The sequence below is a fragment of the Capricornis sumatraensis genome, chromosome 13, assembly GCF_032405125.1.
Source record: "Capricornis sumatraensis isolate serow.1 chromosome 13, serow.2, whole genome shotgun sequence".
In the NCBI taxonomy this organism is placed as follows: domain Eukaryota; kingdom Metazoa; phylum Chordata; class Mammalia; order Artiodactyla; family Bovidae; genus Capricornis; species Capricornis sumatraensis.
Genome location: NC_091081.1, coordinates 49,497,919 through 49,570,007, shown reverse-complemented (window position 1 = coordinate 49,570,007; position 72,089 = coordinate 49,497,919). Strand labels below are relative to the sequence as shown.

The 72,089-nt window shown below is 39.5% G+C and overlaps 1 protein-coding gene across 1 annotated transcript; it reads left to right on the top strand.

Annotated features, from left to right (window-relative positions):
• Positions 1 to 37,307: 37,307 nt before the first annotated feature.
• Positions 37,308 to 70,991, top strand: SPACA1 (sperm acrosome associated 1). Its single transcript, XM_068985573.1, has 6 exons — positions 37,308 to 37,527; positions 58,719 to 58,820; positions 59,543 to 59,649; positions 63,263 to 63,398; positions 69,000 to 69,120; positions 70,835 to 70,991. The coding sequence occupies exons 1-6, from the start codon at positions 37,308 to 37,310 to the stop codon at positions 70,989 to 70,991; spliced, it is 843 nt and encodes a 280-aa protein (XP_068841674.1).
• Positions 70,992 to 72,089: the final 1,098 nt, after the last annotated feature.

Below are 72,089 nucleotides of genomic sequence, written 5' to 3'. Positions count from 1 at the left end.
ACTACATCACAGACTTCACCAGGGACAGGACAGCACCTCGATTTTTATTTGCTTCCTTGTTGCTTTTCCTGAATACATGCAGCCCATAACGTTTGTATGCTTAGTTGCTCAGGTGTGTCCAACTCTCTGTGATATCATGGGCTACAGCCCTTCAGGTTCCTCTGTCCATGGAATTCTCTAGATAAGAATACTGGAGTGAAAAAAAATAAATAAAAAAGAATACTGGAGTGGGTAGCCATTTCCTTCTCCAGGAGATCTTTCAAATCCAGGAGTCGAACCCAGGTATCCTGCACTGCCGGTGGATTCTTTATTCTCTGAGCCACCAGGGAAGCCCCCATAATGTATAAAGCTGTATAATAATCCCTGTAGGACCACTAACTTATGAGCCATCTAAAGATAGGTGCTGTCCTTTGCCACTGATAACTGTATCTGACCTCTTGGAACAAGAGCGCCTTGTGAATAAGACAAGTTAGAGAAACCTAAGGAGGTTCGTTCAGAGGTCATTTGCTGGTCAGCTGATAAACTCAGTGACTACTGAGCCTAGTCGCAAGCAATCATTATTGAATTACCTGCTAATAACAACTGGCGGGGAGAACAAAAGGAGCAGTCGAAGCACAATGCAAATGCAAATTACTAGCTTCCTGGAGAGCCCATCAAAGAAAACTTAGGTTTTAATTAAACTGTGACTAAGTTAATTGAAAGTTACTGTATTGTGTGACAGATAATTATCAAGCAGAACAGTATTTATTTTGCTGCATTATCTTGACTATATCTCCTTCTCCTTTTCTGAAAATTTACCAGTCCTTTTAGCCTTTTAGTTAACAGTCCTAGGCCAAAAAATTACGTTAGCAGGATATTAAACATTCATTTAATTCAAGCACAATTAGGGAAGCTTGAATTTTTCTTTTTTCTCTATTTTAAATTCTCGAGAGAAGTTTTACTGTGGCACATCTATTTTATTCCCATGAGTTTTCCTTTTTTTTTTTTTTTAATAAAATGTGGTAATAATGGTAGCTAATGATAGTAACAATAATAATGAGAGCTGTCATTTCTCTCCCTCATCTCAGGATCATTTTGTGCTGAGTGTTCACAACTGAGTCATAACTGTCTAGGTTAAAGGATTGTTCCTGGGTTTTATCTTGTTCAGCAAATAAAGAAGCCTTTTAATTCAATTGGGTTCTTGGCTGATTTGTCTCTCAGTGTGATTAATCAATGGGAACTAGGGGTCCAATTCACATTTTCACTTAAGTCGATAGTAATACTGAGTGTGGGTGTGGTTGTTGAGAAGGGGGTGTTAAAATGGGGTCACTGACTTAAAGATCATTTCTTCCTGATTTTGTCCCTTAACTTTATTTTCCCCAGCAAGCTTTCTGGTAACTGATTCTCCTGGTTGTGAAAACCTACAGGGAACAGACAGGTAGGTGGCAATTTCTCTTTAGTAGACAGTTCCCATTAATTTCGTTATATCTCATCAACTGTGGATGTACACCCGGAGGTGATCTGAGTAAAGGTAAGTGATCAGCAATTTGTTTCACTTCATATCCAATACTTTTTCAAAAGCACTTGTGATCAGTATTAACAGAAGCTTAATAGACATCTGAAGTGGGAACAAAATGTGGGGGCTATGCTGTTTACCCCCCAGTCCCTCCTCCCATCCCTATCTACATTAGACAGGATGGTCCCTTCTCTCCTTCAAGGTGTCCGAGCTGGAAGAACCTGCGATAGCCTCTAGGAAATCCATTTCGACACTAATATCCCTCATGGCCAAGAGAGTCATTTGGTTCATAATATAATCTGGTTCCTCCTCCTCATGTTGAAAGCCCTTAATGACCCCATGTATTCCCTTAGCAGGACTGAGGGTATTCTGTCAAGATGCCATGATGGATGATACACTGGGTGACCTTCTGGGACTTTTCTCAAGGCAGAGAAAGTAGAATGAACGGATGGGAGGAGGCAGAGGAATACTCTTATTTGCCGTGGCTGCAAAGGGAGGAAGGTTCAGGGAGGAGATGCTGAGTGAGACTCCGCCCTCCGGCTGCCCTCCTCCTTTCCCCTTCCAGTCCCCACGGCCCCTCCCTCTGGGGAAGCAGTGGCAGACCCTGGGACTGGGGGCAGTGCCCTTAGCAAGGGACTGTATACTCCTATCTTCCACTCTGAAATCTTAACAAAAGGAGAATCCTTTAGGGGAAAAGGGAAATCTCTCTCCTCTGTGCTTAGGAGTCGCTGTTTTCAGGACTCCGACTTCATTGTTATACATCTCCTGGGGTGCCTCCTCTGATGCAGACATAATACAAATTAGAGTACGCTTCGTATTAAATAACTTGTGGGCATTTCCCCCTCATTTTAGTGTTTTCCAACAAAAGTTAAAGAAAAAAAAAAAAGAAAGAAAGAAAAGGCACTCACTAGATTTAAAGGAACTCGTAAGAAGCTGTGACAACTGAGTCCTAAGTCCCGGCTCACTTGAAAAGTACGGGGCAGATTTCTCGTCCCTGGAAAGGAGTCTTGCCAAAGCCACCCCACTACACAGGCTACTTTCCGTTTGCCTAAAAGCGACCTCAGAATAGCCAGAGCCCAGTTTGGATTTGCAGCATATGTATTTGCAAGAAACAGCTGCTGCTGCTAAGTCGCTTCAGTCATGTCTGACTCTGTGCGACCCCATAGACAGCAGCCCACCAGGCTCCCCCATCCCTGGAATTCTCCAGGCAAGAACACTGGAGTGGGTTGCCATTTCCTTCTCCAATGCATGAAAGTGAAAAGTGAAAGTGAAGTCGCTCTGTCGTGTCCGACTCTTCGCGATCCCGTGGACTGTAGCCTACCAGGCTTTTCCGTCCATGGGATTTTCCAGGCAATAGTACTGGAGTGGGGTGCCATTGTCTTCTCCGTTAGTTCCCCTATCAGGGATCAAACCCAAGTCCACTGCAGCGGAAATGCAGAACTTAAACCACTGAACCACCAGGGAAATCCCTAGTTGAGCCTTCTTTTAAGAGTTTTACCCTTGTAGTTTCTTGGAGGAAAAAAAAAAAAGGATAAGGTATAGGTTTCATTGAAGACTATTTCTAATGATGGCCAGAGCAATTTCTGGACTGAGAAAGGCAAGAAGGCAGGATGAGAAATATCCCATAAGGAAAAGAACATAATGATCCCTTCTGGGGTTTCAGGAGCTTTTTTACAGATTGGTTTCTGTTGGGCACTTATGAGCCAGTGTTTGGGTGGGTTGCTGAGTGGGTCTAGAAAAAAAGCTCATTTCACTGCTTAGTGTGCAGGAAGCTAGGGATGTGAGGTACAAAGTCAAACTGAGGGGAAAATGCAAATGATAATCACGTTTCCTTGAATAGATTCTATAAGCTCTTCATTTCTCTGGCCAGCTTAGACGCATGGCAGTTTTCTCTCTGGACCAGTATGTCATTTATTTTAGTTCTACTAAGTCAAACACCACTGGAAAACGATTGGTATTCTTACCAACTGAGAACCATCTGCTCTTTACTAGACAACAGCGATTCTGTTCTCTCTCTCTCCACCTCCTGCTTCTCTCCGTTTTCTCATATATTTTCAATCGCATGCATTCTCTTCTCTGTGAATAGAAAACAGTCAATACGAGAGGAATTATCCTTTTGGATACATTTTTTTTCTCAGGCATTGGAATTTTAAATTGTTGTTTGTTCCCTTTTAGAGTTTTGATCATCTATATGTAAAATAACATGCTTATCTGTAACATTGGCAGAGGCAAATGCAGTCTTCTGGAAAGCCTCTCTATATTCTTTAGATAAACCATGAGTCACTTTTTAGCTGCTGACCATTTTATGTCATAATATTTTCCTTATTCCTCAAAAAGTCAGGTTAAAAAATGGTAAATAGTTTCCAGAGAAGGTGACTGGTAACAGATGAGGGAAACAAAAGAGTTTTAATGTAAACTTACTCTCCCGTCTGCTCTGAGACCCCAAAGAAAGACTTCACAGCCAAGTTCAAGGCATTTTCAGTTACAACTTTGGAGGCCCAAATTCATTCCTGGGCTGCTGGTGTTTACTTGGCACTTGTGGCTTTGACACCTGTGTTCAAGTTTCATTTCTCATTTATTTGCCCATAAATGAGACATAAATGGGGTTTATAGGAAACTGTGCAAGACTTAAAGTAATGGGGTGTGGGTTTGAGTGCAACTCTATGGCCAGTTGCAAACATCTGTGAACTTGAGTTTCCATAACCATAAAATGCAACTGATACCTGTACAACAAAGGTGTTAGGAAGATTAGCTAGGACAGTGTATGGGATGCCTTGAAATCAGCTGCTGATCAATAAATGTCAGTTGAAATTTAATCTGCAGTTACTAAAGTGAAGATGATAAATGAGATCATAATCTGGATAATTCATCCTTGTGCATCAATTATTTGGATTCCTCGCATAAAAAGTAAATCTCAGGATTCAATTATCTGTATAATGATTCAATTCTGCTCTGTACCTTCTAAACAACCTTAAAATTTAACAGGCAATCACATTCTTTCTGTAGTTAATTACTTGCAGAGAAAAAAGGGTTAATGAATTGTCTTTCCCAGTACATCCAAAGATTCTTTTCTTTAATGACACCATTAGAGTCAGAATCTAAAGTAACATGTCAGCCCCACATCAAAATAAACCTGCTATTATTATCCAAAATTCTCTGGGCTTATTAAGATGTTATGAATTTAATTAGCAGAATTTCCATCACCTCTCACTCTATTTGTAGTGACCAGAGCATAAAATCATTGTTAAAACCATCTATTAATCAATTTGCTCTTCTACTTTTTGGTAATTGAGTTTCCCAGGTAAAACAATATATCAACTTTAACCCTTTTCTATTCTATTAAAGCTTTCCTTTTCCTAGCCACGACCATTTATGCCATTTTGAATTAAGACTGTTCATGCTTAGACTGTTAATCATTAAAATAATTTTTAAAAATTTTGAATAGCAGCCTTTAGTTTCCACACTCTTTAAAGTCCTTATGCCCTAATAATTCTTGGAATCATCTAAGACCCTCTGTAATCATGTAATTGAGCATTTTAATTTTGATATATAGATTTCCTATAAAATGACATAAACATAAATTATAAAAATACCCTCCTCCTCTCCCAATACCTTTAATATATCACCAATATTCTTGGCCTTCAAACAAGTTCCCCTTTGGCCTAATTTCATTACTTCATCAATTTTAGCTATTGTGATCCATAGAATCAATAAAATGTCATATAGTTTCTGTCAAATTTCCTTTTAAAATGGCATCTTTTATATAAAAAATTTTAAGCAGTATATTTTATATCTTTGCTTTTTCCCACACTTATTATAAGTATCTCTTGAGGTTCAACATTGTAGTCTTTTGGAGACCAGGTAGAAAAAAATAAAAATACTCAAATGAGGTAATTGGAAAAGTTTCAGTAAATGAACTCATAAAAAAGTATGGGCAGGCTTGAGGGAGATAAAAAGGTATGGGAATGCATTGCAGAGCTAGCCATGATGGGGAGCCATTACCAGGGCAGGCAGGAAGGGGCAAGGGGAGGAAGTAATCACTGGAATCTGAAGACAGTAACTGTACCTAGGAGACAGGACTGACTGATAAGACCTAGGTCTTCATTGGAGACACAGTCAGTTCAAGGTGACTCTGCAGTGAGGTGTTGAGGGAGTATATACCCTAAGGCCAATCAATCAGATTGATTATATTCTTTGCAGCCAAAGATGGAGAAGCTCTATACAATCAACAAAAACAAGGTCAGGAGCTGACTGTGGCTCAGATCATGAACTTCTTGTTACCAAATTTCAGACTTAAATTGAAGAAAGTAGGGAAAACCTCCAGACCATTCAGGTATGACCTAAATCAAATCCCTTATTATACAGTGGAAGTGAGAAATAGATTTAAGGGACTAGATCTGATAGATAGAGTGCCTGATGAACTACGGACAGAGGTTTGTGACATTGTACAGGAGACAGGGATCAAGACCATCCCCATGGAAAAGAAATGCAAAAAAGCAAAATGGCTGTCTGGGGAGGCCTTACAAATAGCTGTGAAAAGAAGAGAGGCGAAAAACAAAGGAGAAAAGGAAAGATATAAGCATCTGAATGCAGAGTTCCAGAGAATAGCAAGAAGAGATAAGAAAGCCTTCTTCAGTGATCAATGCAAAGAAATAGAGGAAAACAACAGAATGGGAAAGACTAGAGATCTCTTCAAGAAAATTAGAGATGCCAAGGGAACAGTTCATGCAAAGATGGGCTCGATAAAGGACAGAAATGGTATGGACCTAACAGAAGCAGAAGATATTAAGAAGAGGTGGCAAGAATACACAGAAGAACTATACAAAAAAAGATCTTCATGAGCCAGATAATCACGATGGTGTGATCACTCACCTAGAGCCAGACATCCTGGAATGTGAAGTCAAGTGGGCCTTAGACAGCATCACTATGAACAAAGCTAGTGGAGGTGATGGAATTCCAGTTGAGCTATTTCAAATCCTGAAAGCTGATGCTGTGAAAGTGCTGCACTCAATATGCCAGCAAATTTGGAAAACTCAGCAGTGGCCACAGGACTGGAAAAGGTCAGTTCTCATTCCAATCCCAAAGAAAGGCAATGCCAAAGAATGCTCAAACTACCGCACAATTGCACTCATCTCACATGCTAGTAAAGGAATGCTCAAAATTCTCCAAGCCAGGCTTTAGCAATACGTGAACTGTGAACTTCCAGATGTTCAAGCTGTTTTAGAAAAGGCAGAGGAACCAGAGATCAGATTGCCAACATCTGGTGGATCATGGAAAAAGCAAGAGAGTTCCAGAAAAACATGTATTTCTGCTTTATTGACTATGCCAAAGCCTTTGACTGTGTGGATCACAATAAACTGTGGAAAATTCTGAGAGAGATGGGAATATCAGACCACCTGACCTGCCTCTTAAGAAATCTGTATGCAGGTCCGGAAGCAACAGTTAGAACTGGATATGGAACAACAGACTGGTTCCAAATAGGAAAAGGAGTACGTCAAGGCTGTATATTGTCACCCTGCTTATTTAACTTATATGCAGAGTACATCATTAGAAACGCTGGACTGGAAGAAACAGAAGCTGGCATCAAGATTGCCGGGAGAAACATCCATAACCTCAGATATATAGATAACACCACGCTTATGGCAGAAAGTGAAGAGGAACTAAAAAGCCTCTTGATGAAAGTGAAAGAGGAGAGTGAAAAAGTTGGCTTAACGCTCAACATTCAGAAAACGAAGATCATGGCATCTGGTCCCATCACTTCATGGGAAATAGATGGGGAAACAGTGGACACAGTGTCAGACTTTATTTTTCTGGGCTCCAAAACCACTGCGGATGGTGATTGCAGCCATGAAATTAAAAGATGCTTACTCCTTGGAAGAAAATTTATGACCACCTAGACAGCATATTCAAAAGCAGAGACATTACTTTGCTGACTAAGGTCCATCTAGTCAAGGCTATGGTTTTTCCAGTGGTCATGTATGGATGTGAGAGTTGGACTGTGAAGAAGGCTGAGCACCGAAGAATTGATGCTTTTGAACTGTGGTGTTGGAGAAGACTCTTGAGAGTTCCTTGGACTGCAAGGAGATCCAACTAGTCCATTCTGAAGGAGATCAGCACTGGGATTTCTTTGGAAGGAAAGATGCTAAAGCTGAAACTCCAGTACTTTGGCCACCTCATGCAAAGAGTTGACTCATTGGAAAAGACTCTGATGCTGGGAGGGATTGGGGGCAGGAGGAGAAGGGGATGACAGAGGATGAGATGGCTGGATGGCATCACTGACTCGATGGACGTGAGTCTGAGTGAACTGTGGGAGTTGGTGATGGACAGGGAGGCCTGGCGTGCTGCGATTCATGGGGTCTCAAACAGTCGGACATGACTGAGTGACTGAATTGAACTGAACTGATACCCTAAGGCCATTCCCTCCTGCCCCCCGCCCTTCCAGGTCCTACTGGGTGTCCCCCCAGTGACCAGTTGCAACCAGAAGCTAGAGGCCAAGAGTGCCTTTCAGTGAAGCTTGTACAAATCAGCCTTCTGTGGCACAAAGTGAAACAGAGTGGTAGAGAATGACCCTGCAGGAGCTGCGGGTCAATACCAGGTACAGGTACGAAACACTTAGGTCTCAAACTCTTTGCTTGTGATCCTTTAAAATCTATTCATTTTAATGGAAAAAACATTGATGGTCTACTAGATGAATGCCACTCTGGTGGGTTCTGAGGGTATAAAGATAATCAGAAGGACTTCCCTCTTGGTCCCATGGTTAAGAATCTGCCTTCCAATGTAAGGGACGTGGGTTTAATCCCTCATCAGGGAACTAAGATTCCACATGCCTTGGGGCAACTAAGCCTGTGCACTGCAAGGAAGACCTAGTGTAGCCATTAAAAAATAGAAAAAAGATAATTAGAACTGGACAAGGGTGAGACAAGGAAGGCACCTGGGGTCATGTGCATGAACTTGAATGAATGTCTCCTTAGATTTTGCACTGGAGGTGTTTCAATCTAGTCTAAGTCCTGCAGATAAGACTCCATCCCTGCCTTCAGAAATTTTTCAGTCTAGTCAAACAAACACAAATAAAAAGAATTATAACACCATAGGCTAAGCTCCAAGAGCCGTGCTTACAAGATAAGAAGTAATATTATGAAAGCCAAGATGCCTAGACACTAGAAATCTCAATTCCAGGAATCTGGAATGGCTCTCCTGAAGGCAGGTCATCTAAGCTGGGTCTTGAAAGACAAGTAAGATTGTGAGAGATTTATTTGGTCAACTTGTATTGACTGAATTTCTATTATGTGCTAAGTGCTGTTTTAAATGGTAGGGGAAGAGCAGAAACCAAGGAGAAAAGGCTCCTGTTCTCATGGAACTTTGTTCTGGTGGGAACAAAAAACAAGAAAGTAAACAAACAAGAGTGTATCAAGAAGAGAAAGGCACTGGATATTCAGAGGCAATTCTCCACAGGTGTTTTGCATGTTCTGCATTTCTTGTGAGCAGAGGTGTTTCTGCCCTCCTGTTCTGAACTGTCTTTTCAGGTTTGTACAGCAAACCGCCTCAGAGGACAGAGTACCCTCCTGTGGAGCAAGGAGATTTGTTTCCTGTCCAGTACAGAAGCTCAGGGTTCTTCAGTGCTAACAGCGCCGAGTGTGTGCACACAGCATTCCCTGGGCCCCTCCACAATGCTCCCACTAGATGAGAGAGGCAAGGTGAAGTGACACAGGCATGGATCTCATGCCATTTGCTGTGCTAAGAGGACAGTATTCCCGTCTTATCTAAGGTCTCACTTTCCATGATTTCAGGTGCGTGCATGTGTGTGTGCTAAATCACTTCAGTCCTGTCTGATTTTTTTGCCATTCTATGGACTGGAGCCCTCCAGGAACCTCTGTTCATGGGATTCTCTAGACAAGAATACTGGGATGTGTTGCCATGCCCTCCCCCAGGAGATCTTCCTGGCCCAGGGATTGAACCCCGGTCTCTTATGTCTTTTGCATTGGCAGGTGGGTTCTTTACCACTAGTGGTCCTGGGAAGCCCAAGCTTTCAGTTTCCAGCAGCTAACTGCAGTCTGAAAATATTAAATGGAAAATTTCAGAAATAAACATTTATAAGTTTTAAATTGCATGTCATTCTGAGTAATGTGATGAAATATTGCTGCATCAGCCTGGGACATGAGTCATCCCTTTGTCCAGGGTATCTTGCTCTTTAGTCACTGAGTAGCTGTCTGGGTTATCAGGCCCACTGTCAGGGTATCACAGTGCTTGTGTTCAACTGATCCTTGTTTTATTTAATAAGAGCCCAAAGTCCAAGAGTAGTGATGCTGACAACTAAGATATGCCAAAGAGAAGCCATCAAGTATTTCCTTGAAGTGAAAAGGTGAAAGCTGTGAAGCAGGAAAAAGAAAAGTCTTGCTAGTTTTGTTGTCGTATATCAAACTGCAAATGTTATGACCACAGTACATGATATATGTTAAGATGGAAAAGGCACGGAATTTGGACTTGATATTTTGAGAGAAAGGGAGGCCATATACAGATAACTTTTATTTCAGTATATAGTTTTTCTGTCTTATAAGTTATTATTGCTAACCTCTTACTGTGCCTAATTTATAAATTTAACCTTACTGTAGGTATGTATGTGTAAGAAGAAACATAGTTTTTGTAAATAGGGTTGAGTACTCTCTGCAGTTTCAAGTATCCGCTGGTAGTCTAGGACTGTATCCCAGTGGGTAAAACGGAACTACTGTATTAAGGAATTCTGTCTCTGAGCCATGTCTCTCAGTCCCAGGCTGCTATGAAAAAATACCATGGACTGAGTGGCTTATAAACAGCAGGAATTTATTTCCTATAGTTCTGGGGGCTGGGGAGTCCAAGACCAAAGCTCCAGAATATGTGTGTCTAGAGAGCTCTTTTTCTTGTTTATAGATGGCCCTGCAGATGGTTGCTGTGTCCTACCAGGTCAGAAGGGGAGAGAACTCTGTGGGGCATGTTTTATAAGGGTACTAGTCCTATTTCTGAGGAGTCTGCTCTCATGACCTTATCACCTCCTAAGGACCCTTTGTTCGGGATTAGGCATCAACATAGGAACGTGGTGGGGGGAACACAAACATTCAGCCTGTGACACCTGGAGTCTTGTGTCTTCTGCCGGCATCCATGGGTGCACGTGCATGCACGGTTGTGTCCAACTCTTTGCAACCCTGTGGACTGTAGCCCACCAGGTTCCTCTGTCCCTGGAATTTTCCAGGCAAGAATACTGGAGTGGGTTCCTGTTGCCTACTCCGGGGATCTTCCTGACCCAGGGATCTAACCCACACCTCTTGAGTCTTCTGCGTTGGCAGGCAGATTCTTTACCACTGTGCCACCTGGGAAGCCTGACACTGTGGTAGGCTACCTTATTAGTTTGCAAGTAGAATAAAATCTCAGACCTTTCATAGTTCTTGACAGTTTTTGGAGAGAGTATAATATAAGATGCTGGAGCTTCCCTGGTAGCTCAGTGGTAAAGAACTCACCAGCCACTGCAGGAAAGGTGGGTTCAATCCCTGGGTGGGGAAGATCCCCCGGGGAAGGAAATAGCAACCCACTCCAAAAGTCTCATGGACAGAGGAACCTGGAGAACTACAGTCCAGGACACAGCTTAGCAACTGAACAGCTATAGCAACATAAGATGCTGACAAAGACATGGCCTCCCGGAAAGGAAAGGAAGAGAACCACGTGGGCCAGGTTCAGGAATGTGAAAGGATTCCCTGGATTCCAGGGGCAAATACTCTTATCCAATTGGGCAGCAAGATGTGTAAGAGTCCCTCACTGTTCTCCGCTGTCTACTGTTAATATAGAGAGTTATAGTGTAGAGTTATTTTAGAGCCTGAGAGAAGAGAGGTAGAAATAAGACAGACCCCTTGAATGGTGCTTTGTGTACTAACTTGACTCTGGGTGGGAAGAAGAAGAAATATAGTAACCATGGGGCAGCAAGTCCTGTGGCCAGAAACCAGACAATATGGCTATAGCTATTGAGTTAATGAATCCCTGAAGCTGCAGTAAATGGTGTCCACAATGAGAACAGAGTTTTAGGCAGACTAAAGCCATTACAAGTTAATTTGGTCAGGCTGCACTGGTGGCTGCTTGAAACCGAAAGTAAATGCAAAGCCTGATTACTGGTGCAGAATCACTGCCTCTGTCTGCACTCCCTGAGCCCACTCTGTCCTTGACCCTGAACTCAGCCGCTTTAAAGTGAAAGATGTTTGGGGCTGAGCCAAGGAACACCTGCCCCAAGGGGGACTGGAGGCCATATATACCCATATAAGTGTGTCTGGAAGTTTTGGGGAGGGGAGGAGCTCAAAAATTGAAGTTTTATTGGCTCTAGGCAACCAAGTCATTGTCCTTTGAAGTTCTAATTGATGGAGTTTGGGCAGAGTATTCAGTGGGGAATGGAAGCTAACATGACCTTGTGGATAGGGCCCCATTCCAATCTTTTGCACATTTAAAAACTGAACATTTTGCTTTTATTTTTTTTTTAAATTATTGAGTTCTGAGAATTCTTTGGGCTTCCCTGATGGCTCAAATGATAAAGAATCTGCCTGCAATGCAAGAGACCCAGGTGGGTCAGGAAGATCCCCTGGAGAAGGGAAAGGCTACCCACTCCAGTATTCTTTCCTGGAGAATTCCATGGACAGAGGAGCCTAGCAGGCTACAGTCCAAGGAGTTGATTTCTTTAGATAATCTAGATACAGTTTCTTTGTCAGGGATGTGCATTGTTAATATGTTCTCCCAGTCCAACAGCACTTTTAAAATTGTTTTCATTTCAAAAGAGCTCCTCTAATAAATTATGTTTTGTTAAGTTCCAGACTACTGCTGTTCTTTCAAGGTTATTGTCACATTCCTTTGAGTGGCTTAAAAGAGCAGTGCATTTTATGTACCTTCATTTCTGTTTAATGCTCTAGTGTTTACTAATGTCCATCTGCCAAAATACTTTGTCCAGTCACATACCTGTGGTTCTGAATACTTCTTATATTTCCTGTGGTTTCAGATCCCTGGCTTTGGAGAAAAATATTTGCTCACCACAATGAGGTGATGGTCACATTAGCTGTATGTGGCAAGCGCCATCTTAGCCTATCCCAACCTCAATGTCCCTTTGCTCCTGATTAATCAGAGGAGACAATGTGCTTAGCTATTTCCTGATCTCTTTGCAGCCTAGTGTGGCCTTGTGACCAGTCCTGAAGAATAAGCTGCCACCTCCTCTGGGCTTCCCTGATGGCTCTAATGGCAAAGAATCTGCCTGCAATGCAGGAAACCTGGGTTCAATCCCTGGGTCAGGAAGATCCCCTGGAGAAGGAATTGGCGGCCCACTCCAGTTTTCTTGCCAGGAGAATTTCATGGACAGAGAGCCTGGCAGGCTACAGTTCATGGGATCGCAAAGTGTTGGACATGACTGAGAGACCAACCTTCACTTTCACTTTCCTTGTGGGAAATAAGTGAAGAGAAAGAAAAACAGGCAATATCCTCTTGTTGTTGTTGCTGTCAGCATCTTCAGGGTTGAGACAAATGCCAGTGGTCATCTTCGACGCATTTAAAGGTTTACTAGATGGTATGTTTTTGTTCTTCCCCCATCTCTTCACCCTTCTTTCCTCTCCTTTCATTTCCCCCCTTATTCTTTCTCATCTCTCTTCCCTCTTTGTCCAGAAAAAGAGCTTTATATTTTAGATATGAATTTATAAGGGATAATTAGACTAGAGGTGGTCAGGTGGTCTTGAGACTGAAGGGTGACCGAGAAGATTGGTTTCGTTTTCATGTAGACGCTTTCTTCGGCTTCCATTCCAGTTCTTTTGTACATCCTTTCTGTCACTTAGCTTCATTTGCTTTTAATAATCTACTCTTCTGTGGTTTTGACTTTCCATTGCCTCCTACACATCTGTTAGGACTGATATTCTGCTGTTCGTCATGCAAGCATGATTTCACTTTGAAATTGATTTCCTTCTGATGGATGTTCTGGTTATCCAGGCGAGCATGGTCTTGGGTTTTTAGCATTCTCTGTCAGCTGGTCACAGCACTCCAATAGTCATCCCTCAGGGTCTCAGGCATTCACTCATGCTAGCTCTGGACTTCACTGTAATTAAATGCCAAAACTGTTGTATTCCTTGGATTAATCTTTATCGGGCCTTGGCAAACTATAGCTGGTGGGGCCCATTTTAGGCCTATGAGCTAAGACTGATTTTTTACCTCATTTTTAAGTATTGTAAAAGCAAAAAACAAACAAAAAAAAACCCACCAACAACAATGAAGATGTGAGAAACGAAGATATTTCCTATTTGACTCTTCATTAAAAAAAGCTTGTCTATGTGTGACCTATTCCAATCAAATAAAATTTCTTTCCATGTGACACCCGCTCTATCATGTGAGAGAAGTACTATGTCCTTTCAATGCTCTTTTTTAAATGATTTGTTTTTAAGTATAAGCTATGACTCATTGGCAAAGACCCCGATGCTGGGAAAAACTGAGGGCAGAAGGAGAAGGGGGTGACAGAGGATGACATGGTTGGATGGCGTCATCAACTCAATAGACATGAGTTTGAGCAAGCTCCAGGAAATAGCAAAGGACAAGGAAGCCTAGCATGCTGCAGTCCATGAGGTTGCAAAGAGTTGACTTAGCAACTGAACAATAGCAATAAGCTATGGAGACTATATAAAAAACACCCTAGGGAAGATCCCAGGAAAGATATCAGGAGATAGGTTGTGATCTCCCAAGGCAGTGGAAGCTGAGATTCAGTGACAGGTTGTGTACGCTTGAAAGAGACACAGCAGACAAATGATGGTTGAAAATGTGAGCCCCAAACTGAAAATACCAAGAACCAATGCCCCAAATTATGTGAAGACTTAGCTGCCCCTCATTTGGTCTTCTCTACATCAAGCTGCATGGGGAGTTGTAGCACCAAGGGCTTGTTTACCCAATGATAGGCAATAATTCGCCTCGAAAAAACTCAGAGAGAGATCAGCCGGTGTTAAATAACCTTTTCCCTCATTCATATCAGTCATTAGTCACAATGCTCACTATACAGCAGAAAGGAACAAGACTTGGTTACTTGCCTTAAACAAGATGACAGCTGCAATCAACTTGAACTCAATATACTGTTACTTTTTTTAAAAAAAAAAAACAACCTTTTTATCTTGTACTGGAGAATAGCCAATTAACAATGTTGTGATAGTTTCAAGTGAATAGCAAAGGGACTCAGCCATACATATACTTTTACACTGAAAACCTTGGACCCTAGAGTGTCCTAATCTACACATCCAGCAGCTTTTCTCCCTCTACCCACTTTGCCAACTCCTCACCTTACACCAGAGGCTCCCTCCTATGCCTCTGCCCAGAGAGATCTCCATGGGGACTGACCTGCCTGCCCCAATTCTGCCTATTAGAATTCTGTTTATCCTTCAAGCACTGGCTCAAACATCTTTACTAGGAAAACTTCCCAGACACCCTCGGTTGGGAACTCCTTCCTCTGGGCCCTAAAATTCCAATAGCCCTGGGCCAATGGTAAGCTTGTTTCTCAGCCTGAGGCTTCGCCACCATGCAGGTAGTCTAAATCCAAATTGCACACTCAAACTTGAGTTTTGATTTCTAGTGACTGTTTTCCAACCCAAAGCCCCAGGAGGACAGCAACCTTCCTCAAGGCTTATTCAGACTAGTGGGGAGTTTTCCTGGCCCTTTCCCCTAAAGCAGGCAATGCTCAGGGCTCTGATATCCATTTCCAAGGTTCAGTTAGGTTTCCAGCCTCAGGGCATCCAGGTTGAGCTTCCTGTCTTGGAGTAGGTGTCCCCAAGGTCTCTATCACATTCGATCCTTTTGGGCTACGGCTGCATCACACTGACACTGCACACTGCTCTGGCTTTGGCTTCTTTCTTTGGATCTGTTTCCTACATTTTTACCTTTCTTTTTGTGCTTGGCTTGTATTGAGGTGTTGTCCTATGTTATCCAGCATTTGTTTGGGGAGCTGTGTATAATGACAGGAATGCAGGGATGCAGCCTGCTCACATCAGCTCATTCTACCATGCTGCCTGACAGTCCTGGAGTAGTATACAGTTGTTTGATTATGGAAGTTGTCATGACTATTTATGCCATTTAATCTGAGCAAATAGAAACATCTTGAATGTGCTTTTTATATAACATCTAACATAACTCTCTAACATCTAGCTCTCTAGGAGTCCCACACAATCCTGTTTCTGAAGTTTTCCAACTAAAGAAATAGATCCTGGTGAGGAAAGTTTCAGTGGCCAGAGATGATTGGAAGAAAAGGAGCAGGCCAAGAGAAATTTCAAACTAATGAAAATACAGTCACTTTTCAATTACCTGGGCAGACGGCAATTTGCCACAATGCAGATAACCAAGGAAATGGCAACCCACTCCAGTATTCTTGCTTGGAGAATCCCAGGGATGGGGGAGCCTGGCGGGCTGCCATGTATGGGGTCGCACAGCGTTGGATACGACTGAAGCAACTTAGCAGCAGCAGATAACCAAGAATTCACTTAGTGGCACAGTCAAATCTATGCCAAGTGATGTTTATAATTTAGCATTCCAAGCCCACACTTTGAGCACTTTTCATGTAACTAAAGTGACTGTCACAACTAGTCAAACAAAGAGTGATTTGTATTGAAAATACCTTGCATTTTAAAGGCTGAATCTTATTTTGCAGATCAGTAAACTACATGCAATTTCAATCAAGTCCACAATGGGGCAATAATATAGGACTGATGGCTAGAAGCCATATGTAGTGGGACTTGATTTTTATTTCTACATTTACAACTATAGAAAATTAAAGCAATTTGATCAATTACTTCATAATGCTCACTTGATAATATTTTATATAACATATATGTATATATACGTATATGTATAAATACATTTAACATTTGAAATAATGAGTGTCGTCTCTGAAGTTGGTAGCTTCCAAAGTGAATCCCTGAATTTATTCCTGTAATATGCATGACTGGGGAAACACTGAATTAAATCTTTTTGACAGACAGGTGGTGTTTACTGCCAAGTCTCTGTAAGAACAGATATTAGCACTGCACTATATCAGCAGGGACTATAAGAGTGGAGCAGCAAGCCAAAAGGCGATGAGGGCATCCCATATTTTACTCTGCTTCATGGAGCCACAGAGTTTTACCATTAGAGGAGGACTCAAATATTGTGAAATGCAGCTTCCATCTTTTCGACCCAGGGGAAGCCTGCCAGGCTCAGGAAAGGTGAAATGACTTGCTCAGAGTCACACAGCTGGAAGCAGGGCTGTAACTGGAACCTGGACCTCTTCTTTTCCAGCTGCTCAGAAGCACATTCATTATTGGGATAACATGAGGAGCTTTGTGCAACAGCACTTGAAGATAATGGGCCCTTTTGGAATAAATGTCTACATCTTGGCATAATAAGCACTGCCTGCGTAAGTATAGCTTTATAACAAAAGGAAGCAGACAAGTAATTGGTGTATTTTTTTATCTTCTAGCTTTTGGTTCTAAACCATCTGAATGTTTTGAAACATTCTGTAATATAAAGAATTGAAACTCATTTCTCATAATTTGTGCAGGGGGCGTATATACTTATGTGACATTTATGTGGACAGATTGGCAACGGTGACGGGAACCTGAAGGTGAAGAGGACAATGAAACAGAAAGACATTTAATTGTTTTAGGTGAACTCTAAAATAGAATATGGCAGATATCAGAGTGTGCATTTTCGGGGACAGTTGGGATCCCCTGGTACATTTGGCACTGCATTTTTCTAGATCAGAGAGCCACAGCTCCTGCACTTGATTTTGTTGTTGTTGTTGTTGTTTTTTTAAGCACCTGGCATAGTCCTCTGCTTAGAAAATATTCACATGACACCCTGTTGGTCGACTGACATTCTTCACATTACAGAACTGACCAGTCATGAGGAATGGCTTAAATCTTTATTCCGCAGTTGAGCAGATAAATAAGAGTGAGAGTACAGCTTTAGACTCACAAATTGCATAGCATATCTGAGACACTTTCTGCAGTTCTAATATTGATCTAGGAGGAGTGTTTTTAAAACATTACTATGGCAACAATTCCTATTCAGTAGGGGAATGCAATGCATTATCTATGCAAAGGAAGAAGTGAGAAGGGTATTTCAGATGTCGCCTCTTTCTACCCTACCGAGGGCCCCTGACCTCTCAGCATTATTTTTGCTGAGAACAGAGTCTGGAAAATATAATTTGTTGAGAGTTACTCATGGACTCTGGAAGATATTATCAATTCAAGCACTATGTCATAGAAAACAGCATCTCACTGATTTAACATTTTCCACAAGCTGAATATGTTCATCCTAGTTGAAACCGATCATGTGAGAACATAATAAAAAAAGAGAGATAAAGTTTTTGGCCTGTATCTGAAAACTGCTGCATGGGATGCCTCACAAAGATACAGCTGTAGGTGTTCATGTATTTGTTCATGTGGCTTCACTGGACAACTATTTATTGAGCATAGTTTATGAGAAAGAAGAGCGTTAGATGTCAGTTTCATTAGGAAGAGTTACAAGAGTCTGCTGAGGCTTTTTGAATATTTACAACCAGATTTTGCTTTTATCACCAAACGAGTCAAGCCTCTGCCAAGAATGATCTAACTCTATAACATTTCTTTTATTTTTCCACAGAATCTAGAAACAGTAGGTATCCCACTGTTTATTATCTTTGTTTCAAAAGTGAGAAAACTAAGGCTACTAGGCTGTCTATAGAGCATAAATTACAGTATAAATTGGGTGTTTCTAAAATTTGCTTGATGGTGATGGCCAAACCTGACTGAACACTTTGAATATGTGTAGGTAGGTGTGCATATGTACACATTTATATGCATATGCATCCATATGCACATTTATATGCATATGCGTATATGTGTACATTTATTTGCATATCCATCCATAGGTATGCATATGCATCCATAGGTATGCATATGTGCACATTTATATGCATATGCATCCTGGGCTTCCAGGTGGCACAGCGTAAAGAATCTGCCTGTCAATGCAGTAGATGCAAGAGATTCTAGTTTGATCCCTGGGTTGGGAAGATCCCCTGGAGTAAGAAATGACAACCCACTCTATCCAATATTCTAGCCTGGAAAGTTCCGTGGACAGAGGAGCTGGTGGGCCCTAGTCCATGGGGTCACAAAGAGACTTGACAGTGCAACTGGGCACACACATACACACACACATATACAAGTACATAAATTACTGGGATTCACTAAATAAGCAAATTACTCAAGTGCTATATGACTTGTTACTGAAGTATGGTCTTTGGACCAGCAGTACAGGCATCACCTGGGAGCTAGAAATGAAAACCCTCAGGCCCCGCCCTATATCTGCCAAATCAAAGTCTGCCTTGTAACAACATCCCCAGGTGATTTATACACAATTAAATTTTGAGAAGCACTGCTGTAACAGACTGTAACCAGCAAAGTGAGTTATGAGTCGGCACAGTTTTATCAAAGGAAAAAACTGTTTCAATTTTTTGTGATTTTTAAAAAAGTGATTATCTGGGGGGTAAGATGGGGTGAGCTAGAGAGGGGGGAGTTCAGAATGTTAAATTATCTGGATAAGTACTTAAATTCTCAAATTTTTCTGCCAGTGTAGACACTGCCATGATGACTCTTCGAGAGTGATCATTCAGGTCTCTTATTTAAATTCCTACTGAATTAAAAGAAGCGTAGCACTGCTCATCATTGAAGGATAAATTATTTATTATACAAACAATGGTAGGAATTGAAAAATTTAAAAAGGAAATGCTAAATCTCACCATATGGCTTTTTAATTTCAGTGCCTTGCCAGAATCTGTATATTCGCATATGATGTTTACATAATTGTATTTGTACACTGATTCATTTATTCCAAGTTTGTCCAAGAAGCAAGCATGGACAAACTTGTGGAGGTTAAAAGGAAAGAAAGTAATATTTGAGGCTTTTGCATTCATTTATTTTTAGTGTTATGTTGAGCTAATTGTAATCATGATTATTAACAGCAATTTAAACGATAATGAAACTTCCTAATCGTGATTTGTAATGGCTGCATCATATCCCATTGAGCTGATGAACAAAGACTATTCAATCATTCTCCTATTATATGGGTATTCAGATAGTTTTTGGTTTTCATGTTTTGTTATTATAAATAACATAATAATAAAGATCTTTGTACAATAATTTAATTCATTAAATTCATTTCCATAGCATAAATTACCAATAACAAATTACTGGATTCAAGTATATGTAATATTATAGGGTTTTGAAAACGTACAGCTATGCTGTTTTGGGGAAGGTCTATATCAATTTATTTTGAAACCTGCATTGTTAGAGCATTCCAATTTCACCATATCATGGCAACAATAGAAATAATTATTTCCAACTTGCTAATTAATCAGTATACAGCTCATGATTGTTCACAAAGAATATAATTAAAACTACCATTAAAATTCACTTTTCTCTCTTGATTTCTTACAGCAAAATTTCCCAACAGGTGTTCTGTAGCCTAAGCCATAAATGGGCTGCAGATGTGTTGATTCATTGTGCTCTGTGATGTGAGTAGGGCTGGAGGTAGCTAAAGCCTGGATGGTTACTCCCCACCATGAACAGGTTGAAAAAAGCTTGGGCAATATAGCCTTATGTGCACTGTTTCCCCCGCTTCAGCTCTCTTTCTTGCTCCTTTTTAAAATTAAAACAATTAATACGTTTTATTTTTAGAGCTGTTTTAGGTTTACAGAAAAACTGAGCAGAAAGGAAAGGGTTCCTGTATGGCGAATGGAAACCTCTGCTCTTTCCCCTGTCCCTAGTTTCCCCATTACTAACAACTTGCATTAGTGTGGTACATTTGTTAAAATAATTGATGAGCCAACGTTGATACATTATTATAAACCAAAGTCCATAGTTTACATTAGGATTCACTCTTTGTATTGTATATTCTGTGGGTTTTGACAAATAATGACAACATCTACTATTACAATACCATATAGAACACCTTCCTTGCCCTAAAAATCACCTGTACTCCATCTATTCATTTCTCCCTACCTTAACCTCCAGCACCATTCACTTTTTTACTATCTACATAGTTTTGCCTTTTCCAGAATGCTATGTAGTTGGAATCATACAGTATGTAGCCTTTTCAGATTGGCTTCTTTCACTGAGCTGTATGCATTTAAGGATGCCAATGTCTTTTCATGATTTGATAGCTCTTTAAATTTTTATTTATTTATTTATTGAAATTCTTTTTATTTTTTATTTTTTTATTTTTTTATTTTAAAATCTTTAATTCTTACATGTGTTCCCAAACATGAAACCCCCTCCCACCTCCCTCCCCATAACATCTCTGTGGGTCATCCCCATGCACCATCCCCAAGCATGCTGTATCCTGCGTCAGACATAGACTGGTGATTCAATTCTTACATGATAGTATACATGATAGAATGCCATTCTCCAAAATCATCCCACCCTCTCCCTCTCCCTCTGAGTCCAAAAGTCCATTATACACAGCCGTGTCTTTTTTCCTGTCCTGCATACAGGGTCGTCATTGCCATCTTTCTAAATTCCATATATATGTGTTAGTATACTGTATTGGTGTTTTTCTTTCTGGCTTACTTCACTCTGTATAATCGGCTCCAGTTTCATCCATCTCATCAGAACTGATTCAAATGAATTCTTTTTAATGGCTGAGTAATACTCCATTGTGTATATGTACCACAGCTTTCTTATCCATTCATCTGCTGATGGACGTCTAGGTTGTTTCCATGTCCTGGCTATTATAAACAGTGCTGCGATGAACACTGGGGTACATGTGTCTCTTTCAATTCTGGTTTCCTCGGTGTGTATGCCCAGCAGTGCCCTATCAAGCTACCAGCCATATTTTTCACAGAACTAGAACAAATAATTTCAAGATTTGTATGGAAATACAAAAAACCTCGAATTGCCAAAGCAATCTTGAGAAAGAAGAATGGAACTGGAGGAATCAACTTGCCTGACTTCAGGCTCTACTACAAAGCCACAGTCATCAAAACAGTATGGTACTGGCACAAAGACAGACATATAGATCAATGGAACAAAATAGAAAGCCCAGAGATAAATCCACACACATATGGACACCTTATCTTTGACAAAGGAGGCAAGAATATACAATGGAGTAAAGACAATCTCTTTAACCAGTGGTGCTGGGAAAACTGGTCAACCACTTGTAAAAGAATGAAACTAGATCACTTTCTAACACCACACACAAAAATAAACTCTAAATGGATTAAAGATCTAAATGTAAGACCAGAAACTATAAAACTCCTAGAGGAGAACATAGGCAAAACACTCTCAGACATAAATCACAGCAGGATCCTCTATGATCCACCTCCCAGAAATCTGGAAATAAAAGCAAAAATAAACAAATGGGATCTAATTAAAATTAAAAGCTTCTGAACAACAAAGGAAAATATAAACAAGGTGAAAAGACAGCCTTCTGAATGGGAGAAAATAATAGCAAATGAAGCAACTGACAAACAACTAATCTCAAAAATATACAAGCAACTTATGCAGCTCAATTCCAGAAAAATAAACGACCCAATCAAAAAATGGGCCAAAGAACTGAATAGACATTTCTCCAAAGAAGACATATGGATGGCTAACAAACACATGAAAAGATGCTCAACATCACTCATTATCAGAGAAATGCAAATCAAAACCACAATGAGGTACCACTTCACACCAGTCAGAATGGCTGCGATCCAAAAATCTGCAAGCAATAAATGCTGGAGAGGGTGTGGAGAAAAGGGAACCCTCCTACACTGTTGGTGGGAATGCAAACTAGTGCAGCCACTATGGAGAACAGTGTGGAGATTCCTTAAAAAATTGCAAATAGAACTACCTTATGACCCAGCAATCCCACTGCTGGGCATACACACCGAGGAAACCAGAATTGAAAGAGACACATGTACCCCAATGTTCATTGCAGCACTGTTTATAATAGTCAGGACATGGAAACAACCTAAATTTTTAAATTTAAATTTTAAATTTCTTTAAAATTGCTGAGTAATGTTTTGTTGTATAGGTGTATCACAATGTATCCATTCATCTCTTTGTTGCTTCTACATATTAGCAGTTATGAATAAAGCTGCTATAGATACGTGTGCATGTTCTTGTGTAGTCTTAGGTTTTCAACTCATTCTGAATAAACATCAAGGAGCTCAAGTGTTCCTTGTTTGATAAGATGGTAAAACTATTTTTAGTTTTAGAAATACTTCCAAACCATCTTCTTTGCAATTCCCCTAGCAGTGAGTGAGAGCTCATGTCATGAGAGTTATCAAATCCTCACCAGCATTTGATGTTTTGAATTTTAGGTATGTGTCATGTATGGATGTGAGAGATGGACTGTGAAGAAAGCTGAGCACAGAAGAATTGATGCGTTTGAACTGTGGTGTTGGAGAGACTCTTGAGAGTCCCTTGGACTGCAAGGAGGTCCAACCAGTCCATTCTGAAGGAGATCAGTCCTGGGTGTTCATTAGAAGGAATGATGCTAAAGCTGAAACTCCAGTACTTTGGGCCACCTCATGTGAAGAGTTGACTCATTGGAAAAGACTCTGATGCTGGGAGGGACTGGGTGCAGGAGGAGAAGGGGACAACAGAGGATGAGATGGCTGGATGGCATCACTGACTCGATGGACGTGAATCTGAGTGAACTCCGGGAGTTGGTGATGGACAGGGAGGCCTGGAGTGCTGTGGTTCATGGGGTCGCAAAGAGTTGGGCATGACTGAGCAACTGAACTGAACTGAACTGAACTGAACTGAGTGATGTATTATTGTTGTTTTAATTCACAATTCTCTAATGATATTTGGTGTTAAGCAGCTTTTCATATGTTTATTTGCTACATATTCAAATCTTTTGCCCATTTAAAAAAAGGTTTTCTTATTATTGAGCTATAAGAATTCTTTGTATGTTTTAGATACCAGTCCTTTAACAGATATGTGTTTTGCAAGTATTTTCTCCCAGATTGTGACTGGGCTTTGCATCCTCTTAATATGTCTTTCACAAAGCATATGTTTTTTAATGAAGTCAACTTATCTATTTTTTCTTTCATGGATGAAGCTTTCGGAACAGTATTGTATCTAAGAAATGACTGCCAACCCCAAGGTCCCCTAGATTTTCGATGTTATCTTCTAGTTTTATAGTTTGATTTTACATTTAAATATAAGTCCAATTTGAATTGATTTTTTGCATGTGATCATCTATTATTGTGAAAGTCGTGTCTGACTCTTTGCGACCGCATGAACTATACAATCCATGGAATTCTCCAGGCCAGAATACTGGAGTTGGTAGCCTCACCCTTCTCCAGGGGATCTTCCCAATCCAGGGATCTGTTATTATAGCACCATTTGTTGAAAATGTTATCCTTTCTCTACTGGATTGCCTCTGCTCGCTCATCTCAAAGATTCATTGACTGTATTTGTTTGGGTCTATTTCTCGGCTCTCTGCTGTTTTATTGAACTGCTTATCTTTTTTTTTTTTAATTTTGGCATGAGGAGGACAATATCACATTGTTACTTGATTACTGTAGCTTTATATTAAATCTCAAAGTCAGATAGTGTCCTCGACTTTGTTCTTCTCCTTTAAATATAGTGCTGGCTACTTTGATTCTTTCATCTTTCCATGGAAACTTTAGACTTAAGTTATTAACATGCATAAACTAGAACTGTGACTGTGATTATGTTAAATTTACAGATCAAGTTAGAAAGAACTGACAAGTTGAAAATATTGAGTCTTCCTATTTGTGTTCATGGAGTCTCTCAGTCATATCTCTATATATGTAGATATTCCTTATTTTCTCCATCAGAGTTTTGTAATTTATCACATACTGTCTTAGATATATACTTAAGTGGGTTTCTTTGGTGCTTATATATATGATATTTGTGTTTTTATTTCATATTCCAATTTTCATTGCTGGCATATAAGAAAGCAATGACTTCTATATATTAACTTTGTCTCCTGCCACCTTGCTATAATTGCTTATTAGTTCCAAAAGTATTTTTTGTTGTTTATTCTTTCACACTTCTATATAATCATGTCTTCTATATATATATATATTTATAAAAGTCTTATATATCTATAAAAATCATGAGTTTTTTCCCTTCTTTCCCAATCTTTATACTTTTATATTCTATTCTTTATTTTACTTCATGAACTAGGACTTCCAATACAGTGTTGATAAGGAGTGGTGAAAGCGGAAATTTTTGCCTTCTCCATTATCTTAATGAGAAAGTATCTCGTTTTTCACCATTTAATTATGTGTTAGCTGTAGAATGTTTGCAGATATTCTATATCAAGTTGAGGGTTCTCTATTCCTAGTTTGTTCAGGGGTTTGTTTGTTTTTAAAATCACGACTGGATGTTTAGTTCAGTTCAGTTCAGGTGCTCAGTCATGTCTGATTCTTTGCAACCCCAAAGACTGCAGCATGCCAGGCCTCCTTGTCCACCACCAAGTCCTGGAGTTTACTCAAACTCATGCTCATTGAGTCAGTGATGCCATCCAACCATCTCATCCTCTGTCAGCCCCTTCTCCTCCTGCCTTCAATCTTTCCCGCAAACAGGGTCTTTGCAAATGAGTCAATTCTTCACATCAGGTGGCCAAAGTATTGGAGTTTCAGCTTCAGCATCAGTCCTTCCAGTTAATATTCAGGACTGATTTCCTTTAGAATGGACAGGTTGGATCTCCTTGCACTCCAAAGGACTCTCAAGAGTCTTCTCCAAAAGCATCAATTCTTTGGCACTCAGCTTTCTTTACAGTCCAACTCTCACATCCATACTTGACTACTGGAAAAAAAAGAGCTTTGACTAGACGGACCTTTGTTGGCAAAGTAATGTTTCTGCTTTTTAATAAGCTGTCTAAGTTGGTCATAGCTTTTTTTCCAAGAAGCAAGCATCTTTTAATTTCATGGCTGCAGTCACCATCTGAAGTGATTTTGGAGCCCCCAAATATAAAGTATGTCACTGTTTCCACCATTTCCCCATCTATTTGCCATGAGTGATGGGACCAGATGCCATGACCTTAGTTTTCTGAATGTTGAGTTTTAAACCAGCTTTTTTACTCTGCTCTTTCATTTTCATCAAGAGGCTCTTTAGTTCTTCTTCACTTTCTGCCATAAGGGTGGCATCATCTGCATATCTGAGGTTATGGATATTTCTCCCAGCAATCTTGATTCCAGCTTGCGCTTCCTCCAGCCCAGAATTTCTCATGATGTACTCTGCATATAAGTTAAATAAGCAAGGTGACAATATACAGCCTTGACACACTCCTTTTCCTATTTGGAACCAGTCTGTTGTTCCATGTCCAGTTCTAACTGTTGCTTCCTGACCTGCATACAGGTTTCTCAGGAGGCAGGTCAGGTGGTCTGGTATTCCCATTTCTTTCAGAATTTTCCACAGTTTATTGTAATCCACACAGTCACAGGCTTTGGCATAGTCAATAAAGCAGAAGTAGATGTTTTTTTGGAACTCTCTTGCTTTTTCCATGATCCAGCAGATGTTGGCAATTTGATCTCTGGTTCCTCTGCCTTTTCTAAATTTAGCTTGAGTATCTGGAAGTTCATGGTTCACGTACTTTTGAAGCCTAGCTTATAGAATTTTGAGCATTACTTTGTTAGTGTGTGAGATGAGCGCAACTGTGTTGTAGTTTGAGCATTCTTTGACATTGCCTTTCTTTGGGATTGGAATGAAAACTGACCTTTTCCAGTCCTGTGGCCACTGTTGAGTTTTCCAAATTTGCTGGCATATTGAATGCAGCACTTTTACAGCATCAGCTTTTAGGATTTGAGGTAGCTCAACTGGAATTCCCTCACCTCCACTAGATTTGTTCATGTGATGCTTCCTAAGGCCCACTTGACTTCACATTCCAGGATGTCTGCCTCTAGGAGAGTGTGAGTGATCACACCATTGTGATTATCTGGGTCGTGAAGATCTTTTTTGTACAGTTCTTCTGTGTATTCTTGCCACCTCTTCTTAATATCTTCTGCTTCTGTTAGGTCCATACCATTTCTGTCCTTTAATACAGATTATCACCAAGTGTCAATAGTACATACCAGAATAAACCATATCCTGAGCCACAGAACAAACCTCAACAAATTTAAGAGAAGTGAAATCATACAGTGTGTTCTCTGACCACAATGGAATCAAATTAGGACTCAATAACAGAGAGATTACAGGAAAAGTTTCAAACACATGGAAACTGAACATTATGCTATTAAATAACTCATGAGTCAAAGAGAAATATCTTAAGGGAAGTAAAAAATAATTTAAATTAAATAAAAATACAATATATCAAAATTTCTGGGACATAGCTAAAGCTGAGATGAATATTTATAGCACGAAATGCTTACAATAGATAAGAGGAAAATTCTCAAATAAATAACCTAAGCTTCCACCTCAAGAACCTAGAAGAAGAAGTCTTATCAAGACCTGGTTTGATTTCCCTAGAGTAGTGGGCTGGGGAGGGAGGAGGGGACGTTCAAGTGTGAGGGGACATAGGTAAACCTATGACAGACTGGTTCCAAATAGGAAAAGGAGTATGTCAAGGCTGTATATTGTCACCCTGCTTATTTAACTTACATGCAGAGTACATCATGAGAAATTCTGGGCTGGAGGAAGCACAAGCTGGTCAAGATTGCCAGAAGAAATATCAATAACCTCAGATGCAGATGGCACCACCCTTATAGTAGAAAGTGAAGAGGAACTAAAGAGCCTCTTGATGAAAGTGAAAGAGGAGAGTAAAAAAGTTGGCTTAAAGCTCAGTATCCAGAAAACTAAGGTCATGGCATCTGGTCCCATCACTTCATGGGAAATAGATGGGGAAACAGTGGAAACAGTGGCTGACTTTATTTTTCTGGGCTCCGAAATCACTGCAGATGGTAACTGCAGCCATGAAATTAAAAGACGCTTACTCCTTGGAAGGAAAGTTATGACCAACCTAGACAGCATATTAAAAAGCAGAGACATGACTTTGTCCACAAAGGTCCATCTAGTCAAGGCTATGGTTTTTCCAGTAGTCAAGAATGGATGTGAGAGTTGGACTATAAAGAAAGCTGAGCACCGAAGAGTGCTTTTGAACTGTGATGTTGGAGAAGACTCTTGAGAGTCCCTTGGATGGCAAGGCGATCCAACCAGTCCATCCTAAAGGAGATCAGTCCTGGGTGTTCATTGGAAGCACTGATGTTGAAGTGGATACTCCAATACTTTGGCCAACTGATGCAAAGAGCTGACTCATTTGAAAAGACCCTGATGCTGGGAAAGATTGAAGGCAGGAGGAGAGGGGGTCGACAGAGGATTAGATGGTTGGATGGCATCACTGACTCAGTCAGTGGATATGGGTTTGGGTAGACTCCGGGAGTTGGTGATGGACAGGGAGGCCTGGTGTGCTGTGGTTCATGGGGTTGCAAAGAGTCGGACACAACTGAGTGACTGAACTGAACTGAACTGATGACTGACTCATGTTGATGTTTGGTAGGAACCAATGCAATACTGTAGAGCAAATATCCTTCAATTAAAAGAAAAAGAAGCGAAAAATAAACCAAAAGCAAGCAGAAGAAAAGAAATAACATATGAATAAAGCTCAATGAAATTAAAGATAGAAATTAGGGGAAATTAATGAAACGAAAAGGTCTCTCTTTGAAAAGATCAATAAAATTGACAACCCTCTAGCAAGTCTGACAAAGAAAAAAAGAGAAGACACAAATTATCAATATCAGGAATAAAACAAAGGGTGTCATTACAGACACTTCAGGCACCAAAAAGATAAGGGAGTTCTACAAAGAACTCTACACCTATAAATCTGACAACTTAGACAAAATGGACCAATTCCTCAAAAAGCACAAACTGCTAAAACTCACCCAACATGGAACAGATCATATGAACAGCCTTACAATTATTAAGAAAATTGATTTTGTAATTTAAAAATTCTCTCAAAAGAAATTAGAGGCCTAAATGGGTTCACTGGAGAATTCTTCCACGTGTTTAAAGAATTAATAGAAATTCTACAGAATCTCTTCCAGAAAATAGAAAGGGAATACTTTGCAATTCACTTGGTGAAACCAGTTTTACCCTGATATCCTCCCCAAAACAAAAACTAGTACAGAAAAAGAAAACTAGAGACCAACATTCCAAAAGAATTCAACTTTAAAATATTTAACAAAATACTAGCAGATAGGATCTAGCATTATATAAAAAAGAATTATACATTATGATCCAGTAGATTTATTCCAGGGATGCAAAACTGGGTCAAAATTCAAAGATCAATCAACGTAATCTATCATATAATGAAAGTGAAAGTGAAAGTGAAGTCACTCAGTCGTGTCCAACTCTTTGCGACCCCATGGACTGTAGCCTATCAGGCTCCTCCGTCCATGGGATTTTCCAGGCAAGAATGCTGGAGTGGATTGCCATTTCCTTCTCCAGGGAATCTTCCCGACTGAGGAATCGAACCCTGGTCTCCCCCATTGCAGGCAGACGCTTTACTGTCTGAGCCACCAGGGAAGCCCAATCCATCATATAAACAAGCTAAAAAGAAGAAAAATCACGTGATCATATCAACTGATGCAGAAAAAGCATTTAACAAAATTCAACATCTGTTCATTATATAACTCACAAAAAAATAGGAATAAAGATGACTTCCTCAGCTTGTTAAAGAACATCTGCAAAAACCAATAGTTAATTTTGCACTTTCCTTCCAAAGTGGGAAAAAAGGCAAAGAGGTCTGTTCTCACCACTTTTATTCAACCTTTTGATGGAAGTTCTGGGCAGTGTAGGAAAACAATGAAAGGAAATAAAAGCATTCATATTGGAAAGGAAGAAATAAAACTGTCCTCTTATTTACATATGACATGATTGTGTGGAAAATTTTAAAAAAAGCTGCATAAAATCTAGAACTAATAAGTGAATTTAGAAAGTACACTGGATACAAGATAAACATACAAAAGTCAATTGTATTTCTGCATACTTAATTTAAAATAAAATACCATTTAAAATCACCCCAAAATAGAAAAATGCTAAGGTATAAATCTAACAAAATGTGTAAAACACACATGGTAAAAACTACCATCTAAATAAATAATAATTGGAAAAAAATCATGAGCATGATTGGCAGATTCACATAGTGAAAATGTCAGTTCTCAAACTGATAAACAGGTTTAGTATAATTCCTATGAAAATCATCAACATTTTTTGTAGATATAGATAAATTATTTTAGAATTTATATGAAAAGGTAAAGGAATTAGAAAAGCTAAAAAACATTTTTTTTGTGGGGGGGGAAGAAAAGGAGTTGTGGAGAACAATCTACCCCACTTCAAGATGTATTACATAGCTACAGTATCAGGACTCTGTGTTGTTGACAGAGGGAGACACATAGATCAGTGGAGCAGAACAAATAACTCAAGAAACAGACCTGCAAATATGGCCAATCAATCTTTGACAGAGGAGCCAATGCTATTCAGAGGAAGAAGAACAGCCTTTTTTTAACAGACTAACCTGGAATAAATAACTGGATATCCAAGGGCAAACCCTGCCCCTTCCAAAACCAAACCAAAACAAACAAACAAGAAATCTAAGACTCAGTACTTATACAAAAATTGACTCAAAATAAGTCATAGACTTAGATACAAACTGTAAAAAAAAAAAATAGGAGAAAATCTTCAGGACAGGACTAGGCAAAGAGTTGTTAGACTTGACAGCAACAGACAAATCAATCAATAGAAAATTGTTTAACGGGTCTTCCTTAAAGTTAAAGCTTTCACCCTGTGTAAGACTCCATGAAGAGGTTGAAAAGACAAGCTACGTATTCAGAGAAAACATTTTCATACCACATATCCAACAGGGGACTAGTAGTGAGAACACATAATACACTTATCAAAATAGGTAAAAATATTTTTTTTAATATTTTTTAATTGAGAATACCCAATACGTCTGAGGTCAAGGGCAGAAGCTGGGAGGACCCCATGCCTGAGGGGCAGCGGCCAAGGGGAGTTACCCCATGTCTGAGGTCAGGGGCAGCGGCCGAGAGTGCCAGGCTGCGACGGCACAGGAATGGCCAAGAGGAGCTAACCCGCGTCCGAGGAGCGGTAGCCGCGCGGGCGCAGGAGGGCCTAGAGGAGCTGTTCCGCAGGAGGGGTGGCGGTGAGGAGATACCCCTCGTCTAAGGTAAGGAGCAGTGGCTACGCTTTGCTGGAGCAGCCATGAAGAGATACCCCACACCCAAGGTAAGAGAAACCCAAGTAAGACGGTAGGTGTTGCAAGAGGGCATTAGAGGGCAGACACACTGAACCCATAATCACAGAAAACTAGCCAATCTAATCACACTAGGACCACAGCCTTGTCTAACTCAATGAAACTAAGCCATGCCCATGGGACAACCCAAGACTGGCAGGTCATGGTGGAGAGGTCTGACAGAATGTGGTCCACTGGAGAAGGGAATGGCAAACCACTTCACTAGTCTTGCCTTGAGAACCCCATGAACAGTATTAAAAGGCAAAATGATAGAATACTGAAAAAGGAACTACTTAGGTCAGTAGGTGCCCAATATGCTACTGGAGATCAGTGGAGAAATAACTCCAGAAAGAATGAAGGGATGGAGCCAAAGCAAAAACAATACCCAGCTGTGGATGTGACTGGTGATGGAAGCAAGGTGCGATGCTGTAAAGAGCAATATTGCATAGGAACCTGGAATGTCAGTTCATGAATCAAGGCAAATTGGAAGTGGTCAAACAAGAGATGGCAAGAGTGAACGTCAACATTCTAGGAATCAGTGAACTAAAATGGACTGGAATGGGTGAATTTAACTCAGGTGACCATTATATCTACTACTGTGGGCAGGAATCCCTCAGAAGAAATGGAGTAGCCATCATGGTCAACATAAGTCTGAAATGCAGTACTTGGATGCAATCTCAAAAACGACAGAATGATCTCTGTTCGTTTCCAAGGCAAACCATTCAATATCACAGTAACCCAAGTCTATGCCCCAACCAGTAACGCTGAAGAAGCTGAAGTTGAACGGTACTATGAAGACCTACAAGACCTTCTAGAACTAACATTAAAAAAGAGATGTCTTTTTCATTATAGGGGACTCGAATGCAAAAGTAGGAAGTCAAGAAACACCTGGAGTAACAGGCAAATTTGGCCTTGGAATATGGAATGAAGTAGGGCAAAGACTAATAGAATTTTGCCAAGAGAACGCAGTGGGCTTAGCAAACACCCTCTTCCAACAACACAAGAGAAGACTCTACACATGGATATTACCAGATGGTCAACAGTGAAATCAGATTGATTATATTCTTTGCAGCCAAAGATGGAGAAGCTCTATACAATCAACAAAAACAAGGTCAGGAGCTGACTGTGGCTCAGATCATGAGCTCCTTCTTGCCAAATTCAGACTTAAATTGAAGAAAGTAGGGAAAACCACTAGACTATTCAGGTATGACCTAAATCAAATCCCTTAGGATTATACAGTGGAAGTGAGAAATAGATTTAAGGGACTCGATCTGATAGATAGAGTGCCTGATAAACTATGGACAGAGGTTCGAGACATTGTACAGGAGACAGGGATCAGGACCATTCCCATGGAAAAGAAATGCAAAAAAGCAAAATGGCTGTCTGAAAAGGCCTTAAAAATAGCTGAGAAAAGAGAAGCAAAAAGCAAAGGAGAAAGGGAAAGATACAAGCATCTGAATGCAGAGTTCCAGAGAATAGCAAGAAGAGATAAGAAAGTCTTCTTCAGCGATCAATGCAAATAAATAGAGGAAAAGAACAGAATGGGAAAGACTAGAGATCTCTTCAAGAAAATTAGAGATACCAAGGGAACATTTCATGCAAAGATGGGCTCAATAAAGGACAGAAATGGTATGGACCTAACAGAAGCAGAAGATATTAAGAAAAGGTGGCAAGAATACACAGAACTGTACAAAAAAGATCTTCATGACCAAGATAATCATGATGGTGTGATCACTCACCTAGAGCCAGACATCCTGGAATGTGAAGTCAAGTGGGCCTTGGAAAACATCACTACGAACAAAGCTAGTGGAGGTGATGGAATTCCAGTTGAGCTATTTCAAATCCTGAAAGATGATGTTGTGCAAGTGCTGCACTCAATATGCCAGCAAATTTGGAAAACTCAGCAGTGGCCACAGAACTGGAAAAGGTCAGTTCTCACTCCAATCCCAAAGAAAGGCAATGCCAAAGAATGCTCAAACTACCGCACAATTGCACTCATCTCACATGCTAGTAAAGTAATGCTCAAAATTCTCCAAGCCAGGCTTCAGCAATACATGAATCGTGAAGTTCCAGATGTTCAAGCTGGTTTTAGAAAAGGAAGTGGAGCCAGAGATCAAGTTACCAACATCTGCTTTATTATGCAAAAAGCAAGAGAGTTCCAGAAAAGCATTTATTTCTGCTTTATTGACTATGCCAAAGCTTTTGACTGTGTGGATCACAACAAACTGTGGAAAATTCTGAAAGAGATGGGAATACCAGACCACCTGACCTGCCTCTTGAGAAACCTATATGCAGTTCACGAAGCAACAGTTAGAACTGGATATGGAACAACAGACTGGTTCCAAATAGGAAAAGGAGTATGTCAAGGCTGTATATTGCCACCCTGCTTATTTAACTTCTGTCAGTGTACATCATGAGAAACGCTGGACTGGAAGAAACAGAAGCTGGAATCAAGATTGCCGGGAGAAATATCAATAACCTCAGATATGCAGATGACACCACCCTTATGGCAGAAAGTGAAGAGGAACTAAAAAGCCTCTTGATGAAAGTGAAAGAGGAGAGTGAAAAAGTTGGCTTAAAGCTCCACATTCAGAAAACGAAGATCATGGCATCTGGTCCCATCACTTCATGGGAAATAGATGGGGAAACAGTGGACACAGTGTCAGACTTTATTTTTTTTTGGCTCCAAAATCACTGCAGATGGTGACTGCAGCCATGGAATTAAAAGATGCTTACTCCTTGGAAGAAAATTTATGACCAACCTAGATAGCATATTGAAAAGCAGAGACATTACTTTGCCAACAGAGGTCCATCTAGTCAAGGCTATGGTTTTTCCAGTGGTCATGTATGGATGTGAGAGTTGGACTGTGAAGAAAGTTGAGCACTGAAGAATTGATAGTTTTGAACTGTGGTGTTGGAGAAGAGTCTTGAGAGTCCCTTGGACTGCAAGGAGATCCAACCAGTCCATTCTAAAAGAGATCAGCCCTGGGTGTTCTTTGGAAGGGATGATGCTAAAGCTGAAACTCTAGTAGTTTGACACCTCATGCGAAGAGTTGACTCATTGGAAAAGACTCTGATGCTGGTAGGGATTGAGGGCAGAAGGAGAGGGGACGACAGAGGATGAGATGGCTGTATGGCATCATGGACTCAATGGACGTGAGTTTGAGTGAACTCTGGGTGTGGGTGATGGACAGGGAAGCCTGGCTTGCTCCAGTTCATGGGGTGGCAAATAATCGGACAAGACTGAGCAACTGAACTGAACTGAATGCTGGTGGGCTTCCCTGGTGGCTCAGATGGTAAAGCGTCTGCCTACAGCGCAGGAGACCTCGGTTCGATCCCTGGGTCAGGAAGATCCTCTGGAGAAGGAAATGGCAACCCACTCCAGTACTCTTGCCTGGAAAATCCCATAGATGGAGGAGCATAGTAGGCTACAGTCCATGGGGTCGCAAAGAGTCGGACTCAACTGAGCAACTTCACTTCACTTCACTAATGCTGGTGAGCATGCAGAAAGACTGGATCACTCACACATTGCTGGTAGGAATGTAAAATAGTATAGTTACTCATTTGCCCATGAAACAAACATCTTTGTGTCTCAAGATCATGTCTTCTCATTTCTAACTTTCCTCATAATCTTGTGAGGTGCTATAATATATTACAGTATTTTAAATTATACAAAACATTATCATGGACTCCTTACTAATATCAATTTGAACTTTAATACTAACCATTGTTAGCAGTTCTTGTCTATTTTCAAAACTAGAAGCATTTTTCAAAGAAAAATTCAAATAAAAATTTCATTTATGTTTAAAGTAATTTACTTTTTGCACAAATAAGTGGGGCTGAAGATCCTCCTAGTACGTATCTCAGATACTTGCTTAGCTGTTAGTTTGCTGAGGCTGGATGTAGTGTCATTGTCAGTTGCTCAGTTGTGTCTGACTCTTTGAGACCCCAAGGGCTGTAGTACACCAGGCTTTCCTGTCCTTCACTATCTCCTGGAGTTTGTTCAAACTCATGTCTATTGTGTCAATGATGCCTTTCAACCATCTCATCCTCTGTCATCCCCTTCTCTTCCTGTCCCCAGTCCTTCTCAGCATCAGGGTCTTTTCCAGTGAGTTGGCTCCGCACATCAAGTGACCAAAGTATTGAAGCTTCAGCATCAGTCCTTCCAATGAATATTCAGGACTGATTTCCTTTAGCATTTATTAATTCAATCTTCTTGCTGTCCAAGGGAATCTGAAGAGTTTTCTCCAGCACCACAGTTCAAAAGCATCAGTTCTTCAGCACTCAGCCTTCTTTATGGTCCAACTCTCACATCAGTACATCTGGATGTATATATGTTCTAAAAGTCAGTTTATGTCTTAAGTTCACTCTGTAGTGATTACTCTTCAGCCCATGTGTCACAGCAATTTAGAGATTAAATCTCAAGGTAGGAGATAACATCACATAGAAACATAACCAAAAGAGCTTCGTTTTAAATCCCAGATAGAAATCCATCAAACTATCTCTTCATCAATACTTCTTAATACCACATTGTAGCCACTAGATCAAACCAAATGTGAAATAATGAATTTAACAAGATTAAAAAAATTTTAACCCTAATTTGTTTTCAGTGCTTGAACTCTTGGACTACTCCACTGCCTGTTTCTTTATTGTTAATTTTAAATTATACGAAATCACTAACATTGAATGAGCATTCAGGAAATGTAGTATGAAGCTCTGCATTGCAAATAATTTTCTGGATGATCTTGGATAAGTCATTTAATCTCTTCAGTTTCTAATCTCTTCACCTAAAAATGTGGAACTTGGACCTTTAGATTCTTTCTAAGCTTCTTTTGGACTCAGAAAAGTCATTGAATCTCTTAAAGAGGTCTTAATTAGAGCTGATTTCTTGAAATTAAATCATCAACTGAAGGAACCTAATGGATTTCATTTCTTTCTATGACAAAACTGGACACACTGATACTAAATACCATCAGGAGAGCAGTGGGGAAGTTACACCTCTAATGTTTTCCACTGATTCAAGCGGGAATGTCAAGGTATTCTTGCTTCCAGTCCGATTCAATCTTAGTAAAAGACACGACTCCTTGGGTTAAATCAACATGCGGATTAGTGGATCACTGTCAGAGACTGACTTGAGTTCAATTCAGTTTAGTCACTCAGTTGTGTCCGAGTCTTTGCGACCCCATGAACCACAGCACACCCAGCCTCCCTGTCCATCTCCAACTGCCAGATTCCACCCAAACCCATGTCCATTGAGTCGGTGATGCCGTCCAACCATCTTATCCTCTGCCGGCCCCTTCTCCTCCTGCTCTCAATATTTCCCAGCATCAGGGTCTTTTCAAATGAGTCAGCTCTTTGCATCAGGTGGCCAAAGTACTGGAGTTTCAGCTTTAGCATCAGTCCCTTGAATGAATAGTCAGGACTGATTTCCTTTAAGATGGACTGGTTGGATCTCCTTGCAGTTCAAGGGACTCTCAAGTCTTCTCCAACATCACAGTTCAAAAGTATCAATTCTTCAGCACTCAGCTTTCTTTATAGTCCAACTCTCACATCCATACATGACCACTGGAAAAACCATAGCCTTGACTAGACAGACCTTTGTTGACAAAGTAATGTCTCTGCTTTTCAATATAGTGCTCTATTATTAGCCCTTTAAAACATTTTCGTTACTGATCTGAAGGAAACATTTTCCAAATCAAACTTGGGATAAATATATTAAGGTAACAAAATCAGCCTCTAAAAGAATCTCAACGAGATTTTAAAAATAGGCCCAAAGCACAAAGACAGACATTCACAAGGAACAAAGATTAAGTCCGATATTTGGCTCCAAAAACATCAGCTCTCCGAATACAGAATGGAGAAAACTAGTTTGACAATACTTACATCCTCCCCTCCCCTCCTTTCCCACGCCACCTGGCATTCTAGCTCAGTGAAGTCCCATGTGGAGCTGACAGCACTGCACAAAATCTTGAGACGTGAGTACATGCTTGAGGTGCATTAACAAGAGTGTTCGGATCAGAGTGTGAAAGTGTAGCCCCTATATCCTCTACAAATCAAGCCTCGCCGGCTCTTACGGATTAAGTTTGGGCCAACCTACTTGACAAGGCTTAACAAGATGAATCATTCTTGATACACACTGAATTGCATACTGTGCATAAGTAATCTGAAACCAAGTCACAGGAAGCATACTCGAGGGTTCTAGTGAGTCTGGTTTAGAAAGGAGACATCCCCTTTCAAAAATACACACGGTGAGTAAGAAAAATCACCCAGGGCGCTTGGCGAAGCTTGCTGAGGAAGAATGAGGGCGTGGCCCCGCCCAGTGAAGCAACACGTCCTGGAACGCTGGAAGGGGAGGGGCGTGGCCCGAGCGCCGTCGGAAGTGGCCCAGGGGGCGCCATGTTGGAAGCCTTGCACGTGTTCTGTGGGCTGCGGGAGATGGTGACGACCTGTGACGCCCCAGTGGTTGCTGGGGCACGGTGCAGGCGTTCGGAGTCTGGCGGCTCCTCTTTTTTACGCACCACTCGTCAGGAGCGGGCGGCTGCGACTGCGCCTTGGGCAGCCGTCCGGGCCTAGAACCATGAGATCCGGGGGCGCCGGCTGCTCTGCTAGGCTGCTGCTGACAGTCGGCTGGCTGCTCCTGGCGGGCCTCCAGTCAACGTGCGGGATTAACGTCACCGCGATCCAAGATCCCAGCTTGGCCCGCGAAGGCGAGGGCGAACCGGAGGGCGATGAGGAGCCCGAGAATGACAGCGAGGCGGAGAACGAGCCCCAGGCTGAGCCCGAGGATGATAGTGAGGGTGAGAGGCTCTTTGGCGGGGACCCAGAGGCACCTGTTGAAGGCAAAGCCTTCCCTGCTTTTTGAGGAAGATGAGAATTACCCAAGTTAACGTCTGTTAACTCTCGAAAGCTTTCTCAAAAGCAGCCCCAAATGTATACATTATTGCAAACTTAATGGCCCTGCAAAAAAGGATGTGCTAATTCTCCAAAACCTCAGCAAGATAAACTAGCATGTATATAGAAATTGCTACAGAAATGTTGTTAAATATTGCTCTGGACAAGGGAATAGATGCTTAATTTTCTAAGGGTAGGAGTCACAAAGTAACCTTCCACCCACTTGCAGTTATGATTTTCTTTCCCGTTTGTGTGTGTGTGTGTGTGTGTGTGTTGCTCAGTCGTGTCCAACTCTTTGCGACTCCATGGACTGTAGCCCACCAGACTCCTCTGTCCATGGAATTCTCCAGGCAAGAATACTGGAGTAGGTTATTTCCTTCTCCAGGGCATCTTCTTGCTCTAGGGATGGAACTCAGGTCTCCTCTCCTGCATTACAGGCGGAGTTTTTACTATCTGAGTCACCAGGGACCTTCCCTCTGTAGCTTTTTTTTTTTTTTTTTTAGTGCAGATTGCCTGAAGTCTTTCTTTTCACATTTGCCCTTTGGGTTGGAACTCAAGGGAATTCCAAATTCCCTTCATTGTGACACATCTAGATAAATCAAGGTGCTGACAGAATAGCCCAGAAAACCTCTGTTAGTTTCATGCAGCCCCTCTACAGTGTGATGGTGTTTTAAGTTCAACTTCGAATCACAGAGAAAGGGTGGCAGTAGAAAACACCTATCAAGGGATTCAACTAGAGGCTTTGTTAAATGATATACATTTTAACGAAAGAAGACTAGCCTATATTTGAAACATAAATTTGCTTTATTCTCCTGGCCCATTAAGCAATAAAACTTAACAAGCTGGGATACCGATTAGTTAGCTCACATGCTGGTAGGTAAAAGGTCAGTTGCAGGTTTGCAGTCATCTAAAGGAGAATGATTCTCTTCCCTCTATAAATGACCCAGTTGAGATTCTTTTTAATATCTTTGGCAGTCCCCTGCCTCCTATACATATCAAGTAGGTGATGTATTTATCAGTCATTCTTTTATATCCTGATGACAGTGACCCTCAGTGACAGAAAGAAATTGACTGTCTGAGGTTAGTGGTGTAATTGAGGTTTGTATTACCTTGATAAGGTTACATGTAAGAGAGGTTGGAGAGGTCCTCTACTTTGGAAATGTGAAAAGAGGACTAGGGTAGAAGAGAACGTTCTGAAGCATAGTTGCTTTTCTTTTGAAAGTAATTGAGTTAACAATATTAAACTGGTTAAGAGATAGTTGTAAAATGCTAGAGTGTAGGCAGGTGATGGAGTTATAATGCCTTAGATTTCAGTTCAAATGTAGGCAAGTTATTCTCTCAGTTTCTCCATTTCATCCTCTGAACTTCAGGGAGCCCTCGTACCATTTAATATATACAATTATATGTGCAGCTATTTTTTTTTTCCCCTTGGGGAGAATGAGAATCCAGAACTTAATCCGAGATATCTGAGATCTAAAAATTTCCAGAATCATTAATTAAAATTTGGCAAAGTCCCTTTTAACCCTCAGAAGACCAGTAAAAGCAATCATCATTATTTATGTATATATATAAAGCTTAAGGTATTTACAAATGACTTGCAAATGTAAGAGTAAAGGGATAGTGAAAACAACTTATTTGAGATTATAAGTTGTTTGTAATAATAAGAATTTAAACTTGGAAAGCTCCAAATTTTTATTCTATATTTCTTGGGTTTGAAGGAATACATACCCTAATTGGGCAAAGTACTCTGAATGCAGCTGAATGCTCATCAGCTGTTATGCATGAATCTGGAATGTATCCATTTTGTAAATACTGATTCCAGATTTCAAGTACATCCCTAACAGATTCTAGTTTATCATTACTTTGGTTTCTTTTTGCACTGGCATTGCCAAAACACAGTACTTTTGAAATCTATGAAGGCACATATTTTGTTCAAAAGAAGACTGCCATCTTGTTTGTTCCATAATTTCAAAGATATGGAGAGTATTCTTTCCCAACATTTACTTGATAAGACTTGTAAATGAACAAATCATGATGGCAGGTGTGTATATAAAGGTGATCAAAGAAAACAGATTACGTAGAAATGAATAAAATTCATTGGACTAATCATTCTAATTGGCATTTATAAATCTAAAAAGAATACTCTCCACATCCTTTTTAACAAAATAATATGGTCTGGCTTGTTTTCCCCAAATATTTTAGAATCAAGTTCTTCCTGTTGAAAGACCAACTAGATGAGAATAGCATATATCCTTCTCATCCTTCAAAATATAATATTCATTCACTGATTCTTGAGTGAAAAGAAAATTCATCTAGAATATTTATTTAAGATACCATCTCTCACTTTGCTTATGGAGTCAACTTCACTATTAGCATCTAAAGTGTTGCTCTCTCTTTGCGTTTATCTTCTAATTCATCCAATAACTGTGAATGGTATTCCTCTGTCACTTTTATTCTCTGCCATTATAGACAAACAAAAAAGAAAAATCCAAAAATCTCAACTCTGTCCAATGAAAGCTGAAAATAGACTACGAGAAAGGTGCCTTTAGACTTATTTTATATCTTCCTGAGAGATTATACAATACATTGGACAAAGTAGCAGGAAAACAAAGGATGATGTAAAAGCTGTGATTTATTTCACAGTTATGTCATCTTTCCCAGACAGCCCCACCATTCTTCCATTTTATTTAGTCTTTTCTTTTTAAATAGAGTTGGGAATAATTGATGAGCAATAATGAAATCTATCATTATGGATGATAAAATAACAAAATGTTTCAAAATACAGAAAAACTAAAAACAGACTATGAGAAAGTTTACTCAAAAATTAAAATTGATTTTTGATGGTATATACCAACAGTTAAAGTGTGCTATACAGAATTGAAGAGAACATTTTAGGATCTGGCCAGAACAAAAGAGATCAGGATCATTACATCATTGTGGATGCCAAGCTTTTATCTGCATGGTCAAAGACTCAGTAGATTTTTAGGAAAGCTTTATCACTCTCTTGACTCCTGGTGAACTCTTCACTCATTTTCACCTGTTCTATCAAATTAAGATAGCCTGTATAGTATTTTGGGAACAGTTGACTTTTCAGCTGTATATGCAGAAGTTTTTGATCCTCTGACATTTCCTTTTGTTAGATTTGCCCATTATTCAACCCTGTCAGTTTTAAATCCAGATTTATCTTCAATTTTTTTTTTTTGTCCTTCCTAGTTTTGCATGATCCCCAGGTTCAGTCACCGTGGTATCAGTATTTTCCAAATCATTCATAAAAATGTTGAACAGGACAGAGTTCTGTGACAGATCACTAATAACACGTGACACCAACCAGTTAGCTTCAGTGGATCTTACTGTTTAACAAGTTACACATGAAACCTAACTGACCATACTTTTTATTCACAGGTATATAATGGGAAATTTTGACAAATACCACGCAAGTCAAGATACATAAAATTTCCCAGACCCACTGCTATAGGATTTCCACCAAAAGAGAAAGTTATTGAATGTCCAGTAGGGCAAAAGGAACTTTAGAGACTATTAGACTGAATCCCATCTTTTTCTAAAGTTAGAAGTAGTTAAGTATTAGCAACTTTCCTAAAGTAGCATAGCAGGGCTGATAAATTATTTTTTTGGAAAGAGGTTATATTTAAGGTAGTCTAGTATTCATTTGCATACTCTTGTTTTCTGTTTTTAAGATTTGGCTTTTAATTTCTATTTCTTAATGTACCAGCAGAACGTATCCAAACATTTCAAGCAAAAATGTCAATTCAGAATTGATCATCATGATAATCCAATTTCACAAAATCAGCATTAATTTACTTGTATATTCATCAAGTATAAATTTGTTTACTGTATATTCAAGGCACTGTATTTGGTGCTTGTAAGTATAGAAGTGTTTATAAAAAATTATAATAATCAAAATGGAAAAAAATCCTAGACTTACATAGAATTAGTAATTACAAATGAATGAATGAAATGTGAGTGAGGTTATATCTTAGGCATGTTTAGAAGGCTAAACGATATACAGAATGCTTACATATACATTATCACATTTAATTCTTACAACAATATCAGTGATATAGGTTCTCCTTTCCAAATTTTACAGAGAGGTTAATTAGGCCTGACTCAGTTTAAGGAATTTGTCCAAACTCAGAATAGCTAATTAGTGGTAGAAGTAGCAATTTGGTCTCCAATTTTGATGCATTTTCCCATGTAATAAATGTTGTTGCCTCACCACATCATGCCTTTTAAAAATTACCTTCTAGCACCTCATTTAATTTTTTTTTTTTTTGAGATTTTAGTCCTAATCTGAGTGAGGAAGAATTGATTATATACAGCTAGTAGAATTCATGTCAAATTGCAGAACAATTAGAAAAAGAGAAACATGAGATTTAAAAGCAATAATTTTTAACAACTCAAATACTTGTAAATTCCTTGATCACTCTGCTAAATAAAATGTTGAAATGAATTCTTAGGAGTAACTTACCATCTTAACCTGAGAATGAGTAGAACCAATTTATAACATAATTTTAATGAATACTTAGCATGAAGGCTTCTTTTTGGATAGAAATAATACACTCAAAATTTTTTGGAAAGTAGAGAATAGAAAAAATTGGGCCCTATAATTGGCAGGCTTTTTTTTTTTTTTTGTAATTTTTCTGACCTTCTATATAACTTTTAACTCACCATGTATTAAACTGATGAAAAGCATTATTTTAAAAATTATGTATAGGTTTAAATATAAATCTTTGCAAGTTATTTCCTAATTTAATTCTTTAAAGGTTTAGCTTTCTTTTGATTTAAACAGTAATAGAAGATATACTAGTAATGGCATTGCTTTTCTGATTTAATATAATTTTTTAAATGTCTGCTTCCCATATGATTAGTGCTTATATCCTCCATCTCCAAGTAAGAGTTTTTCACTTAGAAAAGTTTCCCTATGATTAAATCATGTATTTTTGCATTTATTTTTAGTTTCAAATAGGACGATAGTCAAAGAAGTAGAATTTGGGATGTGCACCGTTACATGTGGTAAGTAACATAGAGCAGATAAATAACATTGTAGTGGAGATGGGGGGACAAAGTGTACTATCATGCATCTCTTTCTGATTTCTGTTTGTAATTGTGATTTACACATAAAACTCAAACTGGTTGCTTTCTTTTTTTTTATTTTATTTATTTATTTTTAATTAATTTTTAATTTAATTTTAAAATCTTTAATTCTTACATGTGTTCCCAAACATGAAACCCCCTCCCACCTCCCTCCCCATAACATCTCTGTGGGTCATCCCAATGCACCAGCCCCAAGCATGCTGTATCCTGCGTCAGACATAGACTGGCGATTCAATTCTTACATGATAGTATACATGATAGAATGCCATTCTCCCAAATCATCCCACCCTCTCCCTCTCCCTCTGAGTCCAAAAGTCCGTTATACACCGCTGTGTCTTTTTTCCTGTCTTGCATACAGGGTCGTCATTGCCATCTTTCTAAATTCCATATATATGTGTTAGTATACTGTATTGGTGTTTTTCTTTCTGGCTTACTTCACTCTGTATAATCGGCTCCAGTTTCATCCATCTCATCAGAACTGATTCAAATGAATTCTTTTTAACGGCTGAGTAATACTCCATTGTGTACATGTACCACAGCTTTCTTATCCATTCATCTGCTGATGGACATCTAGGTTGTTTCCATGTCCTGGCTATTATAAACAGTGCTGCGATGAACATTGGGGTACATGTGTCTCTTTCAATTCTGGTTTCCTCGGTGTGTATGCCCAGCAGTGGGATTGCTGGGTCATAAGGTAGTTCTATTTGCAATTTTTTAAGGAATCTCCACACTGTTCTCCATAGTGGCTGCACTAGTTTGCATTCCCACCAACAGTGTAGGAGGGTTCCCTTTTCTCCACACCCTCTCCAGCATTTATTGCTTGCAGATTTTTGGATCGCAGCCATTCTGACTGGTGTGAAGTGGTACCTCATTGTGGTTTTGATTTGCATTTCTCTGATAATGAGTGATGTTGAGCATCTTTTCATGTGTTTGTTAGCCATCCGTATGTCTTCTTTGGAGAAATGTCTATTTAGTTCTTTGGCCCATTTTTTGATTGGGTCGTTTATTTTTCTGGAATTGAGTTGCATAAGTTGCTTGTATATTTTTGAGATTAGTTGTTTGTCAGTTGCTTCATTTGCTATTATTTTCTCCCATTCAGAAGGCTGTCTTTTCACCTTGCTTATAGTTTCCTTTGTTGTGCAGAAGCTTTTAATTTTAATTAGATCCCATTTGTTTATTTTTGCTTTTATTTCCAGAATTCTGGGAGGTGGATCATAGAGGATCCTGCTGTGATTTATGTCTGAGAGTGTTTTGCCTATGTTCTCTTCTAGGAGTTTTATAGTTTCTGGTCTTACATTTAGATCTTTAATCCATTTTGAGTTTATTTTTGTGTGTGGTGTTAGAAAGTGATCTAGTTTCATTCTTTTACAAGTGGTTGACCAGTTTTCCCAGCACCACTTGTTAAAGAGATTGTCTTTACTCCATTGTATATTCTTGCCTCCTTTGTCAAAGATAAGGTGTCCATATGTGTGTGGATTTATCTCTGGGCTTTCGATTTTGTTCCATTGATCTATATGTCTGTCTTTGTGCCAGTACCATACTGTTTTGATGACTGTGGCTTTGTAGTAGAGCCTGAAGTCAGGCAAGTTGATTCCTCCAGTTCCATTCTTCTTTCTCAAGATTGCTTTGGCAATTCGAGGTTTTTTGTATTTCCATACAAATCTTGAAATTATTTGTTCTAGTTCTGTGAAAAATTTGGCTGGTAGCTTGATAGGGATTGCATTGAATTTGTAAATTGCTTTGGGTAGTGTACTCATTTTCACTATATTGATTCTTCCAACCCATGAACATGGTATATTTCTCCATCTATTAGTGTCCTCTTTGATTTCTTTCATCAGTGTTTTATAGTTTTCTACATATAGGTCTTTAGTTTCTTTGGGTAGATATATTCCTAAGTATTTTATTCTTTTCGTTGCAATGGTGAATGGAATTATTTCCTTAATTTCTTTTTCTACTTTCTCATTATTAGTGTATAGGAATGCAAGGGATTTCTGAGTGTTGATTTTATATCCTGCAACTTTACTATATTCATTGATGAGCTCTAGTAATTTTCTGGTGGAGTCTTTAGGGTTTTCCATGTAGAGGATCATGTCATCTGCAAACAGTGAGAGTTTTACTTCTTCTTTTCCAATTTGGATTCCTTTTATTTCTTTTTCTGCTCTGATTGCTGTGGCCAAAACTTCCAGAACTATGTTGAATAGTAGCGGTGAAAGTGGACACCCTTGTCTTGTTCCTGACTTTAGGGGAAATGCTTTCAATTTTTCACCATTGAGGATAATGTTTGCTGTGGGTTTGTCATATATAGCTTTTATTATGTTGAGGTATGTTCCTTCTATTCCTGCTTTCTGGAGAGTTTTTATCATAAATGGATGTTGAATTTTGTCAAAGGCCTTCTCTGCCTCTATTGAGATAATCATATGGTTTTTATTTTTCAATTTGTTAATGTGGTGAATTACATTGATTGATTTGCGGATATTGAAGAATCCTTGCATCCCTGGGATAAAGCCCACTTGGTCATGGTGTATGATCTTTTTAATGTGTTGTTGGATTCTGATTGCTAGAATTTTGTTGAGGATTTTTGCATCTATGTTCATCAGTGAGTTTGGCCTGTAGTTTTCTTTTTTTGTGACATCTTTGTCAGGTTTTGGTATTAGGGTGATGGTGGCCTCATAGAATGAGTTTGGAAGTTTACCTTCCTCTGCAATTTTCTGGAAGAGTTTGAGTAGGATAGGTGTTAGCTCTTCTCGAAATTTTTGGTAGAATTCAGCTGTGAAGCCGTCTGGACCTGGGCTTTTGTTTGCTGGAAGATTTCTGATTACAGTTTCAATTTCCGTGCTTGTGATGGGTCTGTTAAGATTTTCTATTTCTTCCTGGTTCAGTTTTGGAAAATTGTACTTTTCTAAGAATTTGTCCATTTCTTCCACGTTGTCCATTTTATTGGCATACAACTGCTGATAGTAGTCTCTTATGATCCTTTGGATTTCTGTGTTGTCTGTTGTGATCTCTCCATTTTCATTTCTAATTTTATTGATTTGATTTTTCTCTCTTTGCTTCTTGATGAGTCTGGCTAGTGGTTTGTCAATTTTATTTATCCTTTCAAAGAACCAGCTTTTGGCCTTGTTGATTTTTGCTATGGTCTCTTTTGTTTCTTTAGCATTTATTTCTGCCCTACTTTTTAAGATTTCTTTCCTTCTACTAACTCTGGGGTTCTCCAATTCTTCTTTTTCTAGTTGCTTTAGTTGTAGAGTTAGGTTATTTATTTGACTTTTTTCTTGTTTCTTGAGGTATGCCTGTATTGCTATGAACTTTCCTCTTAGCACTGCTTTTATAGTGTCCCACAGGTTTTGGGTTGTTGTGTTTTCATTTTCATTAGTTTCTATGAATATTTTGATTTCTTTTTTGATTTCTTCTGTGATTTGTTGGTTATTCAGAAGTGTGTTGTTCAACCTCCATATGTTGGAATTTTTAGTAGTTTTTCTCCTGTAATTGAGATCTAATCTTAATGCATTATGGTCAGAAAAGATGCTTGGAATGATTTCGATTTTTTTGAATTTATCAAGTTTAGATTTATGGCCCAGGATGTGATCTATCCTGGAGAAGGTTCCATGAGCACTTGAAAAAAAGGTGAAATTCATTGTTTTGGGGTGAAATGTCCTATAGATATCAATTAGGTCTAATTGATCTAATGTATCATTTAAAGTTTGCGTTTCTTTGTTAATTTTCTGTTTAGTTGATCTGTCCATAGGTGTGAGTGGGGTATTAAAGTCTCCCACTATTATTGTGTTATTGTTGATTTCCCCTTTCATACTTGTTAGCATTTGTCTTACATATTGCGGTGCTCCTATATTGGGTGCATATATATTTATAATTGTTATATCTTCTTGGATTGATCCTTTGATCATTATGTAATGGCCTTCTTTGTCTCTTTTCACAGCCTTTGTTTTAAAGTCTATTTTATCAGATATGAGTATTGCCACTCCTGCTTTCTTTTGGTCTCTATTTGCGTGGTATATCTTTTTCCAGCCCTTCACTTTCAGTCTGTATGTGTCCCTTGTTTTGAGGTGGGTCTCTTGTAAGCAGCATATAGAGGGGTCTTGTTTTTGTATCCATTCGGCCAGTCTTTGCCTTTTGGTTGGGGCGTTCAACCCATTTACGTTTAAGGTAATTATTGATAAGTATGATCCAGTTACCATTTACTTTATTGTTTTGGGTTCGGGTTTATACACCCTTTTCATGTTTCCTGTCTAGAGAATATCCTTTAGAATTTGTTGGAGAGCTGGTTTGGTGGTGCTGAATTCTCTCAGCTTTTGCTTGTCTGTAAAGCTTTTGATTTCTCCTTCGTATTTGAATGAGATCCTTGCTGGGTACAGTAATCTGGGCTGTAGGTTATTGTCTTTCATCACTTTAAGTATGTCTTGCCATTCCCTCCTGGCCTGAAGAGTTTCTCTTGAAAGATCAACTGTTATCCTTATGGGAATCCCCTTGTGTGTTATTTGTTGTTTTTCCCTTGCTGCTTTTAATATTTGTTCTTTGTGTTTGACCTTTGTTAATTTAATTAATATGTGTCTTGGGGTGTTTCGCCTTGGGTTTATCCTATTTGGAACTCTCTGTGTTTCTTGGACTTGGGTGATTATTTCCTTCCCCATTTTAGGGAAGTTTTCAACTATTATCTCCTCAAGGAGTTTCTCATGATCTTTCTTTCTGTCTTCTTCTTCTGGGACTCCTATAATTCGAATGTTGGAGCGTTTCATATTGTCCTGGAGGTCTCTGAGGTTGTCCTCGTTTCTTTTAATTCGTTTTTCTTGTTTCCTCTCTGATTCATTAATTTCTACCATTCTATCTTCTATTTCACTAATCCTATCTTCTGCCTCCGTTATTCTACTATTTGTTGCCTCCAGAGTGTTTCTGATCTCATTTATTGTGTTATTCATTATATTTTGACTCTTTTTTATTTCTTCTAGGTCCTTGTTAAACCTTTCTTGCATCTTCTCAGTCCTTGTCTCTAGGCTATTTATCTGTGATTCCATTTTGATTTCAAGATTTTGGATCATTTTCACTATCAATATTCGGAATTCCTTCTCAGGTAGATTCCCTACTTCTTCCTCTTTTGTTTGGTTTGGTGGGCAACTCTCCTGTTCCTTTACCTGCTGAGTATTCCTCTGTCTCTTCATCTTGGTTATATTGCTGCGTTTGGGGTGGTCTTTTTATATTCTGGTAATTTGTGGAGTTCTCTTTATTATGGAGCTTCCTCACTGTGGGTGGGGTTCTGTCAGTGGCTTGTCAAGGTTTCCTGGTTAGGGAGGCTTGTGTTGGAGTTCTGGTGGGTGGAGCTGGGTTTCTTCTCTCTGGAGTGCAGTGGAGTGACCAGTGATGGGTTATGAGACATCAAAAGTTTTGGAATAATTTTGAGCTGCCTGTATATTCAAGCTCAGGGGAGTGTTCCTGTGTTGCTGGAGAATCTGAGTGATATGTCTTGTTTTGGAACTTGTTGGCCCTTGGGTGGAGCTTGGTTTCAGTGTAGGTATGAAGGCATTTGATGAGCTCCTATTGCTTAATGTTCCCTGAATTCAAGAGTTCTCTAATGTTTTCAGGCTTTGGATTTAAGCCTCCTGCTTCTGGTCTTCAGTTTTGTTTTTACAGTAGCCTCTAGACTTCTCCATCTATACAGCACCGATGATAAAACATCTAGGTTAAAGACGAAAAGTTTCTCCACATTGAGGGACACTCAGAGAGGTTCACTGAGTTACAAGGAGAAGAGAAGATGGAGGGGGTAGTTAGAGGTAACTGGAATGAGATGCGGTGAGATCAAAAGAGGAGAGAGCAAGCTAGGCAGTAGTCACTTCCTTATGTGCGATCTATAGTCTGGCCCGCTCAGAGGTATTTACGGAGTTATACAGGGAAGAGGAGAGGGAGGAAGTAGACAGAGGTGACCAGGGGGATAAGAGAGAGGAATGAGAAGGAGAGAGACAAATCCTGCCAGTAACCAGTTCCTTAGGTGTTCTCCACCGTCTGGAACACACAGAGATTCACAGAGTTGGATAGAGAAGAGATGGGGGAGAAAAGAGACAGAGGCCACCTGGTGGAGAAAAAGGAGAGTCCATAGGAGAAGAGAGTGGTCAAGCCAGTAATCTCGCTCTCAGGTAAACTTGGGTAGTGAAGTTTGGGTTTTTAAATGAACAAAATTGACAACAAAAACCTAAGAGCAAAGGTTAAAAATCTAGAGTAGAGGTTGGATTTTCAAAAATACAATATTAAAGAAAAGAAGCAGAAGGAAAAAGGAGGAAAGAAAGAAAGAAAAAAAAACAAGAATTATTAAAAAAACAAACAAACAAACAAACAAAACAAACAAACAAAAAAAACCCCACCAACAACCATCCAAAGGCTATATATGGTGTTTGCCTTAAAAAAAAAAAAGTCTTTTTTTTAATAGTAATAATAGGTTATAGTAATAAAAATTAGAGGAGAAATAGAAGACTTAACAATTAAAAAAAAAGTTAGGAAAAAAAAAGAAAAAGAAAAAAAAAAAAGGAATGATTTTAAAAATAGTAAAAATATATCTGGCCCTTCTCTGATGTTTTGGGCCGTGTGGGATCACTTCCAAGGTGGTTCCCTCTGTTTAACTTCTTCCGTTTGCTGGTTTTTCAGGCTCACTAGTTCAGTCGCGCTGTGGGGAGGGGGGATGCTGCAAACAAATAGCACTGTCGTGTGCTCACAGTGTCTCAGCCCCGCTTGACCTGTCCCTTCTCGCAGCGCACAAACCGCTCCGGCTCTACGATGCACAGCCGGGAACCGTCTGGGGCCGGCCCTAGGCTGCGTGCACTTCCCGGTCCAAGCCGCTCAGGTTCGGCGCTCAGGCAGCCCTCAGAGGCACAGATTCGGCTGGGACTGCGCTTTGTGCCCTTCCCAGGTCCGAGTAGCTCAGGAGTTTGGCGAGCGTGATCGCCGCGGCTTGTCACCTTTTCTGTCGCTGCTGCTCAGCTTTCTGGGTGGACCGCTGGCGTCCCCTGTGAGGCAGATTGTGACTGTCCAGCACCCCCAGAAGTCTTAGCAAAGAAGCCTGCTTGCAGTTAGGTAAGTAAAGTCTCTCCGGGTCTGCAATTGCCCCTTTCCAGTCCTTACGGCTCTGGCTGCCTGTCCCCGGCGGGGGATGGTCTGCAGCCGGCTTTTTCCGTTCCGTCCTTTGTTCTGTGCTCGGTCCTGGCGGCGTCTTATGTTCGAGCTTTTCGTGCGGTAGCTATCCCACAGTCTGGTTTGCTAGCGCAAGTTAGATCGTTCTGGTTGCGCGTGGGGCGTTCCTGCCCGATTCTTACAAAGCACTGCAGCCCGCGCCTCCCGCGCGTCCCTGCCCTGCCCCCACTTCCCAATGGCGGATGCAGGCATCTGTGCTGCTTTTCCGCTGGGGGAGTTACTGTTGGGCTTGTAATCTCTTGGTTTTAATTATTTCTTTATTTTTCCTTCCTGTTATGTTGCCCTCTGTGTTTCCAAGACTCGCCACAGACTCGGCAGGGAGAGTGTTTCCTGGTGTTTGGAAACCTCTCTTCTTAAAACTCCCTTCCCGGGACGGGCTTCCCTTCCCGGGACGGAGCTCCCTCCCCACCTCCTTTGTCTCCTTTTTCATCTTTTATATTTTTTCCTACCTGTTTTTGAAGACAATGGTCTGCTTTTCTGGTTGCCTGATGTCCTCTGCCAGCCTACAGAAGTTGTTTTGTGGAGTTTGCTCAGCGTTGAAATGTTCTTTTGAGGAATTTGTGAGGGAGAAAGTGGTCTTCCCGTCCTATTCCTCCGCCATCTTTATGCTCCTCCTGGTTGCTTTCTAAGGGAGGATATTTTCAGTTCATAACCTCTAAATCTTATTTTAAGCCAGCTCTGTAATATATACATATTATTATTTTGTGGGGCGGGGGTGAGCACATAAACTGCTTTCACAAGAGTAAAACTTTATCTCACAGGTTTGGAAGATTAAAGGTCTTCTGATGCATCTCACAGATGTCTTCCACATACTGTGTTGGCAAATCTATCAAAAGATTTGCTTTTTTAAATAGTCTATTCTAAATTCTACAGTTTTCCATTTTATATGTCATGTCTTAGAAAAAAGAGGTATTGGTTTTGTGGGAAAAATAATATTCAAAGACTGTGATTTGTTTTGATCATTTCTTGGATAGAAATTGGACATAAAATCTCTTATATAAGTATTAAGACTACATGTGCTGGAATAAGACCGTGAGTGCTTAGTTGTGTCAGACTCTTTTGTGATCCCATGCACTATAGCCCACCAGGCTCCTCTGTCCATGGGATTTCTGAGGCAAGAATACTGGAGTGGGTTGCCATTTCCTTCTCCAGGGGATCTTCCCAAATCAGGGATCGAACCTGCATCTCCTACATCTCCTGCATTGGCTGGTGAATTCTTTACCATTGCACCACCTCAGACTTAAAAGTGTTCACCATAAGTGCCTGAAGGGCTTGTTAAAACATGGATTGTGAGTCCTACTTCAAAATTTCTGACTCACTTAGGCCTTCAATGAGGTCTAAGAATTTATATTTCGAAAGTAAGTTCACAAATGAAGCTGATGCTGCTTTTTCAAAGACCATCTTTTGAGAACCACTGTAGACTAATATACTAAGAAGACAGTAGATAATTCACAATGTAATTAAGTTTATTCTAAATAGAGTCTGCCTTGGAAAAAGATAGTGTCAGAAGGGAAGAACAAAAGCCAGAGGGGAAGAAATCAAAGTCCATGCAGATATAGATCAAAACATTATGTATGGTTTCTATTTTTTTGGTCAAAAATTTTAGCTAAATTGTTTTTATTTGAGATAAGGTTTTAAAAATGATGCTAAAATAAACTTAACAAAATTTACACTTTTAACCATTTTTAAATGTACGTTTTAATGATGTTAAGCACATTCATTTTGTCATGCAGTCATTATTGCAATCCACTCCCAAATTTTTCATCATCCCAAACTGAAACCTCTGTACCAGTTAAACACTAATTTCCCACTTAGCCCAATCCCTTGCAACAATTATTCTACTTCCTGTCTCTTGAGATAGTTTTAAACCTGTTTTTTTACCTTAATTTCTTGGTCAGTCAGAGTCAGAGATGAGAGGAATCTATGTAATAATCTTGTATTTATTTGTTTGCAATTTATATTTTTATTCTGCTTACTTGTGAAATTCTCACAGAGAATGATTTTTATGACAATTCTTATAATTGGTATTGTCCTACTCTTTAAAGATGTACTTCAGAAATTATATATCTTTATTCAATAAATTTGGGCTTCCCTAGTGGCTCAGATGATAAAGGATCCGTCTGCAGTGTGGGAGACCCAGGTTGGATCTCTGGGTTAGGAAGATCCCTTGGAGGAGTGCATGGCAACCCACTCCAGTATTCTTGCCTGGAGAATCCCATGGACAGAGGAGCCTGGTGGGCTACATACAGGGCCTGGGATTGCAAAGAGTCGGACACAACTGAGTGTCTAACACACATTCAACAAGTTGGTTTTTCTTTTCTGCTTTTTAAGTTTTTGCCTATTATATGCCAGGTATTATTATAGGTGTTAGAATACAGCAGTAAACAAAGCAGTGAAAACTCTCTGCCTTTACAGAATATATTTTTTAGTAGAGTCAAAGAGATACATAACGTAAAACATGTAATATGTCAGATGGTGGTAAGTTCTAAAAATAAACCATAAAAGGCAATATTTCACATCTATAATATTTAACTATTAAAAATATTTTCAATCTGTAAAAATTATTTAAAAGAAAAAAATGCTTTAGTGAAAATTCTGTTGAACTCCCAAAACAATATTTTAGCATTCAAAAAGTCTTGTTTTCTTGGAACACACAAGCATGTTTTTAAGTACTGACTTACATGTCACATCTACACACATCATTGCAATGAACTCTATTTGGCTAAATAAATAAATACATAAAATACCTGCTTGGAAAATATTTATGTATTTCAGAATAAGACTATCCCCCTAAAGAAGTACTATTCATAAATTTAAGTGGAGCCATTCTGCAGCCATTCTTAAGAATCTCATTTAATCAAAAGAGACCTTTCCCCATCCAACCTTCCCTCTCCTTATCTCGTATGGAGGACTCTCTTGTTTGCTTCTCAAAGTTTGGTCCACAGGCTAGCTACATCAGCATAGCCTGAGAGCTTGTGAGAAATTCAGAACCTCAGGACCTACTGCAGACCTACTGACTGCATCATAATTTGCACGTTAGTATATCTCAGGTGTTTTGCATGCACTCCGAAGATTGAAACATGCTCTTATAAGCCATCTCTTATATGATAAATTGACAGATTATAAGCCATCTCTTGTATTATAAGCCAAGCTCTGTACAGTCAGCCAAAACAAGACCGGGAGCTGACTTTGGCTCAGATCATGAACTCTTTATTGCAAAATTCAGACTTAAATTGAAGAAAGTAGGGAAAACCACTAGACCATTCAGGTATGACCTAAATCAAATCCCTTATAACTATACAGTGGAAGTGAGAAATAGATTTAAGGGACTAGATCTGATAGAGTGCCTTAAAAACTGTGGATGGAGGTTCATGACATTGTCCAGGAGACTGATAAGCCATCCCCAAGAAAAAGAAATGCAAAAAGGTAAAATGGTTGTCTGAGGAGGCCTTAAAAATAGCTGAGAAAAAAAGAGAAGTGATGAAAGGCAAAGGGAAAAAGGAAAGATGTACCCATCTGAATGCAGAGTTCCAAAGAGTAGCAAGAAGAGATAAGAAAGCCTTCCTCAGTGATCAATGCAAAGAAATAGAAGAAAATGAGAGAACAGGAAAGACTAGATATCTCTTCAAGAGAATTAGAGATACCAAGGGAACATTTCATGCCAAGAAGGGCACAATAAAGGACAGAAATGATATGGACCTAACAGAAGCAGAAGATATTAAGAAGAGGTAGAAAGAATACACAGAAGAACTATATGAAAAAGATCTTAATGACCCAGATAATCACAATAGTGTGATCACTCACCTAGAGCCAGACATCCTGGAGTGCAAAGTCAAATGGACCTTAGGAAGCATCACTATGAACAAAGCTAGTGGAGGTGATAGAATTCCAACCGAGCTACTTCAAGTCCTAAAAGCTGATGCCATGAAAGTGCTGTACTCAGTTCAGTTCTGTTCAGTCACTCAGTCGGGTCCGACTCTTTGCGACCCCATGAATCGCAGCATGCCAGGCCTCCCTGTCAATGACCAACTCCCGGAGTTCACTCAGACTCACGTCCATCGAGTCAGTGATGCCATCCAGCCACCTCATCCTCTGTTGTCCCCTTCTCCTCCTGCCCCCAATCCCTCCCAGCATCAGAGTCTTTTCCAATGAGTCAACTCTTCGCATCAGGTGGCCAAAGTACTGGAGTTTCAGCTTTAGCATCATTCCCTCCAAAGAAATCCCAGGGCTGATCTTCAGAATGGACTGGTTGGATCTCCTTGCGGTCCAAGGAACTCTCAAGAGTCTTATCCAACACCACAGCTGAAAAGCATCAATTCTTCGGTGCTCAGCTTTCTTCACAGTCCAACTCTCACATCCATACATGGCCACTGGAAAAACCATAGCCTTGACTAGATGGACCTTTGTTGGCAAAGTAATGTCTCTGCATTTGAATATGCTATCTAGGTTGGTCATAACTTTTCTTCCAAGGAGTAAGCATCTTTTAATTTCATGGCTGCAATCACCATCTGCAGTGATTTTGGAGCCCCCCAAAATAAAGTCTGACACTGTGTCCACTGTTTCCCCATCTATTTGCCATGAAGTGATGGGACCAGATGCCATGATCTTCATTTTCTGAACGTTGAGCTTTAAGTCAACTTTTTTCTTCTCCTCTTTCACTTTCATCAAGAGGCTTTTTAGTTCCTCTTCACTTTCTGTCATAAGGGCGTGTCATCTGCATATCTGAGGTTATTCATATTTCTCCCGGCAATCTTGATTCCAGTTTGTGCTTCTTCTAGCCCAGCGTTTCCCATGATGTACTCTGTGTATAAGTTAAATAAGCAGGGTGACAATATACAGCCTTGATGTACTCCCTTTCCTATTTGGAACCAGTCTGTTGTTCCATGTCCACTTCTAACTGTTGCTTCCTGACCTGCATATAGAGATACCAAGGGAACATTTCATGCAAAGATGGGCTCAATAAAGGACAGAAATGGCAGGGACCTAACAGAAGCAGAAGATATTAAGAAGAGGTGGCAAGAATACACAGAAGAACTGTACAAAAAAGATCTTCACAACCAAGATAATCATGATGGTGTGATCACTCACCTAGAGCCAGACATCCTGGAATGTGAACTCAAGTGGGCCTTAGGAAGCATCACTATGAACAAAGCTAGTGGAGGTGATGGAATTCCAGTTGAGCTATTTCAAATCCTGCAAGCTGATGCTGTGAAACTGCTGCACTCAATATGCCAGCAAATTTGGAAAACTCAGCAGTGGCCACAGGACTGGAAAAGGTCAGTTCTCATTCCAATCCCAAAGAAAGGCAATGCCAAAGAATGCTCAAACTACCGCACAATTGCACTCATCCCACATGCTAGTAAAGTAATGTTCAAAATTCTCCAAGCCAGGCTTCAGCAATACACGAACCGTGAACTTCCAGATGTTCAAGCTGGTTTTAGAAAAGGCAGAGGAACCAGAGATCAGATTGCCAACATCTGCTGGATCATGGAAAAAACAAGAGAGTTCCAGAAAAACATCTATTTCTGCTGTACTCAATATGCCAGCAAATTTCAAAAACTCAGCAATGGCCACAGGACTGGAAAAGGTCAGTTTTCATTCCAATCCCAAAGAAACACAATGCCAAAGAATGTTCAAACTACTGCACAGTTGCACTTCTCTCATACACTAGCAGCTTCCCTGGTGGCTTAGAGGTTAAAGGGTCTGCCTGCAATGTGGGAGACCTGGGTTCAATCCCTAGGTCGGGAAGATCCCCTGGGGAAGGAAATGGCAACCCACTCCAGTATTCTTGCCTGGTGAATCCCATGGATGGAGGAGCCTGGTAGGCTGTAGTCCATGGGGTCACAAAGAGTCGGACACAACTGAGCGACTTCACTTTCACAAGCTAGCAAAGAAATGCTCAAAATTCTCTAAGCTAGGCTTCAGCAGTACGTGAACCAAGAACTTCCAGATGTTCAAGCTGGATTTAGAAAAGGCAAAGCAACCAGAGATCAAATTGCCAACATCCATTGGATCATAGAAAAAGCAAGAGAATTCCAGAAAAACATCTACATCTGCTTTATTGACTATGCAAAGCCTTTGACTGTGTTGCTGCTATTGCTGCTGCTAAGTCACTTCAGTCATGTCCAACTCATGTTGCACTCATGTGTGACCCCATAGACGGCAGCCCACTAGGCTCCTCTGTCCCTGGGATTCTCCAGGCAAGAATACTGCAGTGGGTTGCCATTTCCTTCAGTGCATGAAAGGGAAAAGTGAAAGTGATGTCGCTCAGTTGTGTCTGACTCTTAGTGACCCCATGGGACCACAGCCTACCAGGCTCCTCCGTCCATGGGATTTTCCAGGCAAGAGTGGTGGAGTGGGGTGCCATTGCCTTCTCCGTGACTGTGTTGAATAAGTCTTAAAAGAGATGGGAATACCAGACCACCTTACCTGCCTCCTGAGAAACCTGTTTGCAGGTCAAAAGCAACAGTTAGACCCGGACATGAAACAAAGGACTGGTTCCAAATTGGGAAAGCAGTACATCAAGGCTGTATATTGTCACCTTGCTAATTTAACTTATAAGCAGAATCTATCATGCGAAATGCTGGGCTGGATGAAGCATAAGCTGGAACCAGGATTGAAGAGACAAGTATCAATAACTTCACATATGCAGATGACACCATGGTTATGGCTGAAAGCAAGAAACTAAAGACTTGCTTCTTAATGAAAGTGAAAGAGAAGAGTGAAAAAACTGGCTTAAAACTCAACATTTGAAAAACTAAGATCATGGCATAGGGTCCCATCACTTCATGGCAAATATATGGGGAAACAATGGAAAGAGTGACAGACTTTATTTTCTTGGTCTCCAAAATTACTACACACAACTGCAGCCATGAATTAAAAGATGCTTGCTCCTTGGAAGAAAAGCTATGACCAGCCTAGAGAGTGAAAGTGAAAGTTGCTCAGTCATGTCTGACTCTGCAATCCCATGGGCTGTGCAGTCCATAGAATTATCCAGGCCAGAATACTGAAGTGGGTAACCTTTCCCTTCTTGAGGGTATCTTCCCAACCCATGGATCAAACCCAGGTCTCCCACCTTGCAGGCAGATTCTTTACCAGCTGAGCCACAAGGGAACCCCAACACTGACCAACCTAGACAGTATATTGAAAAGCAGAGACATGACTTTGCTGACAAATGTCTGTCTAGTCAAAGCTATGGTTTTTCCAGTAGTCATGTATGAATATGAAAGTTGGACCATAAAGAAAGCTGAATGCTGAAGAATTGATGCTTTTGAACTGTGGTGTTGGAGAAGACTCTTGAGAGTCCCTTGGACTGCAAGGAGATCAAACCAATCCATCCTAAAGGAAATCAGTCCTGAATATTCATTGGAAGGACCGATGCTGAAGCTGAAGCTCCGATACTTTGGCCACCTGATGTGAAGAACTGACTCATTAGAGAAGATTGGGAAAGATTGAAGGCGGAAGAAGAAGGGGATGAGATGGTTGGATGGCATCACCGACTCAATGGACATGAGTTTGAGCAAGCTCTGGGAGTTCGTGATGGGAAGGGAAGCCTGGGATCCTGCAGTCCATGGAGTCTCAAAGAGTCAGAAATGAGTGAGTGACTGAACTGAACTGAAGCCATCTCTAGACTTCAGCTTATCCTTGTTTTGAGATTGGGTGGTATGATTAACATCTTACAGGGACTGAAAGAAGGAACTTGGTAGGAAGAATATGAAGATGGACTACTCCTTAGCCTGTGACAGCACAGTCTCATCACAGGACATGTTCGGCATGTCACTGAACCAGCTTTAGCTTTTATCATCTCTCTCACTTCTGGTGTTGGTAGGGCAAACTCAGTGGAGATCTGAGATGAGTCAGTAAAGACTTGATTTCTTATGAAATGTGTGGCAATTCTAACAAGAGTTATCACTTTGAAAATGGAGGTCTGGTCATTAAGTCTATCTTGATAAATTTAATACAGAGATTTTTATCAGGCTAGGTGTTAAAAGGCATCATTTATGTTACAATGGAATTTTTGTAATTTCCTCTGCAAGATCCAACTCCCCCCATTCCAAAGTTCCATGGTCAAATAAATTTGGAAGATCCTGTGTGTTACTGCTTTCTACTATTTCAGTAGTAGGCTTTATTAGCTGTAATAAGCACATTTTATACATCTCTAAAAAGGAAAAATACTGTCATTCTTGACATGCTGTCAGTTGAAATGCATTCAGATCTCAAAAATGTTAGCATGTAAAACTTTTGCATCTTTGATCAATGAAAATTTACACATAATAGCACATTCATTTACTAGCATATTAAAAGGTCCTCTAAAATTCTGAGGAGATTCATTTCATTTTAATTTAATGTATAATTTCCAAATGTAACTAATCATGGAATCTCTTTTCTTATGTTATCAACCAGAGGAACTAGTGTTTCATGTGACTAATTTTGGAAAATGTTGTTTTATGAAATAATTCAAAGTGCTTGTGTTCATGCTCAGTCACTTCACTTGTATCCTACTCATTTTGAACTCATGGACTGTAGCCCACTAGGCTCCTCTCCAGGCAAGAATACTGGAGTGGGTAACCATTCCCTTCTCCAGGGGATCTTTCTGACTCAGGGATCAAACCCAGGTCTCCTGCATTGCAGGTTGATTCTTTACCTGCTGAGCCATCTCTAAATGTTATTACCTTGAATTTAGGAATTTAATTTCTGAAATTAGGAGAAAGGTTTCAAAATGACCTAGGTGGAAAAATAAAATAACCCTGGAATTCTTCTTTTTTCTTTTAACATTTGCCAATTTCTTTTATCAAAGGTATTGGTATTAGAGAAGTTATATTGACAAACGGATGCCCTGGTGGTGAATCCAAGTGTATCGTACGAGTGGAAGAATGTCGTGGACCAGTAGATTGTGGCTGTGAGTTGGACTTTATACTGGAGGGAGACAGAGGGGCCATGTTTACTCTGGGGAGATATCCTTAACCTCAGTTTGCCTTGAGTGGAGGGAGATGATCAAAATGATTTACTTAAAATTCCACTTCTCCAGACAGTTATAGGTCTTTCTACTTTTCTTTACATTTTTTCAGTTGTGTCTAAATTGAACGTACATTCTCTCTAGCACACTGGAACCTTACTGCACTCAGGTTTTGGTTGAAGCTATCCTCCAGAGAAATACTTTTGACCTTGTGGTTGTGACAGTCTATCAGTAGATTGGTAAACTCTAAATTGGGAACTTTGAGAGCTTTTCTGTATCAAATTTCAGTAGTCTGAGGTTTCATTATCTCTAAGCCAGAAAGAGGTGGACAGGGGAGGGCTTGTTCCTAACCAGAAAATTGGCAGCCACTAGTAAGTATATCTCGGAGTTTAATAGATCACTAAGTAGTTTGCCCTTACTGTCTCTTCTCTATAGTTTATTTTGCCAAAGGAACAGACAGGTATGGTGTTTACTTGCCTCTTCCGTGACTTCATCGTTGCATCCATGACGACTTCCTGCTCCTCTACAGTCAAACTTCCAGTAATACGTTTACTAACTTCCAGCATGTAATTTCTTTTCAAATTGGGGTGACTTTTAAAAGTAGTATTGTATATAAAGCAGTTCACAAGGCCCATTGGTATATATGTATGTAATTTTTTTTTCAGGGGGAAGACCAATTTCAGAAAGCCTTGAACGTGTTAGGCTTGCATGTGTTCATACATCTCCTGAAAACCGTTTCAAATATATTTGGAGACTTCTAAGGCCAGACCAGGTGAGTAATGAATGTATATAATTTGGTGCTTTCCAGTGAGTCTTAAGATTTGTTTCCCAGTGCTTGATGACTCTCAGAGGACTTTCTCTTCAAAAGCAGTTTGCAAAAATGAAGTAAAAATCATACAACTTTATTATTATTGGGATTTAAATTGTTTTTCATTTCTTAGTAAAGGGCTAAAACTTTATATATGTATAGGGCCAGCTATTATCAGAACTTAGAAGCATCTATTTTATATAAAGTGTTCTATTTTGGAAGCAAGGTTTTCATTTGTATGTATAATACTTGTATAATGATAACAGTAGCTAACATTAGTTGAGGGCTTATTAAATGCCAGATATACACCAACTGCTAGAGTTTCTTTTACTCATATAACAATCTATGAGGTAATTCCCATCATTATACGCATTTTGCAGATAAGTACAATTGTTGCTCAGTTTCCTCAGGGAATTGACTCCAGGACCCCCTTCAGATACCAGAATCAGAGATGCTCAATTTTCTTATATAACATGGTGTTAGTATATAATACCATGGTATTATATTACTATATAACATGGCAAATTATATAGCATTTGCATATGACAGATATTTCTGTCTGTATACTTTAAATCACCTCTAGATTATATATAATATATTGTAAGTGCTATATCAGTTCAGTTCAGTCACTCAGTCATGTCTGACCATTTGCAACCCCATGAACCACAGCACGCCAGGCCTCCCTGTCCATCACCAACTCCCGGAGTCTACCAAAACCATGTCCATTGAGTCAGTGATGCCATCCAATCATCTCATCCTGTGTTGTCCCCTTCTCCTCCTGCCCTCAATCTTTCCCAGCATCAGGGTCTTTTCCAATGAGTCAGCTCTTTGCATCAGGTGACCAAAATATTGGAGTTTCAGCTTCAACATCAGTCCTTCCAATGAACACCCAGGACTGGTCTCCTTTAGGATGGACTGGTTGGATCTCTTTGCAGTCCAAGGGACTCTCAAGAGTCTTCTCCAACACCATAGTTCAAAAGCATCAATTCTTCGGCACTCAGCCTTCTTTAAAGTCCAACTCTCAAATCCATACATGACCAGTGGAAAAACCATAGCCTTGACTAGATGGACCTTTGTTGGCAAAGTAATGTCTCTGCTTTTGAACATGCTTTCTAGGTTGGTCATAACTTTCTTTCTAAGGTGTAAGCATCTTTTAATTTCATGGCTGCAGTCACCATCTGCAATGATTTTGGAGCCCAGAAAAATAAAGTCAGTCACTGTTTTCACTGTTTCCCCATCTCTTTGCCAGGAAGTGATGGGACCAGATGCCGTGATCTTAGTTTTCTGAATATTGAGCTTTAAGCCAACTTTTTCACTCACTTCTTTCACTTTCATCAAGAGGCTTTTTAGTTCCTCTTCACTTTCTGCCATAAGGATGGTGTCATCTGCATATCTGAGGTTATGGATATTTCTCCCTGCAGTCTTGTTTCCAGCTTGTGCTTCCTCCAGCCCAGTATTTCTTATGATGTACTCTGCATGTAAGTTAAATAAGCAAGGTGACAATATACAGCCTAGACGTTCTCCTTTTCCTATTTGGAACCAGTCTGTTGTTCCATGTCCAGTTCTAACTGTTGCTTCCTGATCTGCATACAGCTTTCTCAAGAAGCAGGTCAGGTGGTCTGGTATTCCCATCTCTTGAAGAATTTTCCACAGTTTATTGTGATCCACACAGTCAAAAGCTTTGGCATAGTCAATAAAGCAGAAATAGATGTTTTTCTGGAACTCTCTTGCTTTTTCCATGATCCAGCAGATGTTGGCAATTTGATCTCTGGTTCCTCTGCCTTTTCTAAAACCAGCTTGAGTATCTGGAAGTTCACGGTTCATATACTGCTGAAGCCTGGCTTGGAGAATTTTGAGCATTACTTGACTAGCTTGTGAGATGAGTGCAACTGTGCAGTAGTTTGATCATTCTTTGGCATTGCCTTTCTTTGGGATTGGAATGAGAACTGACCTTTTCCAGTCCTGTGGCCACTGCTGAGTTTTCCAAATTTGCTGGCAAATTGAGTGCAGCAGTTTCACAGCATCATCTTTCAGGATTTGAAATAGCTCAACTGGAATTCCATCCCCTCCACTAGCTTTGTTTGTAGTGATGCTTCCTAAGGCCCACTTGAGTTCACATTCCAGGATGTCTGGCTCTAGGTGAGTGATCACACCATGATGATTATCTGGGTCATGAAGATCTTTTTTGTACAGTTCTTCTGTATATTCTTGCCACCTCTTCTTAATATCTTCTGCTTTTGTTAGGTCCCTGCCATTTCTGTTCTTTATTGAGCCCATCTTTGCATGAAATATTTCCTTGGTATCTCTAATTTTCTTGAAGAGCTCTCTAGTCTTTCCCATTCTATTGTTTTCCTCTATTTCTTTGCACTGATTGCTGAGGAAGGCTTTCTTATCTCACTTTGCTCTTATTTGGAACTCTGCATTCAAATGGATATATCTTTCCTTTTCTCCTTTGCTTTTCACTTCCCTCATTTCACAACTATTTGTAAGGCCTCCTCAGACAGTTGTTTTGCTTTTTTGCATTTCTTTTTCTTGGAGATGGTATTGATTCCTGTCTCCGTACAAGTCATGTACTTCCATCCATAGTCCATCAGGCACTCTGTCTATCAGATCTAGTCCCTTATATTTATTTCTCGCTTCCACTGTATAATCATAAGGGATTTCATTTAGGTCATACCTGAATGGTCTAGTGGTTTTCTACCCTGGCTTCAATTTCAATCTGAATTTGGTAATAAGGAGTTCACGATCCAAGCCACAGTCAGCTCCCGGTCTTGTTTTTGCTGACTGTATAGAGCTTCTCTATCTTTGGTTGCAAAGAATATTATCAGTCTGATTTTGGTGTCAACCATCTGGTGATACCATGTGTAGAGTCTTCTCTGGTGTTGTTGGAAATGGGTTTTGCTATGACCAGTGCGTTCTCTTGGCAAAACTCTATTAGCCTTTGCCCTGCTTCATTCTGTACTCCAAGGCCAAATTTGCCTGTTACTCCAGGTGTTTCTTAACTTCCTACTTTTGCATTCCAGTCTCCTATAATGAAAAGGACGTCTTTTTTGGGTATTAGTTCTAGAAGGTCTTGTAGGTCTTCATAGCACTGTTCAGCTTCTTCAGCATTACTTTTCATGGAATAGACTTGGATTACCGTGATATTTAACGGTTTGCCATGGAAACAAACAGAGGTTTCCAGTGGTTTGTGTTGGAAAATGCTATTTAAGTATTTGTAAATGCAATATAAATGCCAAGTAAAGAGTGACTGTGCAGCCAATTCCTGTTTTGCTTTTTGGAACTTTCTGGAAATTCTTTTTTTCTGAGTATTTTTAGTCTATGATTTGTTGAATCTACTGATGTGGAGCCCAATGATATGGAGGACCAACTGTAGCTGAGATGCAGAGAGTAACTCCTTCTGATTTACACAGTCAGAAATTTGGTCCTTGTTCTGTCTGACTTTAAAATACATGTGCATAATTAATTACTGTCCTAGACTGAGAGAAAGTGACTCTTATTTTGTTATAAGAAATAAATTATTTTCTGATCTTAGATTTTCATGAAGAATATTGATATTTTTTTTCTTTTAAAATAGCAAGCCATTATACTTGCAAATGATTCAGCAATCCTGGAAGTTCACAGGGATACTCACCCCAAGGCTTTTGAGTGTGAAACATTGGATAATAATGAAATAGTAGCATCTATTAGATTCACAATCTATACAACAACTGGTAAGTACCCAGCAACATTTTGACTTGCTTATATTTCAAACTTCAGAGAGCATCAGAATCACATGGTGGTCTTGTTGAGACACAGATCACTAGCCCAGCTCCTGTAGTTTCTGCATCTGTAGATCTTGAGTGAGACTGGGACAAGAATTTCCATTTCTGACAAGTTCCTAGTTACTGTTGGTCCAGAGATCACGTTTTGGGAACCACTAGTTTTATACCATTAAGACTTTTCTACAAGGTGGTGTGAGTTTCCCTGGTGGCTCAGATGATAAAGACTGCCTGCAATGCAGGAGACCCAGCTTTGATCCCAGGTTTGGGTTGGGAAGATTCCCTGGAGAAGGAAATGGCTACCCACTTCAATATCCTTGCCTGGAGAATTCCATGGACAGAGGAGCCTGACGGGCTACAGTCCATGGGGTTGCGAAGAGTTGGACATGACTGAGCGACTACCACTTCACTGCCCTTTAACTGGAAACAAGCTGAGGTATTTTGGAGGTGATTTTAAAAAATAAACTGTAAACTTTCTTTAATGTATTGTTCAGGGTCCTTAAAAAAAACTTTATAGTGAAAGCTAATAACCATAGTCCTATATTGGGATATACTAGGTGTTATTAAAAGAATAATGTCAATAAAAGGCAAAAAGGACCAAACATCATCAACTAAAAACGATCTCAATGAGTCACAGTTCAGGCTATTAAAGGTTTTGAGAGCTGTTCTCAGTTCATGTCCCCCAGCTTAGTCCTTGTTAGGACTGCTTAGTGGTGGTTAGCTCTTCCTGTGATTCAGAGGCAACAGGTGTAAGCTAAGGACTGGGGCACAGTCCCCAATGTCAGCAAGTGAGACAAGTTGACTTTTCTCTCTCATAGCTGTCCAGGACTGGTGGGGTGTCTCTGCCATCTTAGCACATGCACTGGTTAGATGACAAAATGTTTTCAGAAAATGTTGGTATCTATTAGTTGCTTTTAAAAAGGACAATTGGGTATACTGCTGTGACAGACCCTTTTGGCTGTTTTAGACATCAGACAAATGTTTTGGCTATAAATGTCCTCACAGTATGGTACTGGCTCGAAACAAATACATGATTAAAATATTTTCAGGGTAGATAGGGTTTAATTAATGAAAATGCCCCATCCATTCCCTCATATGACAGATTTTTCACTTCCACAATAATTGTCTTTTATAGTTAGGCATTATTTTGATTGAATCATGTCCCTCTAAAAAGATATTTTCGAGTCCAAACTTGTCTACCTTAAGAGTGTGATGGTGTCTGGAAATAGGGTTGTTGCAGGTATAGTTAATTCAGTTAAGAGACGATCTTACATACTAGAGAAGAGTGGGCTATTAATCCAGTTTAACTGGTGTCCTCATGACAAGAGGGAAATCTGGACACAATGAGAGAGGAAAACACGTGGAGACTCAAGACACATGGGGAGAAGACAGCCATGTGAAGACAGACACAGAAACTGGAGTTACACTGTCACAAACTAAGGAACATCTGGGGCTCCCAGAGCCTGGAAGAGTAAAGGAAGGATCCTTCCCAGAGCCACTGGCGAGAGCACGGCCTTACCGATGCCTGGTATTCGAACATTTATCCTCCAGAACTGTGAGATAACATATTTCTGTTGTTTTTAAGTCCCCTAGTTAGTGGTACTTTGTTATGGTGGCCTTCAAAAACTAATACAAGCATAAGCTTAGTTTTTCTAAAATGCAAGAGCATCAAAATTCAGTCTGTTTTTCATTAGAAAATTTCAACAGAAATAGAAACTATTTTTTATTAGACATAAAAGTACTCTAAGGGACCCTTGCAAAAAGACTACCATTAAAATGAACCAGAATCTTGATACCTCTCATTTTCCACCTCTCTTGACTAGTATTTCAGGGTAGTGGGTAAATGGAAAGAAATTTTGCATTTCTTCCCCTCAAGTTTTAATCCTAAAAGTTTTTTTTCATTTGAGTTTAAAAATTCCACTGCTTCTATAAGTCTAAAATTATCAAAAGTTAAAAACTTTTAAATTTAACAATGTTAGAATATAAATATGATATAAATTGGCTTCCCTGGTGGCTCATTCGGTAGTCTGCCTGCAATGCAGGAACCCTGGGTTCGATTGCTGGGTTGAGAAGATGCCCTGGAGAAGGGAATGGCAACCCACTCCAGTACTCTTGCCTGGAGAATTACATGGACAGAGGAGCCTGGTGGGCTACAGTCCATGGGGTCACAAAGAGTCGGACATGACTGAGTGACTAACTTTAACTTTTTAAAATTGTTTATCATACTTGGAAGTATTTAATGAGATTACTAAATTGAGTTTATAGCTCTTGAACTACTAATAAAAATGGAAAATTATACTTCATAGTGTTTAAATAATAGAAAGAAAATCAAGATGAATAAGCAGTTGAGATTGCCTGAATAGGAGACCAAGTCTGTTAGAGTGTTGTGTGTGTGTGTGCAGGCAATCATGTCCAACTCTTCATGACTCCATGTACAGTAGCCCACTGGGTTTCTCTGTCCATAGAATTCTCCAGGCAAGAATACTGGAGTGGGTTGCCATTTCCTTCTCCAGGGGATTTTCTTGACCCAGGGATCAAACTTGCGAATCTTGCATCTCCTGCATAGGCAGGCAGATTCTTTACTGCTAGTACCACCTGGGAAGCCCCTGTTAGAATGGTACTTATCAAAATTAAAATATTAAAACACATAAAACCTAGCTTTCACAAATCATTAAATCTCCTTGGATGTTGGTTTACTTATCTGTATAAAAATTGTATCAGATGATCTTTCTGGACCTTCTCCACATGAATCTTTTATGAGTCTATGATTTAGGGACCAGGAAGAGCCATAGAAAGGTATATAATCGCCAGTCTATGTCTGACGCAGGATACAGCATGCTTGGGGCTGGTGCATGGGGATGACCCACAGAGATGTTATGGGGAGGGAGGTGGGAGGGGGTTTCATGTTTGGGAACACATGTAAGAATTAAAGATTTTAAAATTTAATAAAAAAAAAAAAAAAAAAAAAAAAAAAAAAGTAAGTAATATTTGCTATAAATTGCATTTTTATCAGCTTACAATGTAGCAGTGTTATAATACATATGGTAGACTTGTTTTGTCTCCTTAATAAGGAATAGCAGACAGATATGGGAGAGAATGCTGATTTAAAAGTGGTATTTGGATATTAAAACATATACAAAAATTAGAGATGTGTTACAGTCCTAAATGTATTAATAAAAGCTAAAATAATCAAGCTTAAAAAAGAAAGCATAGAAGAGTATCTGTATGATTCAGGAGTAGACAAGGCTTCCCTTTTAGATATGACAAAAACCAGTCACCATAAAAGGAAATATTGATAAATTAGGCTTCATAAAATTTAAAACTTCATATTCCAAAAATGATATTGGGAAAATTTGACAGCCACATGCAAAAGAATGAAAGAAGGTCACTGTCTTACACTGTACACAGAAATAAACTCAAAATGGATTAAAGTGTTGAACGTAAGACCTAAAATCATAAAATTCCTAGGAAAAAAACATAGGCAGTAACCTTATTGATATAGGTCTTAGCGATGTTTTTGTAAATTTAACTGCAGAGACGAGGGAAACAAAATCAAAAATAAACAATTGGACTACTTCAAACTAAAAAGCTTCTGCACAGCAAAGGAAACCATCATCAAAACAAAAAGACAGCTTACAGAATGGGAGGAGACATTTGTACATGGTATCTCTGATGAGGGGTTAATAGGCCAGAATGTATAAGGAACTCACAGTAATCAACATTAAAAAAAAAAAAAACTGATAAAAATCAGGCAGAGGATCTGAATAGATATTTTTTCCAAAGAAGACATACAGATGGTCAGCAGATGCATAAAAATATGATCAACATCACTAGTTGGGGAAATGCAAATCAAAACCACAGATACTACCTTATATCTATTAGAATGGTAGCTATCAAAAAAGACAAAAAATAACAAATGTTGGAGAGGATATGTAGAAAAGGGAACCCTTGTACACTGCTGGTACAGCCACTGTGAAAAGCAGTATGGAGAGTCTTCAAAAAATTAAGAATAATATAACCATAGGAGACAGCTTTTCTGCTTCTGTATATTTATCCAAAGAACATAACACTAATTCAGAAAGACATATGCACCTCTGTGTTCTCTGAAGCATTATTTATAACAGCCAAGATATAGATATGTGTACACACACATACACAAAATAGAATACTGCTCAGCCAGAAAATGAATGAAATCCTGACATTTGCAACATGGATGGACCTGAAAGGTGTTACTGCTAAGTGAAGTAAAGTCAGATGGAGAAAGACAGATATAAAGGTTTCACTTGTATGTTGAATTTAAAAAAATAAACAGAATCACACTCATGGATACAGAGAACCAGATTATTGGTTGCCAGAGGGGAAGGGGGTTTAGGGTAGGTGAAATGGATGATGGGAAGAGGCAACTTTATGGTGATGGACAGTAACTAGACTTGTGGTGGGAGTCACTGTATACAGATATCAAATTATAATACTGTACACCTGAAACTTACATTAAAACATTTAAAAACTCCAGCTTTTAAAAGGAATCACTAGAAAAATGAAAAGATAAAATCCATGAAAAAATTTAATAAACCATGTATAACAAGTATGATCAGTTTGGGAAAAGATCCTGTAATTTCTTAGAAAACTAAGCATACCTCTACCCTATGACCCAGCAGTTTCACTCATAGGTATTTATCCATAAGGAGTGGAAGTGTGTGTTCACAGAATGACTTGTATAAGAATGTTCATAGCAGTTTGTTTATAATAACCCCAAACTGAAACAGTGTGGGTGTCCATCAGGAGACTGAATAATTGAAGCATACTACCCAGTAATAAAAAAGAAAAAACTATTGATACATGCAGCAATTACGGTTGAATCTCTAAAACATTATACTGAGTTAAAAAGCCTTACACAAAAGAAAGTATAATGAATGTTTCCATTCCTATGAAATTCTAGATCAGGCAGAACCAATCTATGTGGAAAAGAAAATCAGGACCGTAGTTGTGCCTGAAGGTTTGGGCAGGGATTAACTGGGAGGGGCTCAAGGAAACTTTCTGGGGTAGAGTAATAGTCTGTGTGTTTTTAGGGATTTGAATTACATATGTGTGTTTGCATTTTCCATAACTAAATAACATATTTAAGATTGTTGTTCAATTCAGAGTCTGTACATTTTACCTCAAAAGAAGAAATATAAACAAATGTTGAACTCTAGTTAATGATATTCTCTTGATTCTGTAAGAAGTGTGTAGACATTAGCAAATTATCTTGAAATGCGTCAAAGAAAAAATAAGGTGGGTCAGTGGATTGATAGAAGCATGAATAGAAGGATAAAATGTTGATGGTAGTATCTAGGTGGTGGAAATGCAGAATGTTTATTGTCAGATTCTTTGAACCTTTCTGCATGTTTGTAAAGAACATTTCTAACGTGCAGAGAAAGTTCATTAACACTTTCCACTAATTTTCCCTGTATATTTCTAGAGTATTTTTCCAGATATAAAGTTCCCATTTAGATGTTCATTTCCTTTTTTTTCCCAGTAGTAATAATCATTACTATGTGTTTTTTTCTCTAGAATTACAGATGAAAAGAGCAAGCCAACCAGACACTGATGCAGTCCTAGTTTTTGTGCTGACCATAGGAGTTATTATCTGCATATTTGTGATCTTTGTACTGATCTTCATAATTATAAACTGGTAGGTGAAGAACTGCAACTAAACCATTAGCCTTGATTAAAAAAATCTGCATGTCTGCCCCTCCCTGTGCAGTGAATCTAAGGCCCTGTCCATTATGCTTCTCATGCAGGTTTCAAGACTGTCCAACTCTCTTCATCCCTCCTGAGACAATCCTGGTTCAAGCTACCTGATCTCATGACTTGATCCCCAGCCATGAGAAAACTTTTAAATGCAGTTTTCACAATTTTATGTAGTAGTTGTTAAAGCAAAAAGTTTATTGAATTACTATTTGTTTTGTCTAGTTGAAAATCAATTCAGTTCAGTTGCTCAGTCGTGTCCGACTACTTGCAACCCCATGAATCACAGCACACCAGGCCTCCCTGTCCATCACACTCCCAGAGTCCACCCAAACTCATGTCCATTGAGTCGGTGATGCCATCCAACCATCCCATCCTCTGTCGTCCCCTTCTCCTCCAGCCCTCAATCTTTCCCAGGGTCTTTTCCAATGAGTCAGCTCTTTGCATCAGGTGGCCAAAGTATTGGAGTTTCAGCTTCAACATCAGTCCTTCCAATAAACACCCAGGACCGATCTCCTTTAGGATGGACTGGTTGGATCTCCTTGCAGTCCAAGGGACTCTGAACAGTTTTCTTCAACACCGCAGTTCAAAAGCATCATTCTTCAGTGCTCAGCTTTCCTTATAGTCCAACTCTCACATCCATACATAACCACTGGAAAAACCATAGCCTTGACTAAATGGACCTTTGTTGGCAAAGTTTCTGCTTTTGAATATGCTGTCCAGGTTCCTTCCAAGGTGTAAGCATCTTTTAATTTCATGGCTGAAATCACCATCTGCAGTGATTTTGGAGCCCAGGAAAACAAAGTCTGACACTGTTTCCACTGTTTCCCCATCTATTTCCCATGAAGTGATGGGACTAGATGCCATGATCTTAGTTTTCTGAATGTTGAGCTTTAAGCCAACTTTTTCACTCCCCTCTTTCACTTTCATCAAGAGGCTCTTTAGTTCTTCTTCACTTTCTGCCATAAGGGTGGTGTCATCTTCATATCTGAGGTTATGGATATTTCTCCCTGCAATCTTGATTCCAGCTTGTGCTTCTTCCAGTCCAGCGTTTCTCATGATGTACTCTGCATATAAGTTAAATAAGCAAGGTGACAATATACAGCCTTGATGTCCTCCTTTTCCTATTTGGAACCAGTCTGTTGTTCCATGTCCAGTTCGAACTGTTGCTTCCTGACCTGCATACTAGTTGAAAATAATCACAACTTTAAAATGTGGTTATTATGAACTACTAGTTCATCATTTGAGAGTATTTCTAATACCTACATGAGTATCACCCCCTGGTATATCTGAGGGCTCATCTACTATCACAATGCAGCTGATGCACTGCAAAATAGAAATAAATCCTGACTAAGGATGCACTTCTGTGGGTTTCTCTGATGGCTTAACAGTAAAGAATCCATCTGCCAATGCAGGAGACCTGGGTTTAATTCCTGGGTGGGGAAGATCCCTCAGACAAGGAAATGACATGCCATTCCAGTATTCTTACCAGGGTTATCCCATGGACAGAGGAGCCTGGTGGGCTACAGTCCATGGGGTTGCGGAGTCAGACACGACTTAGTGACTGAATAACAACAACAAGGAGGCACTTCTATATATAGAAAACTAAAGTTTTAGTTTTCATTTCAAAAAATTAAAAAAAATTTTTTTTCTTCCAGGACGGCAGTCAAAGATTTCTGGGGGGCAAAGGCCTCAACAACTGAGATACAGTCTGAACTGAGTTCAATGAGATACAAAGATTCAACTTCTCTTGACCAGTCACCAACAGATATACCTGGACATGAAGATGATGCTTTAAGTGAATGGAATGAATGATGCATGGATGATGTATAACAAACCAAAGGAGATCAGAGCATATCAGATTCATTATTATAAAAATAAAATATATAGTTAAATACTTTAACAGTATTGTAAGTGATTTATTGTAGTCTGAAGGTAATGCAATATGAGAAGGGGCTTTTTTAATCAGTGCATCTTGGTGGTACAGTTATCAAAATTTGTAAAATTTGTTCTCAACATTTACCATTTCAGATAATCACTTTATCTAGAGGTACATACACAAAATCTTTTTAATACATTTTTAATGACTTTGATCACTTCTAAGGTGATTTGCCAGTTCGGTCCTCAGCAAGAAAGAAAACCATATAGAAGATACCTTGCATGTTAGACCTTCTCCTCACTGGGAGCACTGGATTGAACTTGCTTAAAGCAAACCAAATTTTTGTATCCCTGAAGGGCAGGAGACATGCAAAGCATCACTTTTAAGACATAATAATAATATGAAAATAACTGACACTAAGTGTCAGTTAGTAAGTGCTTAGCTACTATGTGCCAAGCATTGCTCAAAGCATTTTACATGTATTAAGCCATTTAACTATGATTGCATATAGAGAGTATATAAAGAAGAACTTGGAAGGAATTTGGGGATGGCTGAATAAATGACAAGAATTTAACATGCCCTGTAATTTATAGAAACAGTGAATTAAGGAGTTTTGCATGGCTACTGATAAGTGCCTTTGTTGAGTTTGGCATGCAGGTGGTAACATCTCAAAATTACCTCAATGCCATCACTGTCTTCTTGTTGTTAACCATTGCGGTGTCATTAACTGATACAGTTGTGATCAACTATCAACCAAGATACTAAGACATTAGATAATTTGATTTGGTAGACTTCATCAGAAATTAGTTTTCAGAGGCTATGATAATAAGTACAAAATACACTTAATTTTTTGTCTAGGTGAATTGTATGTCAACTTTGTTGGAATTAATGGGATTTGTTAATTGCACATCTGTGAGGAAGACGCTGTGAATGGACATTTATGGTAAACCTCCCTCTGGAAGCTTAAACGTAGGCTGTGTTGTGGAATTTTCCATGCTTTCTGATAACTCATTCGTATTTGAGAGAAGCAATGA

Coding starts and splice junctions, on each gene's coding strand:
- SPACA1 (XM_068985573.1), top strand. CDS start 37,308: ATGAGATCCGGGGGCGCCGGCTGCTCTGCTAGGCTGCTGCTGACAGTC. Junction 58,821..59,542: donor TGGACCAGTAGATTGTGGCT/GTGAGTTGGACT, acceptor TTTTTTTTTCAG/GGGGAAGACCAATTTCAGAA. Junction 63,399..68,999: donor CACAATCTATACAACAACTG/GTAAGTACCCAG, acceptor TTTTTTCTCTAG/AATTACAGATGAAAAGAGCA.